At 36.0% G+C, this 72,089-nt stretch overlaps 1 protein-coding gene across 3 annotated transcripts; it reads left to right on the plus strand.

The window, feature by feature from the left end:
- The first annotated feature begins 967 nt into the window (after positions 1–967).
- AHR (aryl hydrocarbon receptor) lies at positions 968–51,913 on the plus strand. Of its 3 annotated transcripts, XR_005021168.1 has the most exons (12): positions 968–1,161; positions 11,438–11,625; positions 27,665–27,768; positions 34,880–34,969; positions 37,529–37,652; positions 38,348–38,478; positions 39,924–40,126; positions 40,845–40,954; positions 41,573–41,714; positions 44,383–45,649; positions 48,039–48,287; positions 48,594–51,913. XR_005021168.1 is itself a non-coding variant. In XM_036863001.1 (11 exons), exons 1-11 carry the CDS (start codon positions 1,097–1,099, stop codon positions 48,171–48,173), a joined length of 2,559 nt encoding a protein of 852 aa, XP_036718896.1. In that variant the 5' UTR covers positions 968–1,096; the 3' UTR covers positions 48,174–51,913. The 3 variants fall into 3 exon arrangements, 2 of the variants coding, with proteins under 2 accessions (XP_036718896.1, XP_036718897.1); XM_036863001.1 differs by having other exon boundaries at positions 48,039–51,913; XM_036863002.1 differs by lacking the exon at positions 968–1,161 and adding an exon at positions 8,324–8,813 and having other exon boundaries at positions 48,039–51,913.
- Positions 51,914–72,089: the final 20,176 nt, after the last annotated feature.

The raw sequence follows: 72,089 nt of genomic DNA on the forward strand, positions 1-72,089 counted from the left end.
CATAGCCTTCAAGTTCAACTCAGATGTGGCCTCCTGAAGATTTCTTCTCTAGGAAAATTTATAGTTCCACTGGTTATCTGCCAGCTCACTGTAATTCTTAGCCCAAAGTTAGCTGCGTCACTGTCTCTTACATAGGTGAATTTAAGCTCACTATTTGGCATTTCTATCCTTGAGACTGTCTAATTACAAAGCGTTTGGCTACACATAATTTGTTGTCACACGTCTATTCTGGGCTGGAAACGTGTCCACAGATTCCTTCCCTTGACCTCAAGAACATGGATACCGGGGGTGGGGGAGGGGGTCATTACGCCTTGCGTCATCACGTGCTGGGAGGGTGGGGCCCTCAAAGGAACTGTAAGGAAGGGCGGAGTCAAGTAGAATGGGGCGGGGCTACGAGGGGGCGGGGCCGCGAGGGCGGGGCCACGAGGGAGGGGCGGGGCCAGAGAGGAGTCGGGGGCGCTTCTGCCATTCAGCCGGTGCAAGCGGCGGCGGGAGGCAGTGCCTGGGGAGTCCCCTCGACCGTAGGTTACGAGAGCGTCCCTGGGACCACCGGCTCAGACCAGAGGCAGACGCGTAGTCGAGCGGAAGCTGGTGGCACCGAAAGCGGCGGCCGGAGTCCGAGCTCCAAAGGCGGGAAGTAGCCGGGATCGGGGAAGCCCCGAGAGCAGCGCGGCGGCGCCTCCCTTACCCAAGGGGCCGCGGCGACGGTCACGGGGCGCGGCGCCAGAGCGCGCGACCCAGGCTGGGATTCCAAACAGGCGGCCGAGGCTCCTCCTCCATTCGGGCCGCCTCACCTGCGGGCAGCGCGGCGCCGCCTCCGCTGGTATAGACGGCACCTGCGTCGCCCGGCTCACCGGTCTCCGCCCCTCGACCGCCGGCGCCAGGCCCGGGCGGCGCACCTGGACTCGGGGCTGCGGGAGCCGAGGCTCTTGGGGTGCGGCGTCTTCGCCACCGCCCGGGGAGGGTGCAGGTGGAGTGGGCGCGGCTGCGTGGAACCCGGCGCCGGCTGCTGCCGCCGCCGCCGTCCCGGTCGCCGCCGGGTCCCGGGGACCGGGCTGTCCGCGCCCGCGCCAGGAGCCGCCGCCAGCCGGGCACCATGAACAGCAGCAGCGCCAACATCACCTACGCCAGTCGCAAGCGGCGGAAGCCGGTGCAGAAAACGTGAGTGTCTGGTGCGCGTCCTCGGCGCGGGGGTGGGCGCGCAGGTGCGGGAGGCCGCCCCACTCGTGCCCACATCCCCGCGGCCTGGAGATTAGGTTCCTTCCCCACGCCGTCCGTGAAATCGCGATTTGGAGGCCGGTCGAGAAACCCAGGCCTTGGGTTTTTCCGTGTTTAAAGATTGCATTTAAAAAATTGTGTCCCGCGTTCCCCAGTCTCCAGAGCACGCGCACCCTCGCACCCCCCTACCCATTTGTAGCACTGTTCACTGTGCTGTGGTCCTAATTTGTTGACAGCTCTGGTCTGCCCTGTGGGGCTGGTGGATTAGTTAACCTAAGCCCGTCTTGAAATCCCCTTTCACATTTAATATCCTCCTCGGTTAGGTTAGAGGACGGTCACCATTCTCACTCCTGGTTGGGGGAGATGCTTTTAAGAGCTAAACACGTGCTGTCTGCAAGAAAGGGACTGAGTGCTTCTGAAGGTATTTTTTAGTCCGGTGCAGCTGGCTTTCTGTTGCCCTCTTATTTACTTATTTGGCAGTAATTTTGTAGCGCTCAGCGTGAACGCATCGGTAGAAAGTATAGAGATGGTAGCAGTTTTGAGTGAGTGTAGTAGCCAGAATACAGTAGCGGATTTGTATTTTCAGTCACCTTTTGGGGGAGCTTTCTTATCACTTTGGAGGTGGTTTTAGGGTCTGTAAATGATTTGGAGCTGGAATTATTGAAACAGACGTTTTCATTCTTAGCATCTTTCTCTAATTCCCTTTTCCCTCTACTTCCAAGTTTAGTCAGTTCTGATAGATTACAAACTTAGATTTTTTGTTTGTTTGTTTTGGTGGGATATTTGTGTGAGATGGCAAATACTTTTTTTTTTTTTTTTTCAGAAAAAAGAAAAATCCGTGCTTGAGACAGATTTACTTTTGTGAATTGGCAGTATTCATGTGTTTATTCCTAATTATTATCCCTGAGTTATTTTACTTCACATTTTTCAAACTTGCATAAACAATTTTCAGAACACATTAAACAGTTACCCAGAACAAATCAGAAGTGTGTATTTGGCTTAAAACTTAATTTAGGTCGCTAATCCAAACCAGAAAAATAACAGTTTAAGATTAATATTTAAGACCAGTTTAAAAGTTTCATTATTCTGGAGTTTTAATTTCCTTTTAGAATTTCAGTGATTATAGGTCTTCAGATCTAGACTTGGCATTAACAGAGGATATTCATCTATAAATAGACTGATTAAAATTTGGAAGACTTATCCTGCAGTGTGGCCGACATTAGGAATACTGCCGAGTCAGCAGTTTTTGTCTTGGCAGTTCTGTTGACATTGGTTTACAATACTTGCGTTTTATAGAGTGGTTTCTTATATAAAAATGTATTTGTCTAATTTGACTTTGTCCTTAGTGGTTATTTAAAATTGAGAGGCGTCACAAACACTTCTATGTATTTATTAATACAATAGTATACTTGGCACTATATATAATAGAGATATCATAGGTTTTATGTATATGGTCAGATAACCTGAAGATGTCCCTGATGGATTTTTAAGTTACTGCATTTCAGTCAGTGTGTTCCAGAAAGACCTAGATGACTTTAATAGAATGTTTTAATTTTTATTCATCATAAAGTTTAACATTTTTGGCTTCTCATTAATGTTTTATTAAAGATTTTTCCTTTAAACATAGTACTGTACATTTTCTTTTATTTATGTAAGATGTACCTTTTATTATTTTAGCATTTTAATATACTTTCTAAGATGTTAGTATATTTGTATTTAATAATCTTCTCTAATACAACTAAAGCGTTTCCACATTCACCCTTATTTTATTTAGTTAGTATAAATGTTTATCAGATCTTTATTGAGCATCATGCGTTGCTTTTAATCATATAAATGCCTTAAAGTGTCACTGCTCCATAAGAAAAGCCTAGTGCTGGCATTTACAGAATCACATGAAATTGTTTATAAACTGTTTTTACCAGAATGAAAAAATGGTTAACTTAAAATGCAGTTAATCAAAGTCCATTTTAAGAATGGGGCCATAAACCCAATATTAAGTTTAATGTGTTTTTTTAGTTAAATTACTAGTTTTTGGCTAATAGGCTCTATAATATGTTGGCACATTGTCAGAAAAATTCATCTTGTTTGAGCTGAAAATGTTATTGAGATCTATTTCACTTTGACCCCTTAAGTCAACCATTGTATCTTACTTAAAGAGAAAATATGTTGTAGCATAATTATAGGACTGTTAATAAGATGGCCATTTAAATATACAATTACATAAAATTTTGGAATCAAGTGGGTGACATAATTTTAACCTGAAGCTCTTCCAGTCAATATTCAATGGAATTTATTAAACGGGATAAACGCCCCCTAGTGGCAAAGTCCAACGTTGAAAATTATCTTAGTACGAAATATATTTTAAACGTGTTAAATTTCGTCCCACTAAAGTATCTTGTACATAGCAGACACTCAGTAAATGTTTCTTTTCTTTTCGGAGTAATGAAAGCTAGAAGATTAAAGGATATGAAGCAACCTTGCATCTGATCCATGTTCCTAAAGAAATTTTCAAAGGTACCCTTAGGAATAGGTTCTGTTTCCTTACGTGTTCCTTAAAATAACTCTGCTCAAAAAAAGAAAGAAAGAAAGAAAGAAAAAACAACTTGTTTTAACTTAAATCCTCTTCTTGTTTTATTTTCTTTGGAGATGAAAGCCTTTTTGTACATTTCTTTAATTACTTTGCTGCATGAAGATAGGTGAAAAGCACACTATTGAATTAAATAGTGTCTGGGGTTTTTTTCCCCTAATGATAATAACTTTGGATGTATTTTTGTAGTTTTTAAGTTCTATTAATACATAAAAAGTTTTAGTGGTACTTCAATTTACCATATTTTTAGAAAATTAGTGCTGAATATTGGCAAATAATAGGTGTTGAGTAAATGAAATCTACACTTAAAAATGATATCAGCAGTGGTGGTGATCAAGCCAGCCATCATGAAGTGTCAGAGTTAGAAATAACTTCTCAGCCTTAGTTGACCCTTTTTACTTTGTTAACACACTAATAACATTAGTATAAAAGCAGTGTCTTCTTTGCTATGTTTGCTAAATTGCTATTCATTCTATTTAAACCTAATGAGCCTCACTTATACAATACCTACTTAGTTGAATAAAATTATGTTTTACTGAAAACGTTTGATATAAACGTACTATGATAAAATTTCCTAAATAGCTTCTAAAATAAAAATATAGGTATTTTTAGTTACATAATTGTTTCTCCACTGTTGTTTTTCTTTCAAGTAAGCTTTGTTCAGATAGTTTATACATAGTGACTATAAAGGCTTTCACATATTGGACCTATGAAATAAAGTAAGTGAAAGTGATTAGTTATTGGTAACATTTATAAAAATAAATGGTGTAAAGACGAAACAGTGAACACTAGTTGAAAAAGCGCTAGTTCTAAACTAAAATTGAAAAAGCACTAGTTCTAAACTAAAAGATGAGGTCTAGTTTTCTCACTTGTGTAGGTCTAGGCAAGTGATTGACCAATAAGGCAGGCAGTCAACACCTACATTGCCACTCTCACAACTAAAATTAGCAGAAGAAGAGTATTTTATAAGCTGTAAAGACTTCTGACAGAAATATAGATTCTATTCTTAAATAATTTCAGCTTACATTATCACAGAGCAATCAATTCTCCTGTGAAACAGTAAGAGGCAGTATATGATTGCATTCTCAATTGTGGGTAATGAAATGTGCTACTCCACTGGTGAGAAAACTTACACAGTACATGCTTATTGGTGCATATAATTTAGACACTTACTTAGAAATTAGTACCATGCAAATCTTTAACAACAGTACCTTTCTACTTCCACTCTTCTTTTAAAATTGATATTTTTGCATACTGGTTTTATATAACAAAAAAACTACTGTTTGTTAGTACTTATTGTGACATAAGCATGCACAGTGCTTTACAGACATCATTTTATTTCATTTTTATAATAGTAGTATGAAAAGGTATTATTATTTCAGTTTTCCAGATAGGGACCTGAGGTTCAGATTCAAAATTGTTAGGTAGTAAATGAAAGGATGAGTTTTAATATCAGATTCCAGGTCTTTTGGCTCCAAAGCTTACGTTCATTCCAACTTCGCAATGCTGTTCAGGTGAGTAAGTTCAGTGATGCGTATGGTACACCCATATACTAGGGATTTCCTTAACGCTCACTGTTTCTTCTCAGATAGTGTTCTGAAATAAATTATTTACCTTTGCCCATACATGATTTGTGCTTGCTTGACTCCACACTTGCATTCATGCCCTTTCTTCTTAGAGTCTTTTCCTCCTATTTTCATTGATGTGCTAGCTACCTCCCCTCCTTTAAAACATTGTTTTCAGTGGCTGCATGGTACTCCCTTCTGTTAAAGTTCTGTAATTTATTTTGAGGCGGAAATTCTGTTATTTCCAATCTTTAAATATTTCAACTAGTACTTCAGAGAATACCCTTGAGATATGTGAATTTCTATGCAAATTTTTAGTTCATTCCTTAGGAAAAATTCCTGTAAGTGGAAATTTGGGTACAAAGATATGATATACTTCTACGGTTGAGCCAAATATTATGCTCTGAAACATGCTGTCAAATTACTCTGCAAAAAATTTCCAATCCTATTGGTAGTCTGTAGGAGTGCCTATATCCTTGCATTTTTGCTTTAAAAATATTAATTGGCAACTTCATAAGCAAAAGAAAAAATGGGATAGATAATTGAACTTCTATGTTGGGATTGTATGTGTGGAATAATAGTGAGTACGTTTGCAGATTTTTCTACTTGAGATGTCCTTTACATACTGATTTTCTTTGTCTTATGTTTTTTAGTTGTTTTTCAGTTTGCTCTTTTACCTTATTTTTAACGAAATACTATTTTGAAAAGTATTCGTTTTAAATAACACATGCACATGAAAAAGTCAATAATGTGTATAATGTTATCTTAAGTTTAGCATACTAGGCATTATCTGTTGATGTTTTATTGTGACTATTAGTTATGGTTATTAGTGCTATTTAATCTCTCCTCATCCTCCCAGTATAATTTTATCACAATTCTGGATTAAATTCACATGCAGTGTTTCCTTAACTGTAAGTATTGTTTATTGCTGAGTTAAGTAATATACTATGATTACATTTTCCTTTCTGTTCTCCATTGTCATTGATTTCACTTCTTACCTAATTTTCATCTTCATATTATTTATATCTGGGTTTAGCTGTGTCTTAGGTTTATCCAAGACAGATTTTGTGTTTCTATCTCTGATTTCCTTGTTTGGCATGATCTTCCAGAGAGAAGGGTAGTTGCAGAAAGCCATGTACTCTGCCATCATGAAACTGGAAGCAATTTACCTATCTTTAAGACCTAATGTAGAAGCCACATTTCCATGAAACCTTCCCCCATTACTCTACCTGTACGTGAGCTCTTACCTTCTTGAACCCTCCACCATCACTTTTATGGCATCTACATTATTGAGCAATACATTATGTTTGATTTTTGCCTTGTTATAGAATGTATCTCCTCCTAGTAAGAAAGACAAGCTCTGTAAAGATAGGTCTATCTTTTATTTGTCTTTATAGCAACCAGAGCTTCCTAGTACCATACACATAGTAGGTATTTGAGAATATTTACTAATTTAACAATTGGGCACCAGTTAAAATTTTTCATGTTTTAGTGATTTATTCTATGTGGGTTCCAAGGGAAATACAAAGAAAAAAAGTGTATATTTGGAAAAGAAGAGGAAAAAGGGAACATTCTTAATGATTTTTTTCCAGGATTTTGGAAGTAACAGTGATTTCTAGGGCATATTTCATGTTCCAGTTTTCATTGTTAAAGTCTTGTGCTCAAGATTATATGCTGTTTGTACCTCATCACCACTCCTTAAGCATAGCAAAAGAGGGAAAGGGAAGAACCCATCACAACTGTAGAGTGGCTGCAGAAGAGTGACTGAAGAATTCAGACTCCTTACAAGTAACTGCCAGCCAGAATTCTCAGAAGTTTTTGTAGACATTTTTTTGCCTCACATAGGGAAGTAAAATATCCAGCTGTATTCAGAGTAACAGTGAAATTTGACTTAATTTGTGTCACAGATCCCCTCTCCAATATCACATTAAATATATAATTTATGATGATAAACATTCAACATTTATATTCAGAGATAAATAAGTATGCACTGAAGCCATGGGGAGGAAATGAAGAATGAATGGGTTTAAGAGTTGGGCTTAATGGGGTGTACGTGGTATGGTAGAGAGATTTATCGAGAAATACTTCAATTTCCTAGCTGTTGGAATGAGAGTCATACCATAGTAGATGCAGAGAAGCAGTGCCCAACTTCTGAAAAATATGAATGTGAGGACATTCAGGTACAGGGGCTGGAAATAAACAAGTTATTGGTAAGAAGACTGAAGCAGTGAGAGTAGATTAAATCACCCACAGGAAAAAGCCGATAGAGCAAAAAACTCAGTACTGTGTGATAGGTAATCTTCGTTAGAAAATGCCACCTTAATCTCAGGATTACTGAAACTTTGTCTTTGCCTGTCATTTTGAGGTTTTATGGTAAATGTCATAAAAATATAAACATTTACAATTACAGTAATTTATGATTAAACTAGGTTGTTATGTTTTTCAACTTTGTTTCAAACCCTGAGCACAAGTGATGAGCCTAAGAGACATTTTAGCCTGGGATATTAAAAAGGCATTAAAGAGAGCATGCAAGCTGGCACTGGACATGCTATTGGGCTTGTTACCGCCAGTACTTATGGCATGCAGGGCTTCTAAATCAGAAGCATGGCATGCAGTCAGCTAAAGTCTTGCTTTCACAACAATTTTGATTTACAGGTTGGGATAGGATTTTTGAGGTTAAGGTTTAAAAAAATAATAAATTGCTCCTTTACCTGATCGACATCTACATTCTATTTCAGGAGATGTCTGAATTCCAGATATCCCAAATCCAATCTTGCAGGGACACTTATTTACATTTCGGATGTAGCCTTTTATTTAAATAGATGGTTGGCAGTATGTTTTGGCATAGGTTTAAAGACAATACAAAAGTAAAAGTACCAGCATAACTCAAGTGTAATTGGTGTAGAATTACTCTCTATTTTTAATTACTTGGTGCACTTTAATAGGTGTGGATAAGTATGAAGTATTTTCACAAAATAGTTCTGAATATTTCTCATAAAATCGGTGAAAAGGTGTTGCAGATCTATTACTTCAGCTTTAACAACAGTGGATTCGAAATGCCAAGTCCAGTGGGTACTTCTCAGCCCTGACTTTCCTTAATAACTTGGTGCATTTGACTTTGTTCTGTGACCTCCAAAATCTTCTGCCTGGGTTCTTTTCCTATCTGCCTTATCATTCCTCCTCCGTCCTCTTTGCCCGCGGCCCTTTCCTCGACATTATACCTAAATGTTGGCGTCACTGAGGTCTGTCCTCAAGTCTCGTCTCTCTTCGTTTGGCATACCTTCCATTAGGAAATAGAGTTGTGATCCTAAGCTACGAATCCCAGTCATTTGCAACCTTTCCTCACTCACCGTTTTTCTCTCCCTTACTTCCTGTACCTAGGAAGGCAGCACGCCAGTTTAGCTGAGTGAACACTTGAGTCTGGCTATGTACCGAGCTCTGTGGTAGGTACAAAGTGCTGTGTTTAAACATCTCAAGCCAGGACTTACTTGTTATCTTCCCACTATCACTCCCTGTGGTCGGGCTCCAATCATTTCCTTTCTGGACTCTTCTGATCAGCAGCCATTAATTGAGAGTCCACTCTGTGTCAAGTCCTATGGCTGAGCACTGGAGATACAAAATGATTAAGTTGATATCGTAATAAGAGAACAAACAAGTGTATGCAATATAGGTTGCATAACACTTAGGAAATTCAGTCTCAAGCTAAATATTCCGTAATGTGCATAATAATACATTAGAGCTGTGGCCAGTTTTGCATTGTGTATAGACATAGTCTCATCTACTGCAGGGTTGACTACTGCAAAAAGCCAGCACAAGATAGGCAGCAGTATCACATGGAGAAACACCTCTAAACCTCTTTATCCTACTGTTATTGTTATTTCTTTCTGTGTCCTAGCAGCTTGTCTTGCTTCAATGTTTGTGTTACTGTCTTCTCCCCAGTGTTTTATAATCGTTACTGGAAAGCTACCAAGAGTGCACGACTAGATTTTATTTTCAGTTACGGGAAACGCTATCTGCACAGAATATTCCTTAATGGAATGGTGCTTAAGGCATTTACGTAAGATGCATAAAGTACAGTAGTCACCTGGGAGGAATCCAGTGGGAGTAGGTCAGGGAAGACTCTACAGTAAAGTGATCTAATTGAGCAGCGCTTTGAAGCTGGTTCACTGCTCAGTGTTCTGTGCTTGGCACGTGGTGGGTGGTCACTGTTTACTGAAGGAAGGTGGCTCTAACTAGCTTCCCCTTCTCTCTCTTTACCCTGTGCCTCACAGATAGGCCCTCTCACAGTTCACCTTTCCTCAGTTACGCCGCCCCCTGAAATACTGTTCACCTTCCAAGATGTAGCTCAGATACCACCTTTTCTATAAAAATCTTTTTTTCAAGCAGTTGCTCACTAGACTCAGTTCTCGTCACACTTTTTGAGTATATAGGAGAAGAATGTTTTCCTGGACCACCCGGGACATAGGTGCAAATAAATATTTGTTTTAACAGGTGATTAGTCAGTAGACAATTATTCAGTGAGGTAGACATGCATTATAGGTAAAAGTTGAGATTCAGTTGATTAATTGGAGAGATGCAGTAATTAGGTGTGACTTGAATTTGATGATACACATGAATAGGGAAAATAGCTAGAGAAATAGTCACCAATTTCTGTTAAGTGTGTAGTTACACACATAGTCTAGAGAAAGTATCTACTGACTTGTTTTGTATATATGCCACTTTACCAGTTTCTTACTCTTATTTATTGTAGAAATAACATGAACTGTAATAGAAAAAAATAGAAATAGACAAGTTCTGAAGAAATTACTGGGTAGGGACATTGAAAAAAGCCTGTTAAGTTTTCATATTACTTTCTATTATCTTTTTGCATAAACTATTACTTCTTCATGTTCATATAACACTGAAAACATGTTATCTAGAAATGTTTTGCTTGAATCAAATTAACAGCATTATATATACTCGAGCCAATTTCCGCTTTTTCAGATGTAGTTAATTTGGATTATCAAAAATGTCTTTGTCTTCTCAGTAAAACTGGAGGAAAAAAGTCTTTGTCATAAGAATGCTCCGGCTAATTCTTTATTTTTCTGGCAAATGGAGGGGTACAGAGACATGATCTAAAATTACTTTGTTTGGTTTTTTAATATCTTCTCTTTTCATTCAACATTAGGTGTCTGATGATCTGTAAATCCACTTTAATGAATTTCTGTTACGAAATCCTGGCTAAGGCTTTTGTGTGAAGTTCAGTTTCTCATTTCTGAACTCAAGTTATACTCCTAACCATAAGTATCTTTTCTCTCAGATGAAAATCATGCTAAATATTGGGATTTCATTGGATTTTCTAATTGAGGCACAAACTATGATGGCTAATAATTAAGAAGGATTACTGACCAGTTCATAAAAGCAAAATTTGCTGGCAATTGCTGGTAAACAGTTAACCTCTAATATTTGTCACAATCAACAAATATCAATAACTAAAGTCAAATTTTTTCTTGCCTTAATATTGGAGGACCCCATTAGATGGCTGGAGGACCCTGTGGAGATGCCACAATGGCTTTGAGAAGTTGTCACTGACAGGAAAGTGTTAAATATAGGAAGCTGAGGATGATGAAGAACAGCTTTTTATTTAGGGTCGCTCCTATTTATTTGCAACATAAATGATGCCAAGATGATTTTTGTGGAAGATAGCAAAGGAGGCATAATTTTCACATAACTTACTGCAGATTTCTTTCTTCCCCCTAACAATAGATGTGTCTGAAGGGGAAAAACTAATAGATTTGTTAATTGGGAATCATGTACCACAAATGTATGAGGTATATAAGAGGTACTCAGCATTTTCCTGTGATGGGTTCATAAGTTTTTAATAAAACATTATGAAGGAGTTTACCCATTCCCTTGTTTTTCTTAATTAAGATATGAAGGGAGCATTTTGAAAGGATTTATGTAAACTTGGAAGTAGATTTTAGATGTTTGTTTTGTTAGAAAAATAGTTGAGGAGATGTTATAATGCGATCGAAATTTTTGCTTTATAGATTTTAATGTATTTTATGGAATTTTGTTTGTTTTTTAGTGTCAAGCCAGTCCCAGCTGAAGGAATCAAGTCGAATCCTTCAAAGCGGCATAGAGACCGACTTAATACGGAATTGGACCGTTTGGCCAGCCTGCTGCCTTTTCCACAAGATGTTATTAATAAGCTGGACAAACTTTCAGTTCTTAGGCTCAGTGTCAGTTATCTAAGAGCCAAGAGCTTCTTTGATGGTAAGACAGAAGGGTTTAATTTTTCTATAGTCGCTTACAAAATACTTACGTTGAATATGGCTGTTTCTGCTTCTGTGTTGAAAACTGCAAAAATTAGCCTTACGTGAAAAAGTTCTGTTTATTGCTGGATAGTAAAACTTAGGTAGCAAAGCCAAATTTTTAATATTTCTAAAATCAGTTTTCCAGATTGATTCATCAAACATATGCTGCCACTTAAATGATATGTGGTGTCATTCTTTGAAAATCGTAACACTCATATTAAGAAGGACACTTTCTGGTTCTTCTCCTTTCTACTCAATTTTTTAAGGTCTTTTTTTTAATGGAAAGAATAAAACACATATTAACTACTATGATATATTTTTGCTGGATTTCCTTCAATATGTTTCACAGATACATCATTTTATTTGTCCTTTCAAAGTTATGTATACTTCTACCGCTTTATATTAACTATATGTTTGCTCCAGGAAAATGTAATTAAAAAATTGTTTTCCATTGGAAAGAGCATTTTGTCACTGGAGTCAGTAGAGTTGGATTTCAGTCTCCATTGTGCCACTGACACCTATTTGACTTTAACATGTTAGCATCGGTTTACTCTGCTTTAAGCTAGGGATTTGAACTAGGTGATATTTGTTACACCTTAATTGCACAGTATATCGTAGTCATAAATTATTTTAAATGGAAGTTTTTGTTTGAAAATAATGCTTCAGTGTGTCTTCTCATGTAAAATAATTCCTCGATTTCTCTTTTGGTCTGTTTATATGTCAGAAATAGATTTTTTAGGAACTGTTCCGTCTTTTAAATATACCATGTCATTTTACCCATAGTAGTAAAGAATTAATGATAAAATCTCAGTGACATGTCAGTGCTCTTAAACTTTAACGTGCTCGTAAATCACATAGGGACCCTGATAAGCTGAAGGTTCTTATTCAGTAGGTTTTGGTGTAGCCAGAGATTTTGCTCTTCTTACAAACTGTCAGATGATGCTGATACTGCTGCCCTTGACATATTTACAGATACTTGAATTTGCGATTTGTGTGTAGAATATTGCAGAACAGTTACTTCCCTTTAGGTTTATGTTTAGATGGTTTGCTGTGTTTAGTCTGAGCATCTTTTTTATTTATTGGTTTATTTGCATGCTGTATGTTCTTCATTTTGGATTAAAAATTATATAGTTTTTTTTTTTAGGTGAGAAATTCTTTTATCATATTTAGAATTAAAATATTTGCATTTTACAGTAAAAAGAATAGCAAAACACAAGATCATGTACAAGCTTAGGTATTCAAGTTTTTGAAGAGCGAAAAAGGAAAAGGAGAATAATGGACTACCACAAAGCTGTAGTACAGTAATAAACGCCTTCAGTGAGTGCAGACTAAAGCGATAAATGTACTCCTTGGGTTTCTGATTCTTGGTCAAAAACTGCTCGACTAAATGATTAATATAGTCCAATTAAGAAGTTGCTTGGCTTTTTGTTGCTCCTACCCTGAGAAAACCATAATTCAAAAAGAGTCATGTACCACAATGTTCATTGCAGCTCTATTTACAATAGCCGGGACGTGGAAGCAACCTAAGCGTCCATAGACAGATGAACGGATAAAGAAGATGTGGCACATATATACAATGGAATACTACTCAGCCATAAAAAGAAACGAAATTGAGTTATTTGTAGTGAGGTGGATGGACCTAGAGACTGTCATACAGAGTGGAGTAAGTCAGAAAGAGAAGAAGAATTACTGTATGCTAACACATACATATGGAATCTAAAAAAAAAAAAAAAATGGTTCTGAAGAACCTAGGGGCAGGACAGGAATAAAGACGCAGACGTAGAGAACGGACTTGAGGACACAGGAAGGGGAAGGGTAAGCTGGGATGAAGTGAGAGAGTGTCATGGACATATATACACTACCAGATGTCAAATAGATAGCTAGTGGGAAGCAGCTGCAGAGCACAGGGAGGTCAGCTCGGTGCTTTGTGACCACCTAGAGGGGTGGGATAGGGACGGTGGGAGGGAGATGCAAGAGGGAGGGGATATGGGGATATATGTATATGTATAGCTGATTCAATTTGTTATAAAGCAGAAACTAACACACTGTTGTAAAGCAATTATACTCCAATAAAGATGTTAAAAAAAAATTGTATAGTTTAACCATTGTGATCTGGGCAATATACACTGATTTGAGGATAATAATTTCAGGGAAGATTATATATTTAAGTGTTCATAGTAGACACTTGTGTTTTCTCTGATGTATATAAAAAGCCTTTGAATTTTCAATCTTCATGTATACCAGACCCTTCATCATCTAGGTGAGTCACGTGATGTTCAGTGGTGTGTGTGTGTGTGTGTGTGTGTATGTGTGTATGTGTGTGTATGTGTGTATCAGCTGTATATTCATTTTGTGATCGAGCTAGAACTAGGTTTCCACATTCCCTCTGTTGTTTTTGCTGACCATATCTCAGTTACTTCTCTTTTCTGGGAACCATATATATAGCAAAATCCTGAGAACTTTTCCCTAGATCTGTGATTCTCAAAGTATAGACCCTAGACAGTCAGCATTAGTGTCACCTGGGCATTTGTTAGAAATGCCAGATCTTGGGCCTTACCCTAGACCAATGGAATCATAAACTCTGGTGGTGTGGCAAGTTTGGGAGCCCCCGTTGTAGATTGTAACCCCAAGGTCAATCCCAGCTTCTTGGGATGCAGTCATGATCTTCAGCATTTATTCACATGCTGTGCTGTTTGACCTTATGATGGAGGGTTCCATGACATGTAAGATGTGGTCTCTGTCCTTAGAAGGTTTATAATCGAGAAGCCAGGGAGGCACTATTCCTTGACTCTGGTCAAGATGTATTGACATGATCATTTTGCCTTTTCGTTTCCTGCTCCTCTATAATGGGAAATCAAATTATATGTTAAAAAGAGAAAAAAAATGTATGCGTTGTTCCCTGTTTAGAAGCAGTGGAGCAGAATTGAAGCTGCTTGGAGAATAGCCAGTGTGCCATTTCAGTATTAACATACTGCTTTCTAGGCTGTCTCTATGTGTGTGAGTATGTGTATATGCTTACACACATGCATACACATACATATACATTATTATATGTATATTTAATGTAAAAAGCGGTCTCTCTCTCTCTCTCTCTATATATATATAATTCATGATTAGATGTGTATCCTGTTCAATACCTCAAGTAAAAGTGATTCCCAAATCTACCTTATAAAGAATGTCATAGTGTAGCGGGGCTCATTGTGGAATTCTCACTTGTTAAAAAGTATTTTCTTGGCTTTTCATTAATAAGTTTATTTTTTATTCTGGCTCTGTATTCGACAGTAAGATCTTATTACCCTATTTGTGTCATTCCTTCATCAGTTTATCTTTTTTTTTTTAACATCTTTATTGGAGTATAATTGCTTTACAATGTTGTGTTAGTTACTGCTGTATAACAAAGTGAATCAGCTATATGTATACATATATCCCCATATCCCCTCCCTCTTGCATCTCCCTCCCACCCTCCCTATCCCACCCCTCTAGGGGGACACAAAGCACCGAGCTGATCTCCTTGTGCTATGCAGCTGCTTCCCACTAGCTATCTGTTTTACATTTGGTAGTGTATATATGTCAATGCTACTCTCTCACTTCGTCCCAGCTTACCCTTCCCCCTCCCCATGTCCTCAAGTCCATTCTCTACGTCTGCGTCCGTATTCCTGTCCTGCCCCTAGGTTCTTCAGAACCATTTTTTTTCTTTTTAGATTCCATATATATGTGTTAGCATATTGTATTTGTTTTTCTCTTTCTGACTTACTTCACTCTGTATGACAGACTCTAGGTCCACCTACCTCACTACAAATAACTCAATTTCATTTCTTTTTATGGCTGAGTAATATTCCATTGTATATATGTGCCACATCTTCTCTATCCATTCATCTGTCGATGGACACAGGTTGCTTCCATGTCCTGGCTATTGTAAATAGGGCTGCAATGAACATTGTGGGACATGACTCTTTTTGAATTATGGTTTTCTCAGGGTATATGCCCAGTAGTGGGATTGCTGGGTCGTATTATCTCCAATGTTAGGACCTTTGAATTACTGGTTTTTATACTTTAGTTTGCATCAGCATAACCTCGAAAGCCTGTTAAAATGCACATTCTAGGACATGCTCTTTTTATGCTGATTCTTTGTAGGTTTGTGTAGAACCCAGGAATCTGTATTTTTATAAGCATTCTAGATAAGTCTGAGGCAGTGATTTAACCTGGTTTTGATTATATCCTGAATTATTAAAAAAATTTTTTTCTTTGCCTTTAGAAAGACAAATCCAAATGTACAAAGTTTTAGAAAGACTAAGTGTGATTTCAGGGTAGTGTGTATATCTAAGCAGTTTTGTAGGGTTGTTCAGTACAGGAACAGAGTTTGATGGAAGGTGAGGGAAATAATGTGTGAAAAATCCCAAAGTCTTCCCCAGACCACCAGTTATCTAGGAAGGCAATGCAATATGTTGAGAGAATAAAATTTGCAAGTAATTCTTACGACCTGAACAAGTACTAAACGCAAACGAGGAGACTCGGAGCAGGCGGACAATGATGAGGACTTGTGTGTGCGGTTGAAACCACTCTCCCACTATTAGGGAAAGAGTAGAGCGAAGTGAAGGGAAGCTCCAAGTGAATAACAGGATGCAAACGGGGGGTGTGTGAATTCCTGCGGAAAGAACAATATAAACGAGTAATCATACAATCTTGTTAGAAAGGAAACTCAAGTTTTACTGTAACAATAGATATTTTTCTAAGAAAATACATCTATTTATTGTGAGTTTAAATAATCCAGCTTGGATGGGATCTTCTTAAACTTTGTGGAGCCATGACTATACTTCTAAGACTGTCCGAAAAGCAGCACTTAAGTTTCAAGTACAACATTAATCTTTATCCATTTCTAATTAATCAAAACATTCTAAAATACAACTTTGAAGTACTTGAACAAGACGCAGTCATTATGGTAAAGTTAGAAGGTGTTTCTTTGACATAATTAAACTGAAATTATTTTTTAATACATTTTGTAATTCAAGATTGTGCTGTATTCTAAATAGTGTGCCCTGTGCTGAATTCATGAAGAAGAGAAAGAGGGGAAAAAAGGCTTCTGCCCTCTAATAACTCAAGGTCGAGGATCTCAGAAACTGTGACAAATACTGTATGTGAAATCCTTTAAAAATGTGCACATTAAATATTTATAATGCAACATTTAGGGAGCATTTTCAAGGGAGGGAAAGGGATTAGAAGTTTCATTAGTTATTAGTTTTGGTTTCAACTGAGGAACAGTGGGAACCTTTGAACGTTTAATCCTTGAAAATTCTTGAACTATATGTATTCTAGACAGTAAAGCTCAGATAATTGTTTTTCAGTTTGGACACTCTTTATTTTACAGATGATGAAGCAATCATTATAAAATTTTCATTTTCATAATATGCTTTTTTTTTGGTGCACTTAAATATGCCATTTATTGCCTATTTTTCTCACTAGAATGGAAGGTCCTTGAGAATATTATCAATATGTTTACTGTTATACCTTAAACACTTAGGACAATGCCTGCCCCGGAGTGAGCACTCAATAATTATTTATTAACTTAATTGTATTAACATATCTGAAAAACAATGTGGAAATTCTAAATTATATACTTAGAAATATGGCTCTAGGGCTTAGTTTTTGACATTAATATTTTGCTGTTTCCAAATAAGCTTTCTGTTAAAAGCCAATTATAATTATTGGTTCTATCAATTATATTCTTCTCTATTTCTAAATGTACAAATGCAAGGAATGTTTGTTTTAAGGAATCAGAGCAGTAAGAAACTTTTTACATGGTTTTTAATTAATTGATTGGCTGGATCATACAGTGAAACGTGTAGAAGTATTTAAGGATTCAATCTTCTTTGAACTAACTGTATCACTGTGCCCTTTCTTGGTGCTTTCAGTACTGCCCCTTACGTTCTTATGCCATCCTCTTTGCTCCTTTGCCTTCACTTTGTGTTTATTATCTTGTTCCTGGGCCTATGGTCGTTTTCTTCTTTGCTGCATGTTCCTGTTGTATTAATACTTCCCAGTCGTCTGGCAATCTTGGTGTGTTTTTCAGTTTTGTCAGTGTAGATGGGATGGACAAATAGGTCTCTGGATTTAAAGGAAAAAAATCACTCCCTTTGTAAATTTGATAGATTAAAAATTCCAGAATAAAGTGATACTTTATTTTTAATTTTTGCACAATGGACACATTTAAACATGTTTAAGGATTAATAACAATGATATATTAATAATAGATTAATTGAAATTGTAGAAGGTGTTTAAGTTCTATTCAGTTTCCTCAGTAACACTGTTCTTCTGTGTTACCGTCTATTCTTCCCTGCTTATTTTAACTGTTTAAAGACTTTTCTAAATTATGTATCTTTGAAGTACTTCTGTAGTGTCTTTTGTATTTTTAGGAAACAAATTTTAAAAGTTCAAAATTGCTATTTTCTCATGTTGGTAATTAAACATAGTAAAGTGCAAATTTTGCATCTTGATAGATTAAATCAAAGTTGAGGGGAGCCTGAAGACAGAAAATTACCAAGTGGAGCTATGACCTGGCAAGTCAGTGTGGACTTAGGTCTTGGAAGTACAGACTGAAAGCCTAAAATCTTTAACATCACGTTCACACTTTTTCATCAAATTTCAAATTGTTAAAATTAAACTATCCCCTTCTAATTTAAAAAGAAAAGTAGAGAATAAAAAGAAGACCCCAGTCATAAAATGAGTTTTAGACTCACATATCATGTTACCTTTGAGATAGAAAATATTTAATAAGTTTAAATTACTTAATGACTATGATCAATCATAGTTTATTAAGAGAGACTTAGATTTGGGTGGTTATACATAACCCAGTCTTTGAAATTGGTTGATGTGAAAGGAAAGGGTTGTTTCCTCCTATATTGTGTCTCTTAATGCCAGGATCAAACAGTGGACATTGTGCTTGTTAACCAGTCTGAATCAGTATGGAAATGTTTTATTCTTAGCAAGAGTAATTTCAACATGTAAAAATTTTGAATTAGATTTCATTATCCGTTTTAAAAATATTCATCATCATGTAAGGATTGTTTAAATTATTCTACTTTTCGACAGCAATCCCCAAAATTGATGAGAATGACTAATCCACGTTCTTTGTTGAGACACAAATACCTAATGAGGTAAAAAAGGCAGAAAAGTTTTCTTTCTTTGAGACAATAGTAAATGTCAAGGGCATGTAGTATTTGTTAATTCTGTAAAATATTCATGGTAGTTATTATACCATTAAAATATAGTCATTAACTGTGAAATCTTTTATATCCTTCATTAATCTCAGTCATGAGTTACTCTTTATGACATCTCTATAATTGAGATGTACAAATTTAATTTGTGGGAAGGAAAACTTATAAACAAAAAGTGATTTTTGTGTAGGCTGCATTAAGCCTGACAGAGGTGAACCTGAGGATCTGAGTTTCTAATTCCAAAGTTCTGCGTTTGCAACTGTCATAGGGAATAGTTTTCTGGTTATTTTTAAAACTAGGCAGTGCAGGGGCAATGAGTCATGAATCATTATAAAATGGTGATTATTTTAAGCATGTATTAAGTGTAAATATTTTACATATTGGAGTATTTTAAATTCACCAAGTCTAAAAATGCTGTGAGAGGAGAGGATGGTGAGAGTTAACTTACATTATGTTGTGTTGTGATCTAAGATTTATTCAACCTCATTGTTTACCATGGATCTTTCTTGACTTTATTTTACATTAAAAATTATATGTGCTCTTTTCTTGGTCTTCCTTTTGTAGATACTTTAACAGTTCATTTCCAGTTCATTAGGTTTTCAAAAAGAGCTATTGTGTTTATTCATCTTCAGCTTGTGTGTTTCTCTGGATTTCAGAACATTATCTTGAAAAACAAATATATATGCATGTATATATATGAAGAATGAGCTTGAACGAGCAGTAAAAATGAATTAAATAGAAAGCCTTTTTAAGGGTTGATGTTTTATAAAGTTTAAGGCGTTTGTATGTGCGCGGTTTTTTACATTCACAGGGTTTGGGTACTAACTTTATCTGTTTTTTTTTTTTTTTTTTAATTACTGTGTCCAGTAATTTACAAAACTTTCAGTATCGCAGCAATTGTGATTTCTGAATTCTAGAAATGTCCGAAGTAGGTTTGTTTGCCTAAAAGATCAGCACATTTGAAATCATCAAATAGTGTTGAGTTTCATTAACCCATGGTGCTATCCATTTTAGATGGTAATTTAGCTATGTGTTTTTTTCCAGAATTTACATTCGAAAACATGAAACTCTAACATTCATGATACCTTCCGTAACTAAAACTGTAAGATTTAGAGATTCTTTTAAATTTTAATTTATGGACTTAATATAATCAAATCCATGCAAATTGAAACATGGATGGATGAAAAGAATGGTAGGACATTCTTATTGAGTCAGGGTATCGTGGTATTCAAATCCTGGCTCTTATAGTTAATAATATGGCCTCTTTGGATCAGGAATTTAATGTCACTTTTCCTCAGATATCCTAACTTACAGCAGAAGAGTCAAATTCTATGAATAAGTAAAATGAAAAAATAATTTTATGATATTTTACATAGGATACTTTTATCTCTGAGTGTTTTCCTTTGCTTTGACAAGTATTTTTTTAAAAACAGTGACAAATATATAACAGTTTCAAACTGAACCTACACTCATTATATCCTTTATTATATGTTTTGCTTCTTTCTTGTCTCTTTTAAATTTACTGCTTTAATAGGTTTTCTCTTTGATCATTTCCTAGTGTTATATGACTCTAGGATCCTTGATCCTTAATTGCTTGGCCATGAACAGTTCCAGTTGGTCATAAATTTATGGGCTTAGCTTTCTTTTTTAAACAGAGATTACCATTGGGGGAATATTAAAGCCAGCCAACTTTCAGCAATTTTCTCTTTTTTTTTTCCCAGTACAGATTTTAAATGTCTGTAGTTAAATTGTTTGACTTTCTGTGAGTCTTTGCTGATCTGGCTAATGGAAATATACATCTGCCATGTTATAGTGTTTTAGAAACTATTTTCACATGTAATGTAAAATTAATCACTTGAGGGTCTGTAATAAAACACATTTATATTACCACTAATCATTTTTATTTAGTAATTATATTTATGTGTTCTTTTTTAATCCTGCTCTTACGGCTTTTTGACTTTTTGATCAATCATTTTTAATCAGTAGATCAAATTCATTTATTTGTTTGTACTGGAGATTTAGATTTTGGAGTCATCATAACGTCATTGGAATAGAATTTTAAACTATGAAAGTGAATAAAATATTCCTGGGGAAAGCATATAGAATAAGAGGGAAAATACCAAAGATGAAATGTTTTAAGGATGGGCAGAGATAGAGGAAAGCACATCTCTGTGTGTGGAATATGAAACTGTGCTATGGTGATAATGAGTTTGCTCAAACATGACTTCATTTGGTGTTTCAAGTTCTTAAAGGGGCAAAGAGAAAATTGCACATGAAAGTGTAAACTAAAGTGAAATTAAAGTCTACAGAAAAATAATAATACTAGAGGAGGTAATTTCTGATTCTTGGTTGTCCATAGAAGATATAAAGCCATTCAGGTGTCAGCAGTGGGAGGTTGAGAGAAGAGACAGTCAAATTGGATCAACTTAATGAACCTAGAATTGTCTGTATTGAATTCTTCTAGCCTTAAATTTGCCCACATGATGTGGGAGTGCCTTTATGGTCAGTTTTACAGAATATTCTGTTGCCTCGTGCATCTTTGACAGTGTCTAGTTTCAAGTGTCTAGTCTCTGTGTTACAGAGGCAGCTTGCCTCTCTTTGTCCTGGCCCAGTAGATGGAGACTGTGTCGTGTAAGGGGAGCACCAGCAGGCAGGGGACATGGGGGTAGTTCGGTTACTAACCCTGTGGCTTTAGATTAGACCTTTGTCATCACTGGTCCACAGAGTCTTCATCTTCTCAGCATGGGCAGTAAGAATGCTTGCCTGCCTGATGTTTTAAGTGTGTAGTGGGTTTATCCTAAAAAGTAACATCTGTGTGAACCACAGTTATAAAATTAAAATTGTATACAGTTGACCCTTGAACAACACGAGGGTTAGTCGAAAATTGGCATATAACTTTACAGTCGGCTTTCCATATCCATGGTTCCTCCATCTCCAAAATTCTGCATCCGTGGATTCAACCAGTCACGATCGTGTAGTGCTATATTATTTACTGGAAAAAACCCACATGTAAGTGGACCTGCCCAGTTCAAACCCCATGTTTTTCACAGGTCAACTGTACATACAGAATTTTCTGTTATTGCCCTGTGTTGCAGTAGTAAATTATGTGGTTCTACTTTCATCTTTATAAAATTGGGATTAGAATTACCTCCTGAAGACATATTAATAATGAACTCTTTAAGCAGAGGAAAGGTAATTTTAGAAAGTACGAAGGAATGAGATCCAGAACATTTGTGAGTTATTTCCTAAATCCTGATTTTCTAAGTCACTAGTTCTCAAAATGTGATACCTGCTCCTCAGCAGCCCTTGGGAACTTGTTAGTAATGCAGACTGTGGGGCCCCATCCTAGACCTCCTGAATCAGAAATTCTAGAGGGTGGAGTCCAGCAATGTGTTTCAGTAGCCTTCCAGATGATTCTAATGTCTATGAAAGTTTGAGAATCACTGCTCTGGCTGATTAAATTTTCCTACTTAGAATGCAGTTTTAATTCCACTCTTGTTTATGTGGAAAACTAAATGCAACTCATTCCCCACTGAAAAGGTAAATTAATTGCTCTAGTTGGTTTCATTAATTCAGAGACCTAATATATCGTTACAGTAGAATTGCATGTAACTAAATGTAAAACTGGAAAAATGTTGAGTAACATCTTTGGAAGTTAGTTTCCACTTAATCGAGAGTGAGAATAGATCTAACTTTTAAGGATTTTTGCAGCTTTAGAATGATGTGTGTTTTTAGATTTGCTAAAAAGACAGTAACCGCCAGTTATGCAACCTACATTCATTCATAAAGGTATAAACTAACATGTGCCTTTTTAAAAACTGAATTTACTTTTATTCTGCCTTGGTGAGTAGAAACTTCTAGGCAGAAAAAAATCTGTGAATATCATCAAAAAGCACTGAACAGTGAACACCTAATCTTTGTCTCCTGAAAACTTAGAATATAACATAGTTTTTAAAAAAAATTTTCAGTTTCTTCCTTCTTTCCCTCAAAAGGACAATGCTTCATTTACCAAACAAACAAACAAACAAACTTGATGTTACTGAAGTGAAATATCTATCTGTTACCTCAGAGGATCTAGAAGGAAGTCTTTTTTAGGTACACTTATATATGATTGGAAATTATTTGTAAATACTCATCCATACTAGACTGGGGATGTTTTCCTTGTATTCAAGAAATATACATTACTTAACCCTTTCTAATTTATAGGTGTAGTTGGTTGAATTTCATAATAGGTGATAGCTTTGCTCTCTTTTATGCTTATATGAATGTGGGAATGGAATTTAACTTTTCCTACCAGAAGTAGTAAAGGGGGATGATAAACATTATTGTAAAATAAATTGAATTTATACCAACAATTAGAGATTAAAAAGGCTTATGCTTTTTCCTGGCAAGACATTTACCATGTAATCTTTCTGTTTAAATGCCAACTACAGTAACAAAATACAAAGTATAGTTTACCACATGCCAATATTTGTTCCCCATGAATTTCTCTCTTGAAAAATTCAGAACATGTTTTTTGAAGAGGAAATATTTGGCTTGTAGGGAGAAATGGAAATCTGAGCTTAGATGTATAAGGAAGGAAAGTGCCATATTAGGAAACATGGATATGATTAAATGCATGTGGGAATAAGACTTGAATACGGGAAAAAGACTTGAATCAGTTGGTAATAATTATATGGATAATATTACAATCTGATAATGCTGTGATATATTTACACTCTAAATTCCATTATCAATTAAATTCTTGTTTAATTGCATCATTGATCTCTCAAAAGAGCAAATAGTTGAAATATTTTGATGGTTTATTATCTTAATATTCCGCTGAATGCTGAAAGTCAGAGCCTTACACTTTGGAAGGTGTGCCGTTCCTGCACATGCGGGGAGGATTTTAACAAATGTCTCTTCAGTACGGCCAGCGTTTCCCAAGTAGCAGAATTGGCTCATGACTTACTTTCAGATATTATATTTTGTTTCTATGAACTGCCATGTATTTAATTCCAGGGGTGTAATGATTAAAGTGTCTTCTGCATCTGATGATGCATATAATTTTTATAACAATTTACAAGTTTGAAGTACCTTCAAATTTATGTTGCATAGTCATCATATTAGTCCTGTTAGACACTCATTAATGCTCCCTGTTTAGAGAGGAGAAAACACTCAATTATCCCTAGTTTGCAACTTTTAGTGTCAGCTTCCATAATGGTTTGAGGGTGTGTAAACTCAGCATATAGCCCATTTTCTCCATCCTTGACTGTCAGTTATAGATTCAGGCATTACCCAGGTACTCTACATGTTATTTTAGCTCTCACAAGAATTTGTCTCCAGAGGTATCACTGTCCTAATTTAAAGATGAGGAAACTAAAGGTCAAAGGTGGTTAGCTTGGGGGAGAAGTCTGGTAGGTGGTTAATAATAGCTCATGCACTTAGGATTAGGCTACCTGGGTTCTTATCTAGGGTCTACCACTTAAAGCTAGAACCTTGGGAAAGTTTCCTAACCTCCTTAACTCTCAGTTTCCTAATCTACTGAAAGGACAGTAAGGCCAGTCCCATAAAACTCTTGTGAAGATTAAATAAATAAGACATAATACATGGAGACTGCCTGGCATACAGTGTGGGCTCTAAGTATCACATATTATTATGAAGGAAGTTATTTAAGGCCACACTCAGATGGTAGGAAGTCATATCCCCACATCATCTTCTTACTCTTCTATTGCTTTCTGATCAAGGCAAGAGATGTATATGTGAAAGTGAGTAGTATTAATTAATACATCTTCCAGTAACTTTAAGAAGGGAGGGGTGGTAGGTATGAGATCAAGAAATAGAGGACAAACTTCATGGAAAGGCAAAAATTACATAGTTTGGGTCAGGTGGCTAGGACATAAAATAAGTTTTCTAAAAAATCATATTAGTATTTTTTAGATGAGAATGGGAAGGGAGTGCACCCTTCCTGGACTCATCTTTGCACAATATTTACTTAAATTCTTAACTGATTAATTATTAGCCTTAAACAAGAGAGCAACAGAAATACTTGTTTGCTTGTTTTTGGAAGGACCCTCCAGTGATCCTTCCCCCAAATGCACTTACCACTTTCCTACTTAAGCAGTAGTCATACATACGTATTAAATATTGTCCCTCTAACATTTAGAATTTTAAACATTGTTCTTTAGAAAGAATTTATTCTTTTTCAAGTTCCTCTAATACTTTAATTAAATTCCATCCTGGTACTTAATATTTTTGACATTCTTTTCTGGTTCTTCATTTCCATAGCTTATATGCCCTACTTAAAGGCAGAGTCTGTCTAATGTCTAATTACATTGGCTAATATCCCCAATACAAGACCAGAAACAAATTGTAAGTTACTGAGATGAATGGCCTCTTTCATTTCTTATTCAGCTTCTCAGTGGTCCAATAACTCTAGTGGGAACTGACATCATTCCATTGATTAAAAGTTAATTTTAAAAGATTCCTAATAGAATTTAGACATTGTAAATTTGACACAATTAATATCTATCCATTTTTAGGATGACTTTGCTTCTTTCATAATGTCAGGGTTTGGGTTTTGTTGTTTTCTTTCTGATAGCAAATCTTATTGATATTTGGTATAACTCTTAAATTGTGCCTCGTACTGGAGCTTTTGGAAAAGTAGGAGAGTGTAGTTAACCCTTACATTGTGAGGTTTTAATGCATTCAAGCAAATGTGGCCACTGGAAAGCAAGGAACAACAAAGCTTACAGGACAGAAAGGGAGGAAAGGCCTCTCTGTCCTTTACCTTTCAACGAGAAAAGATGAAGCCTTTCCTTTGGTCTTGGTTAACTGTTACAGCAGTTAATTTACCTCAAACTATATTTTGGCCTAAGGAAATCTGTTCTGTGGCCTTTTGGAATTGTTATATTCAGAGGCCAGGTTTTTGGCTTCTTCTTTCAAAGAGATATGCTTCAAGTTCTGCAAAGGCAAGGACTTGGCATAAGAGTCCAGTGTGACACATGCACTGATGGTTTACCAGAAAATATGCTTCACACATGAAAATGTTTTATATGTGATGCTTTGCTCAAACTGAGAGAAAAATCTGGTTATTAATATATCTCCAGCTTATCACTGAGCCAGATTATCCTTAGCGCATAAAAATCTAATGAAATAAGAAATCTTAAAAGGAACGTCACAGTTAGTTTGGCTTAATGGTTTCTCTTATTTTAAATATCACAGGTTAAAAAAAGATCAGAAAAATAGAAAGGTGATGTAATAGTGTCTAAAAGTATAAACTTTATAACAGGGCAATCTATGAGCTTTGGGAAATACTGCTAATAATTAAAGCTACCAACTAATATTGAGCTGCTCTACGCCAGGAACTTCACATATATTCTAATTATTCTTCACAACGGCCCTGCAGGGTGTTTTTTTGTTGTTGTTTGCTTTTTCAATTACCACTTTACATATTAGGAGACAGGCTCAGAAAGCTCACACATTTAGGAAATGGCAGAGCTAGGATTTGAACTCAGCTCTGTCAGATACCAATGTCCATCTACATGTTTTAACTGAGAAAACATTTGAGAGTGCTTGGAAAAATGCTAAGTAAGTAAATGGTAGCAATTATTATTTCTATTCAGCTGTGCTGCCTCCCAGACTATAAATGCTTGCACACACACACGATGTGGAGAGAGATGGGAAGGTGGGGAGATGCAGCATTACAGCGTGCTACCCTCTATAGTAAGCACCCCACCATCCCGTCAGACTCCCGTTCACATATGCAATCCATAAGCAACTAGAAGATGATAATGAAAGAGAAGCCACGTTACAAGGTGTAATACCTAGGAATAGACATAAAAATACTTTTTTGTGGAGAACTTCAAAACATTCTAGTGGGACAGAAAATACAGACTTGAACAAATGGGAAAACAAACATGTTCTCAGATTGATTCAACATCATAAAGACATTAATTCTCCATGAATTTGATCTATAAATTTAATATGAACTTAATAATACTACTAACAGTTTTTTACCTTAAAATTAGACAAGAGGATCCTAACCTCAGTGGACATGTATTTCTTAATAAGGCATTTGGTTGATTCTTCTTCTCACCACCCGGTAGTTCACAGATGTTAAGATAAATATGTAGAGACATATTAAAAATATTTTTATAGGTTAGGTTGTGAGGAACCTTATTCTCCTAAATAGATAAGAACCGGAGGAGTGTTTATAGCATGTCATGGCATGTCCTTTAAACTCCTTAAGTAATATGCCAAAAATCATATAGTGAACTCATCAAAAATTATCTTTAAGAATCTGTCAGGGACTTCCCTGGTGGCGCAGTGGTTAAGAATCTGCCTGCCAACGCAGGGGACACGGGTTCCATCTCTGTTCCGGGAAGATCCCACATGCTGCAGAGCAGCTAAGCCTGTGCGCCACAACTACTGAGCCTGCGCCGTAGAGCCCGCGAGCCACAACTGCTGAAGCCCGTGCTTAGATCCCGTGCTCAGCAACAAGAGAAGCCACCGCGATGAGAAGCCCGCACACCAACGAAGAGTAGTCCCCGCTCGCCGCAACCAGAGAAAGCCCGCGCAGCAACGAAGACCCAACGCAGCCAAAAAAAAAACACCAGAATCTGTCAGCTGACTGGAAACCACCCATTGGCAAAGGATTGTTCACTTAGTTACTGTAGTACCAGTAGATACCAATTTTTCAAATTATCTCTGTGTTTGGTGTACAGAGGTTTTTTATTATAGCTCTTTGAAACTGCTTATTTTTAAAACCACCTATACTATATCATTGTTTTTCCCTTTTTTTCCTAGTTGCATTACAGTCCACTCCAGCTGAGAGAAATGGAGTCCAGGACAACTGTAGAACAAAATGCAGAGAAGGCCTGAACTTGCAGGAAGGAGAATTCTTACTGCAGGTAAATTGTAGTAAATTTAGTTCGTTTTCATTAGGACAATTATAAATGGAAAATTAATTAACAGCCTTTTAATTATCCCCAGTTTATTTAGGACTCACCCAGCGTTTCTTACCACTTTCATCTGAACTGCAATAGTGGTATAATGTTAGTATTGTACATGAAAAAATGGAATTTTCTGAAGCATACATATTAGAAGTCTAGTTACCACTTTCTGTGTTGCATTTCTTTAAATAGCAAGAACTCCTAGATTATTTTAAAGGTTCTCATTTAAGACATTGGATTTACATATATGTTTTGAGGAATATAGCTCCATTAAGATAATTTTATTTGTTAAATAGTTTGAAATTGTTCTTAACCTGAACTTTATTTTTTTCAATGTGTTCTTATAACTATATTTTCTTTTAGCAGCTGTGTGTGACTTATCAACTTGCTACAGATTTTTTTCAACAGCCGTTAGCCCTATTGTCATGCGCTAGAACTTGGAGAGTTTCTAGTAGATTTGTCTATAAAAGTATTTTAAATCTTTCCCAGTTTTTCTTTGTTTTGGATCTGATACGATGCTCGATTCTCAGTTAAAAATTCTCAGGTATTTATCTTGTTAAAGAAAGATAGAATGAAGATGTGTGCTATAAAGAATATATATATATGTATAACTGCATCACTTTGCTGTACACCTGAAACTAACTCAACACTGTAAATTAACTATACTTCAATTAAAAATATGGTAAAAAAAAAAAAAGAAACTAGTTAAATAAAATAAAACAAAACAGAAAAGATGTGTGCTATAATCTGTGCTATTACTATTACATAATTTTCAATTCTACCCAGTAAACTGAGTGGAGAACTTAATTTGCCATTGTGACAAAAAGTAGCCGTAAGTTTCAGTAACTCCATTCATTCAGTAAACGCTTAAGTGTAACCTAACAATTTATAAGATTTTATTATAATTTTGTAATTGTGTTCAAATCCCTGATAGCGGAAATTAACTTTTGCTTCCATTATGTTAGAAAAAATTAAATATATTCAACCATGAGTCGTCCTCTTCCTGCCTCTAGCTGAGGATTTTTATGTATATTAGCTGAAACGTAAAGACCCCTTATTCAGGTCACAGGAAGCATTCTAATAATTGCTGCTTAATGTGATTAAACACGCATCTTAGTTTATGTAGTAAAGTAATAAGGAAGTTCTTTATCTCAAGTGAAAATAGACAAATGTGGCATGCTTAACACTTGTAAACTGCTTTAAATTATGGGCCAGTGATTATTTTTTTAACATCTTTATTGGAGTATAATTGCTTTACAATGGTGTGTTAGTTTCCGCTGTATAACAAAGTGAATCAGCTATATGTATACATATATCTCCATATCCCCTCCCCCTTGCGTCTCCCTCCCACCCTCCCTATTCCACCCCTCTAGGTGGTCACAAAGCACTGAGCTGATCTCCCTGTGCTATGCAGCTGCTTCCCGCTAGCTATCTATTTTACATTTGGTAGTGTATATATGTCCATGCCACTCTCTCACTTCATCCCAGCTTACCCTTCCCCCTCCCTGTGTCCTCAAGTCCATTCTCTACGTCTGCCTCTTTATTCCTGTCCTGCCCCTGCGTTCTTCAGAACCATTTTTTTTCTTTTTAGATTCCATATATGTGTTGGCATATGGTATTTGTTTTTCTCTTTCTGACTTACTTCACTCTGTATGACAGTCTCTAGGTCCATCCACCTCACTGCAAATAACTCAATTTCGTTTCTTTTTATGGCTGAGTAATATTCCATTGTATATATATACCACATGTTCTTTATCCATTCATCTGTTGATGGACACTTCAGTTGCTTCCATGTCCTGGCTATTGAAAATAGTGCTGCAGTGAACATTGTGGTACATGACTCTTTTTGAATTATGGTTTTCTCAGGGTATATGCTCAGTAGTGGGATGGCTGGGTCGTATGATAGTTCTATTTTTAGTTTTCTAAGGAACCTCCATACTGTTCTCCATAGTGGCTGTATCAATTTACATTCCTACCAACAGTGCAAGAGGGTTCCCTTTTCTCCACACCCTCTCCAGCATTTATTGTTTGTAGGTTTTTTGATGATGGCCATTCTGACTGGTGTGAGGTGATACCTCATTGTAATTTTGATGTGCATTTCTCTAGTGATTAGTGATGTTGAGCATCCTTTCATGTGTTTGTTGGCAATCTGTATATCTTCTTTGGAGAAATGTCTATTTAGGTCTTCTGCCCATTTTTGGATTGGGTTGTTTGTTTTTTTTGATACTGAGCTGCATGAGCTGCTTGCAAATTTTGGAGATTAATCATTTGTCAGTTGCTTCATTTGCAAGTATTTTCTCCCATTCTGAGGGGTGTCTTTTCGTCTTGTTTATGGTTTCCTTTGCTGTGCAAAAAGCTTTAAGTTTCATTAGGTCCCATTTGTTTATTTTTGGTTTTTATTTCCATTTCTCTAGCAGGTGGGTCAAAAAGGATCTTGCTGAGATTTATGTCATAGAGTGTTCTGCCTATGTTTTCTTCTAAGAGTTTTATAGTCTCTGGCCTTACAGTTAGGCCTTTAATCCATTTTGAGTTTATTTTTGTGTATAGTGTTAGGGAGTGTTCTAATTTCATTCTTTTACATGTAGCTGTCCAGTTTTCCCAGCACCACTTATTGAAGAGGCTGTCTTTTCTCTATTGTATATTCTTGCCTCCTTTATCAAAAATAAGGTGACCATATGTGCATGGGTTTATCTCTAGGCTTTCTATCCTGTTCCATTGATCTATATTTCTGTTTCTATGCCAGTACCATACTGTCTTGATGACTGTAGCTTTGTAGAATAGTCTGAAGTCAGGGAGCCTCATTCCTCGAGCTCCATTTTTCTTTCTCAAGATTGCTTTGGCTATTCAGGGTCTTTTGTGTTCCATACAAATTGTGAAATTTTTTGTTCTCGTTCTGTGAAAAATGCCATTGGTACTTTGATAGGGATTGCATTGAATCTGTAGATTGCTTTGGGTAGTAGAGTCATTTTCACAATGTTGATTCTTCCAATCCAAGAACATCGTATATCTCTCCATCTGTTTGTATCATTTTAATTTCTTTCATCAGTATCTTACAGTTTTCTGCATACAGGTCTTTTGTCTCCTTAGGTAGGTTTATTCCTAGATATTTTATTCTTTTTGTTGCAGTGGTAAATGGGAGTGTTTCCTTAATTTCTCTTTCAGGCTTTTCATCATTAGTGTATAGGAATGCAAGAGGTTTCTGTGCATTAATTTTGTATCCTGCTGTTTTACCAAATGCATTGATTAGCTCTAGTAGTTTTCTGGTAGCATCTTTAGGATTCTCTATGTGTAGTATCATGTCATCTGCAAACAGTGACAGTTTTACTTCTTCTTTTCCAATTGGGATTCCTTTTATTTCTTTTTCTTGTCTGATTGCTGTGGCTAAAACTTCCAAAACTATGTTGAATAATAGTGGTGAGAGTGGACAACCTTGTCTTGTTCCTGATCTTAGTGGAAATGGTTTCAGCTTTTCAGCATTGAGAACAATGTTGGTTGTGGGTTTTTCATAGATGGCCTTTATTATGTTGAGGTAAGTTCCTTCCATGCCTACTTTCTGGAGGGTTTTTATCATAAATGGGTGTTGAATTTTGTCGAAAGCTTTTTCTGCATCTATTGAGATGATCATATGGTTTTTCTTCTTCAGTTTGTTAATATGGTTTATCACATTGATTGATTTGCATATACTGATGAATCCTTGCATTCCTGGGATAATTCCCACTTGATCATAGTGTATGCCCCTTTTAATGTGCTGTTGGATTCTGTTTGCTAGTATTTTGTTGAGGATTTTCGCATCTATGTTCATCAGTGATATCTGGGCCCGTGATTTTTATTTTTCCCCTAGAATGTTTAGACAAATTGTAAACATATCCTATGTCAAGGACCCAGAATTAAAATATACTGTTGCAAAACTAGTGTTAACTTTTTAATTTTCTGAAAATTGGAAACATTTAGGTATTTAAAATAAATGGTCTTGTCATTAATTCTGTTGGATGCCATTTGTATAGTATGTGATGCTTCCTCTCTAGTAGGAAGCATCACACACTACACAATTTGCTTAGGGCCATACCTCTTATCTCTTATGAAGCAGATGAGCACATTGTAGACATGTGAATATGGCATATTTCATTATACACAGTTGCCATAATGGCATCTTACTTTATATTTCCAATGTGCGGTTATCACCTAGTTACCACTTAGATGCAGAGGATGTTTCCAGAGGTACAGTATACCATTTGGCTTGAAACTTTTGAAACGAAATCTTTTCCTTTGGTTTTAACAACGGAGGCACATGAAGTAAATGTTACAAGATGTTTAATGAAAGTTTAAAATATTTATTTTCTTGATTAGCTTAAATTTGTTACTGTTTTATGAGGAATAAAAATAAAACAATAAAATAACTTTTTGTATCCTTTCATTATCTGTTATTTGCTTTAGTTGTTTATTTTCATATATTTAAATATGTTCTATCCATTGCTACGTAATACTGTGCTTATTAAAATCTGTAGCTTCATTTTTGAGATAACAGCAGTTGAAATTACAAATAACAGTATTAATTGCAGTTTATTTCTCTTATTAAATAGTAAGTAAAGCTCAACATGATTTTCAGATAGAGAGTTGTGACTTAGACCAAAGAATAATAATCTCTTTTATTAATATGTAATGACCAAATTAATTCCTTCTTTTAATTTACTAAGATAATAATTCAGTTCAAGTAATAACCTTGGTGCACATGGTATTTAAGATCATTTAATATCCATATAATTGGTATGTATATATTCTTTTAAGATTGGTATGTATATATTCTTTTAAGAGGCTTTTTGTTTTATTTCTGACAGTTAACATTTGTCTAAAAGTGTTTATCTGTCATACCCTAAATTATCTTTGTGTCACCTGGCATGCGCTAATGAGCTTATTGTACCGTACTAAATTCGTTCCACTGTTTGAAAAACATGATATTCTACAAAATAACATGCATATGATCAATGGATACTATTTTCTAGAAGGAAGACATTTGCAAGATAAAAAAATGTGGTAATGGATATATACTATTACTTCCAGCTAAAACTTAAGAATACTCAGTTTTGGGGGTGTTAATCATTAAACATTTAAGTTCTTGGTGGGTGCCATCGCCATTTTTCATCCTGGGGAAATTGCCAGGTTTTATAAGGCATAATATCTAAAGTCAAGGATCTGAGATCCCAGTTGTGATTACATGAGTTATAGGCGTGCAACAGTTGGTGATCAGTAACACATAAAAGCAGTAGATCATGATATAACGTTAAGTGTGCAGGCTTTAGAGCTAGACAAAGTTTACCTTCTGGCTCAGCTTTTTCCTAGCTGTGTGGCTGTGGGCAAGTTACTGTGCAGCTCTTTACCTCAGTTTTCTCGATTTAAAAACTGGAATATGACACCTACTTCAGTGGATTGCTGAGGGAATTAAAGTACTTGAATACATTAAAAAAAGCATTTAGAAAAGTGGCTGTTAATTAGTAGGTGCTGTTTGTTGTCTGCATAATCAAGTTCTCAGAAGTATAATATAGACCAGGGATCTTGAAGGTGAAAGGACTTTGAGGGAAAAGGAAGACAGTCACCGTATTTCTTTTACCTCATCTAACAGTGAGGGTATCTGCAAGACTGTGTGAGCATCATAAGCACAGGCGCAGTAGCTCCTTCAGTTTTGAATCTCAGTACTTAGCACGCATCCTCTTTGGCATGCAGTATTTCATTAAGTGTTGAATGAACTACTTGCTCTCGTTTATATATCTCTCTATAGTTCACAAAGCATGATCATGTAAATCTTTATCTGCTCATTTCCACAACCTCATATTATAGTAATGGTGCCTTACATGAACTGAGTGCCAGCTCTGTACCAGGCACTGTACAGTGCCTGTTTTTCAAACAATGACACTAAAGCTTGAAGGGGTAAATAACTTAATAAAACCACACAGTAAGTAAGAAACAGAAGAATCCATTCCAAATTCTGACTCCAAACTATGTGGTTCTTAAACTAAACCATTCCACGTCTCATCTTACATGAAGAAGAGTGTCTCAGGAGGGTTTAACAATGATCACATAGCATAGAGTAAAACAAGTACTGAATTAAACTCAAGCAGGAAATAATGAGGGCTTTAGAATTAAAATATGTGATCACAATTAATGTTTAAGTTGATCTAGATACTTTTATTACCTTAGAGTATAGAGATATTAGCATTGGACTTGAACCACCACTAAAAGAGTAGGAAAAGAGAGGATAACTTCTAAACTAAAAGAAAGAAGGAGTAATAAAAAATAATTGGCCCAAAGCAGGCAAAGTGGAAAGAAAAAGCGGCATAGTATAAGTGGAACAGATAAAAATAACACCTATAAAATGATAGCTTTGAACCTAAATATATTAGTAATTATATTCAATTTAAATGGACTATATTTGCTGTGTATTTGTCTTACATGTATTTGTTCTACATGTGTATTTTATGTAGAGTCCACTTGCGTATTCCTTTTTTTTTTTTTTTTTTTTTAGTTGTTTTGTTTGTTTTTTTATACTGCAGGTTCTTGTATTCCTTTTCTAATAAAAAGTTTTTAAAAGTTTTATAATACTTTGAGAGCATCCACATTTCAAACTGTGTCAGTGCTTAAACTGTCTTTGCACAGAGCTTTTCTTCTATCAAATTTTTTTATGGTTCTAATAAACATCTTTACACACTATCTTCCTTTAAAAGCAATGTGACAGATTACAGTAAATGATGTTTATACAATTATATTTAAAAAACATGTACAGTATATTTAAAACAAAATCTAAAGCATGAGGAAGAAGAAGAAATAAATATTAAAGTTATTGTGATTGAATATTAAATTAGCTCTAAGCTTTTCTTTGGCAGAATCAAAAGGTGTGAATAGATTCTTCTCACTACTGGGGTGTGTGGTGTTTCTGCATTTGTGGAGTGTAATAATATTAACCATTTTAAAGATTTTTTCATCAATAAAAGTAACAGCCTTTACTGAAGTCAATATTTATGGATGATAATATTTTTATTTAGTCACATTACTGATTTTGTAACTTTTTTCCTTGTAGGCACTGAATGGCTTTGTATTGGTTGTCACTACAGATGCTTTGGTCTTTTATGCTTCTTCTACTATACAAGATTACCTGGGGTTTCAGCAGGTAAATATATTTTTCTTAGGTCATTAAAAAAATTTTTTTGGAAAATTAATTTTCTACTTTTATCTTACACTTAGGGACACAAGTGATAGTTTGTATATATAAAATGTAATTAAAATACATATGCTATAGAATAAAAAAGTATATGTTTGTAGCTAATATATTTTTATACTTTTAAAAATCTACTGCATTATAATTTCCTTAAGGGTATATGTGATTCATGGATTTTGTGTTTCTTCTTTCACTTATAAAGAACTCTTACGTATACGAAACTTTAGGGTAAGGGGCAGATAGGGTTTGGACAGGGGCAGACAAGAGAATATTTACCATCAAATTAGTTATGGATACTGGAAGGTATATGACAACTATGAAATGAATGAGGTGATATGTAAAGGTATGAGCAAAATACTACGGCTTCTCCCTTTAATTCTGACTTGTATGGATTATGGAAGCTTTCCTGAAGGAAATGGTATTTAAGCTAACCTAAAGAAAGTGTAGGATCTGGATGGGTGGACAATTGTGGAGGGAACACAGAGAAGAAAAGCTTAGACGTACTGTAGACAGTAGGTTGGAAGGCCTTGAAGGAGGCGAGCGTGTTTGGTTTAATGTTACTGAGTGTATAGTGAATAAATGGAGTAATAAGGTGTTCGGCATATTTGAGGGGCAGGAACATCCAATATGATTTGAGAAGTTTGTAAGTACACTTGAATGCTAACTACTCATATATCAGTAGTTCTTAAATTCTAATGTGCATAAGAATCACCTGAAGAACTTCATAAGATGTCATAAAATTGATGGGCCTCATTCCCATATAATCTGATTCAGTACGTCAGAGTGGGGCCCATGTATTTCATTTCTAACAAGCTGGCAGGTGATGCCAAGACTGATGGTTGAATGGCACCGTCTGCACCGTTATATAGACTGAAGTTTAAATTATGTCATACACACTATAGAAGCCACTCAATGTTTTTGTTAAAGGGAATGTGTATGCTCCAATCTATATTTCAGAAGATAACTCTGGCATTGTGTAATGGATGGCATAGAGATGACTTCATGCTAGAAGATAAAGTTCGTAGGAAGATTTAAGTCCAGATAGCTAAAGTGGTGGAATCTGGCTACTGACACAAAGCCTAACTTAAGTATTTTTGAATTTTAAAGAAAATATACTAATGTCCATGGCAAAGCCTGTTTGCAACTTAATTACATAACTAGTTTAATTATTATTTGATGTGATTCATAACAGTTAAGAAATCAGAAAGATTAGCTGTTTCCCAATCTGTTTTTTTCTTCATATATACATATAACCTGGATATTCTTTAAGAAAACATTCATATCTGACATTGGTGGTGGTTTATGGCACCATTTTTAAAACTGCACCTTGTGACTCATTAGTGGGTTATGCAATTGATATAGTGGATCACCATCAATCCTTCCTTTTAGTTGCTTAAAATGAAATAAAATAGAAAACACAATATTGCCACACATATGTGGAATCTAGAAAAATGGTAGAGATGACCTTATTTGCCAAGCAGAAATAGAGACACAGACGTAGAGAACAAATGTATGGACACCAAGGGGGAAAGGGGTCGGGTGGGAGGAATTGGGAGATTGCGATTGACACATATATACTATTGATACTATGTATAAAATAGACAACTGATGGGAACATACTGTATAGCACAGAGAACTCTACTTAATGCACTGTGGTGTCCTAAATGGGAGGGAAATACAAAAGAGAGGGTATACATAGATAGATAGATAGATAGATAGATAGATAGATAGATAGATAGAGAGATGGCTGATTCATTTTGCTGTACAATAGAAGCTAACAGGACATTGTAAAGCAACTATACACCAGTAAAAATTAATTTAAAAAATATTGTCACACATAAAAGAAGTGTTCTGTGAAACTTTTTTCCACGTGTGTATACACACACACACACACACACACACACGATGGATAGGAAATGTATTTCTTGCCATGAGTTGCAATAAAAAAAAGTTAGAGCAATTCTGGTGGAAGGGCTAAGGGCTCAGCACTGTAGTAAATGCTGAGAAGCAAGAGGTGAAGGAGGGATTCTGACCTGGTAATGGCATAATCCCTTACTCTTATGGAATCTACTAGAAGTAAAAATTTCGTATAAGGAAAATGATTAGAGAGCAGTGAAGGAACTACATAATACTATGAAGCTTAGAGAAGTCAAATGCAGCTGGATGTTCAGACAAGGTTTTGTGGAAGGAGGAGGATTTTAAAAGATCAGTAAATAGATGAAAATCAGCAGAACTTAATGTGCTGCAATTAAGGAGTGGGAAGGTGACTTATTTGACTGAAAAGCATTCCCACAGGGAAGTGATGGCAAATAACTTTTGACTTGTCAATTACCGTGCTAGTTTCTTTCTAGCTTTTCCTATATTGGATTCCTGGAGAGCTTTGCAATCACTTCATTTGCGTTCATCACCACTAACAAGCACCCACGAATCTAGCAAGGTTTTGAAATTAGTAAACCACATTTTGAAAAAATCAGTACTTCTTGTTAATTTCCTTGTGCTTTTTTTCTGTAGTCTGATGTCATCCATCAGAGTGTGTATGAACTGATCCACACTGAAGACCGAGCTGAATTTCAGCGCCAGCTACACTGGGCATTAAACCCTTCACAGTGTCCAGACTCTGGACAAAAAATTGATGGTAAGAATGTTTCCCAAAAGATAGTGTTGGGGATTTTTTGATATAATTCTGGGAAAGAAGGCAGAGAACCTTTAGGGGCATAGAACTCCATGGTGAAGGTTGGGAAGAAGGGGAAAGGCATGAATCTCTGGCTGTGGGCCAGAGCCAGGTCACAGGGAGCCTGGTGACCTAAGGAGGATTTTGACAGATGACAGCCATTGATGAATTTCACGTGACAAAGCATAGCCATATACTCACTAATATATTGTATAAAGAGAACTCTTACACTATTGTGAAAAGGGGGAAGGAATGTACAAGGTTGATTCTGGAGTGTGTGTAAATTGTTCTGTGTTTAACATGCACCAAATATAAAAGCAGACTAGCATATGCAAGGATAAAAAACCTTCTTTCAATGCAAGCAGTGTTTTCACACATCTGTGAAAATGTTAAAAAGAAAAAAAGGCTTAGAAAATACAGAAATTGTTGACAGGATAGCTCAATAGAAATAAAAACAGACGAATAGGTAAAGTTCTATGTAGTGAAAATGTTATTCAATAAGTTTTAATTTCTTTTCACTAGCTCCCCTTCTGAAAGCGATTTTTTTTTGTAATCCAAATACAGACTTTGGTTTAGAAATTAACAAAAATTTCATCTATTCAAACACTTAATTTTACAGCAAAATGGAAAGTAACTTTGTGTTGCTATTATTTCTACAGAAGCTAATGGCCTCTCACAGCCAGCAGTCTATTATAACCCAGACCAGGTTCCTCCAGAGAACTCTTCGTCTATGGAAAGGTGCTTCGTTTGCCGACTAAGGTGTCTGCTGGATAATTCATCTGGTTTTCTGGTAAGGTGCAAAATCTTTTACTGACATTTACTATTAAGTTTTAGAAAATTAAAAAGAAAAGTGAAACCAATTTAATTTGAATGTATTTGAGTTTGGGTTATAAAAATCTACTTTATTAAATAATTTTATAAAGGACAGTAACTTTTTAAAATCTTTCTAAAGTTTTAAAAATATCTTCCATAACTCAAAATCTGTGTCCTTTAGGATGCAGTAACAAAGACTGAGTGGAGTAACAGGGAACTCTCTATTTTTCCCCTTTTTTTGGACTTTTTAGGTATAAGGTAGAGAATTATATAGTATTTCTTTGGCAGCAGGCTGCTTACCCTCCTTGGATTTAATGCCTGCCAAATGGAAAAATGATCACGGCCTTTTCCGCACGGCTGGAATAACTGCCGTGTAAAAAAGTGGCTGTGTCTTCATGATTGCAGGATCCTCCTCTAGTATGAGATGCTCTTGAGCAGTGTGAACTCCTGAGCAGGATGGCCAGGGAGCAGCGTAGGCAGGACGCTAGGAGTAGAGACGGCCCGGCCTCTCAGGTGCCTGTGTCCTGAAGACGGTGCACTCCACCAGGTACAGAAGAAGAGACAAAGCATGTTGCGTATCACTTTTGTGACTTCTCAGGAATTGGAAACAGATAATCAAATCTGTTAGCAAACGATGATTCTTGTTGGTGTGTTTATTCCTGAAGATAGTTTTGCCGACCCAGAATTAGAACTGTGCTTTGAGCTAGTTTCCTAGTACTGATGATCAAGTTAGTATGTATGTCTAGGTGGAATTTCTCTGTGTAATTGGGCCTTTTCTCCCTTGTGCTGCTCTCATATTGATGTCAGAATCATCCTTTGGCCTGGTACTGTTGTAAGCAACCCAGATTGATCATGGTCATGATTAAATTGTCTCTGTTTCCTCCGTCTTCTAAAATTATTCTCTAATAGAGTTCTGTGTTCTTTGTATGGTTTTATGATTCATTTTAGTGTTTTTAAACAGTTGTGTTTTCTCTCTCTATCAAAGATTCCCATGAATTTTGAAATATACTCTGAGCTGTGGACTAATCCACAGACTATATCTGAAAATTAATACGTACCTGATGACTGTATCACCATTCATTCGTTCAGGAAATAGAGTTTGAGTGTGCGGTGTGCACGGACCCGTGCTAGGCGTGGATGGTAGGGAAGCCGCAAGGTCAGAAAACCATTAGGTCTTCCTTTTGTGACCTATTTTAAAGCACCGAGTGGTTCACTTACCAATCCCTTGAGGATAGTCCTCATACTGCCTTTTAGGATACTTTTAATGGGCTTCCTGGGGAGAAAGGAATTAAAGTCACATTTGATAGCCTCATGAACTTTTATGGACTTATCAAGAACACCGGAAATGGCCTTGATGGAGCCTTTTAAAAAGGAGCCATTTTAAAGCGTTAATCTTAATGAACTGTGTTTCGGTTTTCTCAGGCAATGAATTTCCAAGGGAGGTTGAAGTACCTTCATGGACAGAACAGGAAGGGGAAGGACGGATCAATACTTCCGCCTCAGTTGGCTTTGTTTGCAATAGCTACTCCACTGCAGCCACCGTCCATACTTGAAATCCGAACCAAAAACTTCATCTTTAGAACCAAACACAAGCTAGACTTTACACCTACCGGCTGCGATGCCAAGTAAGTGAAACCTTTTCAGGTTTATTTTTACTAAATGTATATTTTGTTGCCGTAAGTGTGTCTTAGCATGTATATATTTTCCATATGGTGTTGATTGTAGTATTGTTTATTATTATAGTAGCTATTATTATTTCATACTTTACAGCATAGCCTTTTAAAATAAAAGTTCATCACGTTCACAGATCATTTTATTATTTTACAATATTTGACATAATTTCTGTATTGTACAGATGATGCGTTTATATAAGATTCAGTATCCTGATGACATTTATTGTTGGCTTGTTGTACATTTTTAAATTATACAAACTTTGACTTTTAGCCCTAGAAGTTTAGTAACCAAAACATGTTGCTGCTTTTCTCCTTCCTAATACGGGAATGCAGGCAGGTTGGAGAAACCCTGCCCCTCAAAATGTAGTATAAGTATTCTAGAAGTTAATTAGAGATTTTGTGTTTCACCTATATAATCTACTCTGTTAGACTCATCTTTAGCAATAATTTTCATGGTCTTTCTTCAGGAGAAGAAAGGAGTCTAAAAGTGAAATTTGCAGCCATAAGCAAAAGAGAGCAGTTACAGAATTGTGTGCGTTGCTACCTGCTAGTGTGAAATTCTGAATGTCAACATAGTACAGAAACTAGCACATAACTAATGAATTTATGTTGGCTACTTCATTTATGTTAAATTTTAATTTCATTCTTATTTTGCCTTGTTTTTAAACAGAGGAAGAATTGTTTTAGGCTATACTGAAGCAGAGCTATGCATGAGAGGATCAGGATATCAATTTATTCATGCTGCTGATATGCTTTATTGCGCTGAGTACCATATCCGGAGTAAGTTGTAGTTTCTTATGAGCTTGGCTGTGAAAGCAGCTTACGCTCTAATATGTGTTTCAAATTATTACTAATGTAATGTGTTTAAGGAAACTATTTGGATAAACTTCTCCTTAGTATCACACAATTATGATTAAGCCTGAGTTACACTCTCTATTCATTAGCTGCCACACAGGAATTAAGTAGTTTAATTACTCTGAAAATGACCATTTTGCCCATGTTTTTGCTCAGGAGTTGTTTTAATAGCATCATTTTTAATTCTAAAATTTATGTTAATACAGATTATGCTTTAAAATTGTATAGTAAAATATTAGGCTGTAGGAAATGTTCCCTTTTTTTTTGAAACAAAAACAGTTTTCCCTCCAAACTCTGTACTCTCTTTTCACGTTACGAGAATTGTCTGACTTAATCTTTCCTTGAACCACTTAAATAATAAATTTAGTATGAAATAGGAAAAAAAGCAATGCTGAAGAAGTATTTTGATACATTTTAATATAGTGTGCTTAAAAGTCGTCAATATATTTATCATCTTTGGTGATATGTGAATTGCATCTAGAAATATTACAGAGATTATTGTGTTGATTTTGGATTTGATAATTTAATTCTTTTTTGTTTTAGTGATTAAGACTGGAGAGAGTGGCATGATAGTGTTCAGGCTTCTTACGAAAGACAATCGATGGACTTGGGTGCAGTCAAATGCACGCTTAGTTTATAAGAATGGAAGACCAGATTATATCATTGCAACTCAGAGACCTCTAACGTAAGCACAAAGACCTAGAACATTTCATGTTTTGGTTTTTTATTTTAATAACACTTTGGTTTATAAATTCTCCTACATGTAAACCTAAAAATAAATTTTAAGAGAATTTACACTGGAAATAAAAATTGAAAGGTAATAATGTATAGAAAGAAGAAGGCATAGGGTAAGGACATTGAGAAAACAGAGTTAACAAACTTTCTTGAAAAACTGTGTATGTAGAGCTACAGGAAGAGAATAATCAAAGAAAACTCCAAGGGTTTATCCTGGGTATATGAAGGAAAGATGAAAAGCCAGTGCCATCTGTCAAATAAAATAAAAACGTAACAGTGCTTTGTTTAGCATGTTTGCTAATAAGCAGGCAGTGATTTTTAAGCTTCTCATATATTCTCGAAGTGAGTAGTTTGTCAAATATTTGTATTGCAAATGTTTTCTCCAGTCTGGAGAATTGATTTTAGTATGTGGTTTTGAGGGCAAGGATCAAGATTATTCTTTTTCCTTATATGGATATCTAGCTGACTTAGTAACATTTATTGGAAAGATGGTTTTTTGAAAAGACCATCTTTTCCCCACTGCACTGCATTTCAATCAGGGGATTGTATCTGGGGTTCTGTTTCTGGGTTCCATTGGTCTGGTTGTCTATTTTTAGACCAAAGCACATTGTCTTAACTATTCTGTACCTTAATATGCCTTGATATCTTGATGTATGCCCACCATCTCGTTTGTTCAGAATTTTTGTTGTTCTCCTTCAAGAGAATCTTGTCTCTTTACATTTCTATATAAGTAGTTTAGGAATCAGTTGTCAATTCCCATGGGAAAATTTGTTGAGATTTTGAATGGGACTGCATTGAAATTATAGTTTCTTTTGTGAGAATTAACATCTTCTATAATATTGAATCTTCCAACCCATGAACATGGTGAATGTATATATGTGCATATGGGTACATGTGTATGCATGTACCCATGTCTTTATCTCAATAATAGTTGTATTTTTCTTAGTTTTATACATCTTTTAATTAATTTTATTCCAAAATATTTTATGTTCTGTGATGTTGTTTTAAATGGTATATATATATTATATATAATTTTTAATATATAGAAATAGTTGATTTTTTAATATTGGTTTATTATATCCAGTGACCTTAGTAAAAATTCACTTGTTAATTCTAATAAGGTATCTGTAGATGTTTTTAAGGTTTTCTACTATATATACCATGTTGTTTGTTTGCAAATAATTTTTTTCCTCTCATCCTTTAGACTTAGTTTCGTTGTTGTTAATTCTCTTATTGCACTGGCTAAGCCCTCAGTAAAATGTAATGGAAATAATTCATTTTTGTCTTATTCCCAACCTTAAGGGTGAAAGCCTTTAGTATTTTACCATACCATTATGAATCGTTTTTGAATTTTACCGAATACTTCCTCTGCATTCATTGACATCATGATTTTTCTCCTTTATGCTCTTCTTTTCTTTTTGCTGTATAAAGTCTGTAGTGGTATAATTTTAAGAAGCATTTCCTGGTATTGGGAATTTGTGCCCTCTTTTAATCACTATTACTAGGACATTAATTTTATTCTTCTTCTCAAGGAGCCAGCTTTTGGTTTGTTGATTTTTCCTGTTGTACATTTGTTAATCCATTTTATTTATGTCTGCTCATTATTATTTCCTTCCTTCTACTCTTTTGGGTATAATTTGAATTTCTTCCCAACTTTTTTAATATATATGGTTAAGCTAAGCTATCACTTTTCCTTTAAGTATGAGTATCTACAACCCTTATGTTTTGGTATGTCTTATTATTATCATTCAATTGAAAATATTTGTTAGTATTTATTTTGACTTTTTTTATTCATGAATTATTTAGAAATATAGTGTTATTATATCCTTTGTGCTATTTGTTAGGAGATTTCTAGTTGTCTTTTTGTTACTTTAAGCTTAATTCCACTGAAGTTAGAGAATAGTCTCTATATGATTTCAGTCCTTTGAAATTTGTGGTGGCTTACTTTATGATCTAGTATATGGTCAATGTTAAAATATCCCATGTGCTCTTATCAATACATGTTCTGTTGTATGTATAGTGTTCTTTATATATCAGTGGTCTGGTTTGTGGTGTTCATGTTTTTATACATTTGATATTTTTGTTTGCTTGTTCTATTAGTTATTAAGAGGTTATGAGATCCATTGGAGCTCTTTACCTAATATGGATATTAAATTTTACATATATACACTCTGTGTAGTACATATGAACCTATAACTATGACGTTTTCTCCGTGCCTTGATTTATGAATTCCTTTCCCATGCAAAAATTTTTAATTTTCATGTGTCAGTCTTCCTTTAGAGCTTCTGGGTTTTATATTTCAACAAGCCTCATTTTTATATTGGGATCTTTATTCCACTTGTAGTCCATTTTTTCAGGTAGGGATGGAACCTGAGTGTGAAATTAATGACTGTATTAAGTTTTTTGACAAATTCTAAATTATTTAAATTTGTCTGAGAAACAATTTTAAGTACTTACCATCAGAAAGATTTCTCTCAAAGTTCATGTTCCCTGCTATGAAACTCAACTCCAGTGTATTTTGCTTGCTATTATTTTTTCTTTTCTAAAATTTCTTATTTTGGAATGTTTATGATGTGACTCTTCTTAACATATGCCAACTTTCTTGTGCACAATTTTAGAGATGAAGAAGGAACAGAGCATTTACGAAAACGAAATATGAAGTTGCCTTTTATGTTTACCACTGGCGAAGCTGTTTTATATGAGGTAACCAACCCTTTTCCTCCCATAATGGATCCCTTACCAATAAGGACTAAAACTGGTGCTGGTGGAAAAGGTTCTGCTACCAAATCAACTCTAAATAAGGATTCCCTCAATCCCAGTTCCCTCCTGAATGCCATGATGCAACAAGATGAATCTATTTATCTCTATCCTGCTTCAAGTAGTACACCTTTTGAAAGAAACTTTTTCAATGACTCTCAGAATGAGTGCAGTAGTTGGCAAAGCAATGTTGCACCAATGGGAAGTGACAATATCCTGAAACATGAGCAGATTGGCCAGTCTCAGGAAATAATGAACCCCACAGTCTCCGGAGATCACGCAGGGCTCTTTCCAGATAATAGAAATAGTGACTTGTACAGCATTATGAAACACCTAGGCATTGATTTTGAAGATATCAAACACATGCAACAGAATGAGGAATTTTTCAGAACTGACTTTTCTGGTGAAGATGACTTCAGAGATATTGACTTAACAGATGAAATTCTGACTTACGTCGAAGACTCTTTAAATAAGTCTGCCTTTGGCTGTTCAGGTTACCACCAGCAACAGTCCATGGCTCTGAACCCCAGCTGCATGGTACAGGAGCACCTCCAGTTAGAACAGCAAGAGCAGCTACAGCACCGTCAGCAGCACATAGCAGCGGAGCAGCAGCAACAGCTGTGTCAGAAGATGAAGCACATGCAGGTTAATGGCATGTTTGCAAACTGGAACTCCGACCAATCCGTGCCTTTTAACCGTCCTCAGCAAGACTTACAGCAGTACAGTGTCTTTTCAGACTTACCTGGGACCAGTCAAGAGTTTCCCTACAAAGCTGAGATTGACACTCTGCCTTACGCACGGAACTTTATCCCCTGTAGTCAGTCTGTGTTGCCGCCACATTCTGAGGGTACACAGTTAGACTTTCCCATTGGGGATTTCGAACCAGCTCCATACCCTACACCTTCTTCTAATTTAGAAGATTTTGTCACATGTTTACAAGTTCCTCAAAACCAAAAGCACGGACTCAATCCACAGTCAGCCCTAGTAACTCCTCAGACGTGTTATGCGGGGGCTCTGTCGATGTACCAGTGCCAGCCGGAAGCTCAGCACAGCCATGTGGCTCAGATGCAGTACAACCCCACGATGCCAGGCCCAACGGTGCCAGGCCCGCAGGCGTTTTTAAACAAGGTAAGGGTTTTTATCAAACTGAATAAGCCCTTTAGATGATTCTTCGTACATTATAAATCGAACCAAGTTATAAATTTTCTATGTCAGTGACTGATTTTAATCTATTTTCTGTAGCATTCATGTGAGAGAGCATTTTTAATTTTATCTGTGACTACTATTTTTTTTTTTTATAAGCCAGTACTTTTTTAATATGTTAGTAATACAAGTATATCACAGTTACCTGAAAGGAGAAAGAAATCAAGGAAAAAAGCAACATGGCCTTAAGTGATGACCAGGTGAAATTAGTTAAAAGTATATTATTTAGAATAATCTTGATTTTTAAAAATAGGGCCTTTTAAAAATTCGGACTTCAAAAAGATGATTTAAATTTTTAAAAATATTTTCTTCAAAGCTCATTTTTTTTGCTGACATATAATTGATGTACAATTACTTTCAGGTGTACAACGTAGTGATTTAATATTTTTATAGATTATTGGCTCGATTTCTGTTGAAATTGGATTAAAATCAATATAGTTGTGCTTCCTTCAAATGCTTTTGTCCTAGATGATCTCTGGAATTCAGTGCTCGGTTCCTTGGTGTTCTCTGGCAGTCCCTCCATGTGACCTGCCAGATGCTCATGTTTTCCTTTAAGATAGAATAGTTTTTTTCCTGGCATTCTTTAAAAAAAAAAAAAATTGGGTAACTCAGCTGGCTTTCTATCAGGGGACTCAAACTGGATGTTTTATGTTTGTTTAAATGTGTCATTTGAGCCCTTCTAGCATCACGGTAACTTTAAAAAATAAAAAGTGCTTGCTGATGAGTGCTGCTCTCTGTGGCCACCCAGGAATATATCATGTTTGCATTTACGCTTTTCCATTAGAAAATATTTAGTTCATTTTATAGTATATTTAAGTTTAGTTTTGAAGCAAATCCTGGTTATAAGAGTATACGTATTATAATAGTTTATAAATGTTACTTGAATCTTTTTCACCAATTGTTTTTTCTGGCCGTTTTTTATACACGTGGTTTTGTCTGATTATATATGAGGTTTGTCTGATTATATGAGCTTATTAATCGAAAATGGCTGTGAAAGTTTTTCTTATCCTCATTCCTGACTTCCTTCAGTTATTTAACAATTGGTTACAGTCTATCTCACACCATTGCTGTGAAGTAAGCCTGGGTAGGTAACTTCGGTACAGTTTACTGTACAAGTTAATTATGTAAAATTACATTTTGAACAGGGCCTGCATTAGCATGAGTTCCTTACAGTATTTTCTTCCCCCACTGTTTTGTATCGCTTCTTTATGAATGATAAGAATTCTAGACCTATATATTCCCCCTAGGAGTTATTAAAACTAAAGAAAATTAAAATTCCATCTGTGGCTCACATTATATATTCTGGTGGACAGCACCGCTGTAGACAATATATTTAAAGAGAATTGCTGATGTGCATTGTATTATGACTGATGAGAGTAATTTATTCAAAACCTACCATTCTCTGGGCAATTACTATATTCCCTTTGAAAGCTCGACGAAGTTTAGAAGCAGTCTGTTTTGATTGCTGAAACCTAATGTTACATAGGCATTAGAAAGGTAGCTTTCATTCGAAGCAATTAAGGGTATGATTATAATGTTACTTTCACTAACTATATTCTAAAATACAAAAGGCTCTCTAATCTATAAAAATCCTACAGAACTAGGTATCTCTGTCCTCCCTCCTCCTTTTTTTCAGTAGCAGTTATGGAAATCAGCCTAATTTCATTGTTACACGGCAAGAGCAAGTATTCTACTTTGGTAACTTATTTCCATAATTAGGACAGTCATTTTAGTAGTAAAGCATGTTATGAATTAAAAAACTTGGTTCTAGCAATCATGTACCCATGGTGTAATATGTTAGGAATGTTAAGAAACCTCTTGCAAATCAAAACTTACCTTCTTTGAGAAGGTTCTAGGTTCTCTGTAGTCCAGTGTAGTGATCTTCAATGTAATTAATTCATTGGTACCTAGAACTTAGATAAAATCTGGTCAAAACAAACTTACTTACGACAGAGAGTTCAGTAACTGTGATGCACGATTGGTACTCTCTGATCCATCAGTTCCTTTCCAAACCAAAGGCAGCTCGCTGATCAAGTACTCTCTCAGTGTATGGAATGCCAAATCTGAAGTGAGACAATGCTATTATTCATCCGTACCATGTAATAGAGAAACCAAAAGGCTGTAAACGCAACCAATACAGAATATATGTTCAGTATGTCTTCACTGAATGATTTAAAATTTAACAGCAGGAGAGGAATTTGAAGTTTAACAACGTGCAGGACAAAGATGTTAAAAATACATTTTCATACATCTAATGGCTTAAGATATACGAAGGATCTGTTCTAATAAGTTGCATTGAAATTTTTGTTTTCAGTTTCAGAACGGAGGAGTCTTAAATGAAACCTATCCAGCTGAATTAAATAGCATAAATAACACTCAGCCTACCGCCCATCTTCACCCGTCAGAAGCCAGACCTTTCCCTGACTTGACATCCAGTGGATTCCTGTAATTCCAAGCCCACTTTTCATCTTGGTTTTTTGATTAAATTCGTTTGTGAAACATCATGACGGAGTAATAAAACTGTCATTGTTGGATGTTAGCAAGTTCACGTGGAGGCATTGATGTATGTAGTTCTGTTATTCCAAACCAAATTTTAATGTTTTTCTAAGAGGAGTTAATTACATATATTACCATCATTAAAATAGAAAAAGTATGCTGCCACAGAGGAGTGAAATAATCTACACTTTATAGTATTCTGAGATACCACAGAATATACAAAACTTATTCAGGGGGACATTATGACACTTTTAAATAAGAAAATTTTCTCTGTTGGAATTATTTTTGTCAGAATAAAATGAAATACTTTGAGTTTTGAACTTCAGCATTCTTATTAGTGTACCAAATATGAACTATTTCCTTTTATTTGTAGCTTCTGCTTTTATCTCAGATGTTAAAACGAGTGGTTTGGTGCTTTTATAAAAAGATTATCTCAGTGCTCTCCTCCTTCCTTGGTAATGTAAGTGCCTCACTATTTTTTCTACCTATAACACTGTAGGAGTATGTTTTATATAAAATATACTTTCTCTTTTTAAAATTAATAACATTCTGCACACAAATATTATCGGTGTTTCTTAAATTCAGTCATTTTTATTAATCCAGGCATGTTTTAACTGCACTACTCACCCACTTTCTTCAGGTAAAGGGCAAAAAATGGTTGAAAAGATAATTAATTATTTAATCTAGTTGTTTCTAGACTTTAATGTTGCCGTGTGCCTTATGTTGAAAAATTTTGAAAGTGAAGATGTCTTTCCAAATTATTTTTTAATTATCATATAAATAAGACAGCAGCACTAAAATTTCAAGTTTTCAGAAGTAAGAGATATACCACCATTTAGCTTTACTAAAATCTCCACCTTAATAGTTGAATGTTGCAGTGTAAAGAATCTGCTGTTAAATGCAACAGCATTTAACTTAACATGTATATTAACTTAAAAAGAAGAGAAGCAGCTTTATTTTTAGCTCTTTAATAAGTAAAGCACCCATTTCAATATGTATAATTTCTTTAAAAACTGTTTTAGATCTATGATCCTTTAAGATGTTGGAATATGTTGACTTTATAAATTTCACTTCTTAGTACAGTGGAAACTGTTTTTCTCATATTTGAGGAGTGTTAAGATTGAATATAGCAATGTTTGTGCAAAGTGTTGGTATGAGTGAAAATAATGGTGCGTTGTGTAGTTTATAATGAACAAAATTATTTGTAAAATATTTTCAGTCTTTCATTTAAAGATAGTGCACACCTTATATATGCACGTAAATAATTTGTTTGGGTCTTCACATATTTTATCAGTGTGTGTTTTTAAGATAGCAAATAATGAATCCAACTTCTTTCAAAATTTGGTATTAAGAAAAAGACAATCATGCAGTTCTCTTAACTTCAAATATTAGGTTGTTTCTATGATATAATGACCTCTATTATCAATAAGGCAAATTAATCAGGCTACTAATTTAACCATCCTCAGGTGACTTAAAAGTGCCACCATCTGCCTTTCTTTTATTTAACTATACATCTGAAAGGCATAGACATATTTTGCATGTATTATATAAAAACATGATGGAATCCCACACTGAAATGTAGTATTAAAGTACATTTTTTATTTTTATTTTTTTAGTAAATTAATGTATATAAAAGTGACTTCAGACAAAATATCTTCTACATCAGTTTTATGCATTTTCAGACAAAAGTTTGAACCTGTAGAATCAATTTAAGTGTTGAAAATAATAAATTTGTCTAAAACATTTCATAATTTGTTTCTGGCATGAGGTATCACTAAAGATTTAGACCAGTGATCCAGATTAATATTCCATTTTCACATTTAAACCTTTCATTAGAAGTCTTCATATAAACCATTTTTGTTAGTCTCTTCCACGTTACTGAATGGTTTAGTGTAGTGGGGGAAAAAAATAGGCTTTTTAAATTGTGAATATGATGACAATCTAGTATACACTTATAAAATTTAAGAAACTTAAAGCAATATTGTATATTTTTATCTATAAAAGTAACTAAAATTTATCTAAGAATAATAAAATCACATTAAACCAAATACACCTTTGTCTGTACTGCTAAGTGCCAAACAAAGGAAGAATGGTTTGTGTACTGCTGTATTGAGGGATTTATTTTTAGATGATGTGCACTTCTGAGGATGTGGATATGCCTCATTTGATCTTTTTCCTATGCCAGGTTGTTCTTACTGTACCTGAAGATTTACCAGTGTTCCAATGTATTATATAGCTTTCAATCATTGCTATGCACAAACTAGTGTTTTTCAGTATTACTAAATTTGAGGTAAATGTTATCATGGGTATTCTCTCCTTCAAGATGTTAATGCTTACATATGCCGTGAATACATTTTTGTTTAAAATATGATTTATAATAAATATCCTTCCTTATTATCAAAAAATTGTACACAATAATATATATGGTAATAAAATAATCACCAAGTATGAATAATATGTTTTAATGCAGATTCTTCTTTCTGGTCCATATAAAGGAAGTGAGTATTTATAGTACAGTGTTTTATATTAGATGAAAGCAGTCTTCAATATTTAAGGATAGGTTAAGTCAATAATTCATAAACTTCTTATAAAGTTCTGCCCCTGGATATTTTGGCCTTGACAGGAATTTAAAAATACACACTTCAAGTAACTTCATAGGTTAAAATGCTTCTGAAATGCATGTTCTTTTAAACCTTGTCTTATCAGTGTTATAGTCTGATGGTGCTTTTTAGTATCTCAGATTAAAATCCAACATTCCATTTTAATAGACAATATTTTAAGAATATTTATGACAAAAATGTAAACAACCCATGTTCTATTTTATGCTTAGATTAGAAAAGTTATTGCCCAAACTTACACCTCTAACAAATATAAATGGCATGCTAAGCCTTTGGTGTTAAATTCATCACTATTAAACACTCACCAAGAATTCTGCAGTTAGAATTGAAGAAAAATTCCTGGGAAAAAGTTTTCATTCTAGTAACAATTTTTAACATTAATTTTACCTTTATTCTTAATCATTAGGTATTTTTCTCAACTTGTCGATAAAAACATAGCAAATTAGCATCATACTTAATTCTGAATATTTGCGAAAGACTAACTTTTGCCTACGTGCATAATATATTCAGTTTTAACTGTTGGATCTGAAAGAATCAAGAAAAATCCAGATAATATTTCTGATCCCTACTTTCAGTCAAATGACTTCATCAGCATGAATGACTTCAACTTGCCCCCTTGTCACCAAGCCTGTCAGACACTGACCAGGGATGTTAGCTACTCACTCACAAGACTAGGGAATATCTCTCAAGTTCCTTCCCAGTGTCCGCAGAGGACCATGCTTCCAGTTCCACTAATACGACTGAAACCATCAAAACCCCACAGGACATCCGAAGTGTGTCTGTACTTTTACCTCAACAATACCACCGTCCTCTGCTCTTAGGCCAACCTCCAACATGGGAGGAGGAAAAGCTCCCCGGCCTCCAAGATGGACACTCTTCCCTAACCACAACCTGCCCCTCCATCCCTCCCCCAGCCCCTCCCCCTGGGCAACCACAAGTCTGTTCTCTACATCCAGAGGTTGGGGGTAGCAGATGTAAGCTAATGTATTTGGAATGGATAAACAACAAGGCCCTACTATACAGCACAGAGAACTGTATTCAGTAGCCTATGATAAAGCATAATGAATAAGAATGTAAAAAAGAACATGTGTATATATATGTAACAATGACTTTGCTGTACAGCAGAAATTAACACAACACTGTAAATCAACTCTACTTCAATAAAAAAAACAAACACCCTTCCTTTCCAGTTTTCATACACTCAGCTATTCCATCTCCCTCTTCCAGAGTCTTTTCTCTCTCCTATGGGCACCCCTGTGTACAGGTCATCCTCTATCAAGAAAAATTACTTGATTCTGCATCCTTTTTCTTATTAAATTACTTCCTTGCCTCCTTTCTCTAAAATAATGTTGGTCTCCTGAAATCTTGTTTTCTTCCTATTACGCTGCTTTGTTGATGTTCACTTAACTTCCTTCTTACCATAGGCTGATTCTCTATGGCCCTGCACCCTCAATGAACTTTTTTCCTCCCTTAGGTTCTGTGACATTAGTTGTCCTGCATCCTGTTTATTTTATTCCCTCATTTGCCTTTGTTAGCTACTCTCCTCTCCTCCCACCTGGCAACAGGCTGAGTTCTGACCGCCATGTGTGGTTCTTTCTCTACATACTGACCCTTTGGAAGCTCATCCATTCTGCAGCTACTACCTTTATGACGAATCCCTTGTGATCTCACCTCTGAAAAAGGGTGAAATAAAGACACCTTATCTCTGATTGACTTTCGTTGAGCATCCTTTCCCTCTAAGAGCAGCATAGCAAAGCTAAGCACACAGACTCTGAAGACTCCTGGCCTCAACACACACATGACGTGAATCATTGGGAAGGTTTCTTACTCTCTCTGAGCCTGAGTTTCCGTTTCTACAAAATAAGGATAACAGTAATAGGCGCCTCACAGAATTGTTGGAGAATTCGATAAATAATTTATGTAAAAACAGTTCCCAATTGCCAGAACTGGAACAATTTGAGCAAAAAAATAACAGCATTGGATTATAACCCAAAGAATAAAATATCCATGAGTCCATCCTGATACAAATAAATGATTGAAGAAATAAATGGGGAAGAAGGGGCAAATCTTCCTTACAGGAAAATCACAAATATAGGTAACTATGCCTTCCAATAGATGGAGCTTAATACCCCTCCCCTTGAGTGTGGGCTAAACTCAGCCTCTTGCTTCTAAAGAATACAGTACAGAAAGGGGAAAAAAATGTTTATATTGTAGAAATCTGGCAAGCACCACTTTAACCAAGAGATCGAGTTTGACATCAATTATGTCGTGGTGTTCTCACAGATATGATGCTATATGATCAGCACACTTCTGCCCTGTGGTATTTTCTCAAACACACATAGCCCTAGTCTAATCATCAGAAAATGTCAGAGAAACCCAAATTGAGAGACATTCCACAAGATTCCTGGGAGTATTCTTTAAAGTGTTAAGGTCAAGAAAAACACGTTGAGACGTCACAGGTCGGAGGAGACTAAGGAGGCATGACAACGAAATACAAAGTACAATAGAGTATCTTGGATTGCATTCTGCAATAGAAAAGAGGCATTAGTGGAACAACTGCAGAAAGCCGAATAACGTTTAGTTAATAGTATTGTACCACTGTCACTTCCTAGCTTTACCAATGTACCACGGTTATGTAAGAGGTTAAGTTTAGAGGAAAACGGATGAAGGGAAGGAAGAAAGTCTGTATCTTCACAACTTTTATGTAAATCTAAAATTATTCCTAAATAGTTAATTTAAAAATCATTTTTATATTAAAAACACAGTTTCTTGTTTGTCACATAGCAAGTACTCAATAAATGTCTGCCATTTCTAATATTTCCCTGCGATTTCCAATCAACCTCTCCTCAGTTGTAGGTGAATCTCTAATTGACCCTACTTCTCATTCTGTTTACTTCTGATCTCATGAATATTTAGGTTTTTAGTCTCTAGTTCAGTGTTGCTTTCTACTTTAAAGTCCTGATATCATCCTTATCAATGATCCTTCTAGCCTTGTTTCCATAACTACTACACATCAATATAATAACCTATTTTTCCATTCCAGCCAAGAATAATCACATCTCATACTTAGAGCATTTGTAACTGCCTTATTTTTGACAACTTGAAATTTCCTCTTCTCAGCACACCATCTTTCTTCCACTTTCCCATTCCTTTCTTCTTTATTCAACTAGCTCTCTGCGCTCCTTGTGATCTCTAGCCCCATGAGTACCCATTGTTCTTTTTCAGTCCATCCGCCTGGACCTCAGTATCGGGGTTTCAGCAGTATGTTTGCTTGTACCCTAGAATTGCTCACTTCCTTATTGGAAACTGCCACTCCAATCCATAGCCCTGGCCAAAACATTTCTTTTCCTGATAACCAGTTTTGCTAGAAAAAGTGACAAAACTGGAATAATGGCCTCATCACAAATGTTTCACCATGTCTATGGCAGAAACTGACAATTACCAAACACCACCATCATCTTCCCTTCCTTCTTTGTAAGAGAACCCTGACATTTCTCTGGTCACAATGAGGGAACAGAACTATATTATCCAGCCTCCTTTGCGAATAGGTGTAGCTGATAAAAGTTCTGGCCAAATATATGAAAGCAAAACTTTTGTGATACTTCCAAAAAGGCTGCTGAAAGAGACCTAATGCAGCTGCAAGGAGCCGTTTTTGCTTTTCTGCTTTTCCTTTCTAGCCAGCACACATGGGTGTGATCAATGGAGATCCAGCACCTCTCTTGAACCATGAAGACAGAAGCTATAAACTAGGATGGTGAATTGAAAACAGGATGAGCCAGGGCCCCTCATGACTTGGAGCCACATGTTTGGAACCACCAAATAAACCCTGTCTGTGTACCTTGTGACTTCTTTTATATGCGATAAAGAGACTTCTGCCTTGGTTAACCCATCATTCTGTTATCTATCCCACCCCCACTGCCAGCCACCCACGGTATCTTCATCTTCTCAGTCTCTCCAGTGACGTTATCTCCAACTTGACTCAAAAAGTCTGATATAATTTTCAGTTTCCTCCTTTTTTACTTTTATGTTGCTATCTATCAATTATCCTCTCAGATTTTCCTTAACTCCTTTTTCTTTGCATTTTCAGTCATTGAATGTGTTGGTTTCTCCAGCAAGCATCATCCATTTTCTTCTAAGGACAATAAATCAAACTGCTACTTCATTCTTTTTTCTTTTTCCAGGCATCCATTCACTCATTCATTTTTATTGTTTTACATCTGAATAGAGCAGCTTGCTACAATTTGCTTTCTTCATTACTGACCTCTTATTTCTTAAATCTTCAGTGTGAACTTACTACCAATTTGTATGTACAAATGTTCTATTAAGTCAAGAAATCTTCTTTCCTTGATACTTTCTTACCTTGGCTTCTGTAACATTGTACTCTAATTAGTTTCCTGATTTGATTACTCCTGGTCCCTCTCTCTCCTTCTATATTGCTACAGATAGGCTTTTTTTTTTTTTTTTTTTTTAACAGTTTGATCTGTGTCCTTTTTCCTACCCTCCCTATACCTCCCTCTCTTTGTAATCTCACCTACTCAAATCACTGTGTATAACTCAATATGTAACCTAGACCTCTTTTCTGCGTTCCTGGCCCAGATTTCCAATGGTGTATTTTGTACAATATGTAATATAGTATAGTTTTCTTTTAAAAATCCTGCCAGCACCTTAAATTGTCTTTGAACAAAACTGAATGACTGATTTTCCCTCCCGAGTCTAGGGATTCTCCTACCATTTTTGTTAACACCGCCATTTCCATCTTCTAGGAGCTCAAACCCAATCCTCACATCTGGCCCTCTCTATTACCACAGTAGTCAGTCCCACTGGACAATGGAATTCTTTGCTTCTGTACTTATAATCTGAGACACTTTAGATTGAAACTATATTTAGGAACTCAGCAAGAGTGATCTGCCGACCTGCAGTAAGAAAAGACAGAATGGGAAGAAAAAAAACTTCTACCGAAGATCTGACAGGAACGTGTAGGGAGAGACTGGTTGTAGGGATTGAGAGAAGTTTCAAAATTAAAAACAAAAATGGTTTCAACAAACAAGGATTTGGGAGTGGTTAGAGAGGAGGAGCAGGGAGTCATTCATTCATTCAACAAACATTTAGCCATCCAGGCCTACAGGGAGCCATTCTAGGTTGACCATAAAGCATCCAGCTGAATAGTTCTCTATTTTATTCCATCACGGTGGGACCTATGGTGGGGTCCTCAGGATTTGGTGTATCTGATGTCAAAAGAACCAGAAACAGTGTATTTTACTGAGTGTCCATGGGCCATCTGCATATCTATGGAGAGAGCTATTGAAAATTAGATTTGTGGACACCCCATGCTCACTGAATCCAATTTGTAGGCCTGAGAATCTTATTTTTAACAAGCTACTCCGATGATATGATATGAAAACCACCAGGATAGTCTTACAATTTAAGTATTAGACTAGGGAGGCCTGCCCAGGATACACTGTTCCTTGCGTGATCCCAGTTGATCCTCTGGCTCCCAACTGAGGAGTAAAATCACGTTTATTACGTGAACTGCCCTTCTCTCGTGGTATGTGATCTTTAGGATATCACCATGTGCTTGGATAGAATTTAAGTCTGCCCCATCAGCTTTCCTGTGCTGATGAGCTTAGACTTTTAAAACTCCAGGAGGCAGAACCAGCCCTGGCTTCCTTTCCCCATCTCCAACCCCACTGCCACCATCTTGGACACGATCCACAGCCCCTGGAGATCAGTTTCTGATACTAGTTCTTCCACCTCTAGCAAAATTTTTCAGGAAGAGCAATGGACAGAACTCTATTTGTGCTGTCTAAAGTACACAGGCCTGCATGAAACAGCTTACAATTTAAGACCAACCAGAATTAGGAAGGAACACAAACTCATATACAGAAGAATTTATAGGAATCAGGGATTAATAGATTAGAAAAGAGTGATCTCTGATGTGATTACCTACTTCAAATAACTAATATGCTAGCAAGGGTGAGGGGGAAGAGATTATTCTTGTCATTTATGGTCCAGAAGTTAATCCAGGATCAATGATAAAAGTTACAAGTTAACACATTTTACCTCAATATAAAGAAGACTCTGTTATTGAAAGATGTCTGGAGATGAAATAGGCTGATTTGAAATGTAATGATCTTCCTCTCTCTAGAAACGCCACTTAGAATTTATGCTGAGAAAATAATTCACTACTGTTTCCTTCTATTTCAGAGAGTCTATGATTCCATTAACTTCCATGTTAGATGTGAGCTTTGAGATGTATTTCATACCCCGTTTTACGCTTGAAGAAAAAACAAGGCCCAGATACTATCCTGTGCAAGTCTCACAATTAGTTGATAAAATGATCTCACCTATCTTGAGTTCTGGTACAGTATTCTTTCCCCAACACAAGAAGTTGGCTTTATTCCCCACTTAGGGAAATCAAAATATTCAAATAACTTTATTTTTTAATCTTTATGTATGAAATTTTTGTTTTCCTTCTATTCAGAATTATAGTTTCACCCTCCTTTCCAACAGAGCTGGATATCCTAATGCTTGTGGAAAGTCTAAAAATTTATGTCAACTCCATTTCCCCATCAGGTTGTATCTTCAAAAATTTTAAACTACATATTTGTTGACATTTTAGGGTAGTGAAATCTAATTTGGGGACTTTGCCATAAACATTTAGAACTGACTGAACTCTGTGTTTCAGAATTAGGTTGACATGAATTCTGACTAAATGAATATCTATTTCAAGGATGTTAATTTCCATTGTCTGGGAAATTCCTCCTTATTCAATCAACTGACATGTAGAAAATCCAGACCAGCTGCCTTTGAATATTGAGTGTTTCATTGCACTTAAAAGGGGATAGAAAAATTTACCTTATTGTCAAGGTAAACTGTAAATGGTCTGAGATTCTACCCTACATTCAAGCCAACAGGTTAACCAGCTGCAGAAAGACATGTGATTCCTGGGTCAGAGTCAAAGGGCACTTGATAACTTACAACAGTAGCAGCAACCAGTGACAGCATTTGTGTTGGTTGCCCACAAGGCAAAACAAACATCCCCACATGCAGTTACAGGAAAGGAACCCTGATTCTAGGGAACCCAAATCTTTCATGACAGCAGTACACATGCCTGACCCTTTACTCTGAAGGGAGACACTGTCACTATCTTCTAAGGCTGCTCACTATACAAACATCCTTGGAAAGATGGTTCATAAAAGCAGTCAGTGCCTCTGCTTGCAACACGTGCAGAAACACAAGAGACCCTCGGAGAATGGTCTCCAGCACTTACCCTGATGGGTTCTGCTTGCCCTTTCAAGTAAAATGTTCATCCTTCCTCTGTTGACTGCCTCCTGTTTTGACTACAGAGACGATTGTTATTTGAGAGGGGGAGCATGGCAAACCTGAAGCATTTTCTATCTTCAAGTTACATTATTCTGACTTTCCATGGAAATAGCTCTGAAACCCTGCATTTAAGTCTCTGTTCCAAGTCCTTGTAAAGGGCAAAGACACCATGTTTAAGATGTTTAAGATTCAGGGCAGGGGGCACTGGGTTTGAACTCTGACTCTGCTCCCTTGCTAGATGTGTAGTATAAATTGCTCATTTAACCTTTTGTGTCTTCATTCCTTCCTTTGTAAAAAGAAGATGTAATGACTTTACCTTAAAGATCTTCATGAGACCCAAATGACATAATACATGCAAAGTGCTCAGCACAGACACTGGCACATGACAATAAGTGTTAAAGAGGACCAATCACAAGTACGGAAATTGAAACTGTGATTTTAAAGCTCCCAGCAAACAAAATTCCAGGACCAGATAGCTTCACAGGCAAATTCTATCAAACATTTAGAGAATAGTTAACACCTATCCTTCTGAAACTCTTCCCAAAAATTGCAGAGGAAGGAATTCTCCCAAACTCATTCTATGAGGCCACCGTTACCCTGATACCAAAACCAGACAATGATACCACCAAAAAGAAAATTAGTGACCAATGTCACTTATAAATATAGATGCAAAAATCCTCAATAAAATACTAGTAATCCAAATCCAACAATATGTTAAAAGGATCATACACCATGATCAAGTGGGATTTATCCCAGGAATGCAAGGATTTTCCAATATCCACAAATCAATCAATGTGATACACCACACCAACAAATTGAAGAATAGAAACCATATGATCATCTCAATAGATGCAGAAAAAGCTTTTGACTTTGGCAAACATTGACACCCATTTATGATAAAAACTCTCCAGAAACTGGGCACAGAGGGAACATACCTCAACATAATAAAGGCCATATATGACAAACATCATACTCAATGGTGAAAAGCTAGAAGCATTTCCTTTAAGATCAGGAACAAGACAAGGATGTCCACTCTCGCCAGTCTTATTCAACATAGTTTTGGAAGTCCTAGCCATGTCAATCAGAGAAGAAAAAGAAATAAAAGGAATCCAAATTGGAAAAGAAGAAGTAAAACTATCACTGTTTGCAGATGACATGACACTATACATAGAAAATCCTAAAGATGCTACCAGAAAACTACTAGAGCTCATAAATGAATTCAGTAAAGTTGCAGGACCCAAAATTAACACACAGTAATCCATTGCACTTCTATACACTAACAATGAAAGATCAGAAAGAGAAATTAAAGAAACAATCCCATTTACCATAGCATCAAAAAGAATAAAATATCTAGGAATAAACCTACCTAAGGAGACAAAAGACCTGTACTCCAAAAACTATAAGATGCTGATGAAAGAAATTGAAGATGACACAAACAGTTGGAAAAATATACCATATCCTTGGATAGGAAGAATCAAATTGTCAAAATGACTATACTACCCAAGACAATCTACAGATTCAGTGCAATCCCTATCAAATTACCAATGGCATTTTTCTCAGAACTAGAACAAAAAATCTTAAAATTTGTATGGGAACACAAAAGTCCCTGAATTGCCAAAGCAAACTTGAAAAAGAAAAACAGAGCCAGGAATCAGACTCCCTGACTTCAGACTATACTATACTTCAGACTATACTAAAGTCACCAAAACAGTATGGTACTGGCCCAAAAACAGAAATATAGATCAATGGACCAGGATAGAAAGCCCAGAAATAAACCCATGCACCTATTGTCAATCAATGTACAACAAAGGAGGCAAGACTATACAATGGAGAAAAGACAGTCTCTTCCATAAATGGTGCTGGAAAAACTCGTTAACTACATGTAAAAAATGAAATGAGAACACTTTTTAACATCATACACAAAAACAAACTCAAAATGGATTAAAGACCTAAATGTATGACTGGATAATATAAAACTCTTAGAGGAAAACATAGGCAGAGCAATCTTTGACGTGAGTCGCAGCAGTATCTTTTTTGAACCATCTCCTAAAGTATAGGCAATAAAAACAAAAATAAACAAATGGGACCTAATTAAACTCAAAATCTTTTGCACAGCAAAGGAAACCATAGACAAAACGAAAAGACAACCCACAGAATGGGAGAAAATAATTGCAAATGATGCGACCAACAAGGGATTAGTCTACAAAATTTACAAACAGCTCATGCAGCTCAATATCAAAAAACAAACAACCCAATCAAAAAATGGGCAGAAGGCCTAAAAAGACATTTCTCCAAAGAAGACATACAGATGGCCAAGAAGCACATGAAAAGATGCTCAACATCAGTAATTATTAGAGAAATGCAAATCAAAACTAAAATGAGATATCACCTCACACCAGTCAGAATGGCCATCATCAAAAAGTCTACAGACAATAAATGCTGGAGAGGGTGTGGAGAAATGGGAATCCTCCTACACTGTTTGTGGGAATGTAAATTGGTACAGCCACTATGGAGAACAGTGTGGAGGTTCCTTAAAGAACTAAAAATAGAGCTATACCATATGATCCAGCAATTCCCACGGCTGGGCTTATATCCCTAGAAAAACATAGGTCAAAAGGATACATGCACCCCAATGTTCATTGCAGCGCTGTTTAGAAGAGCCAAGACATGGAAGCAACCTAAATGTCCATCGACAAATGAATGGAAAAAGAAGATGTGGTACATATATATAGTGGAATACTACTCGGCCATTAAAAAGAATGAAATAATGCCATTTGCAGCAACATGGATGGACCTGGAGATGATCATACTAAGTGAAGTAAGTCAGGCAGAGAAAGATGAATATATGATATCACTTATATGTGGAATCTAAAAAAAATGATACAAACGAACTTATTTACAAAACAGAAACAGACTCACAGACTTAGAGAACAAACTTATGGTTACCAGGGGAGGGATAGATTGGGAGTTTGAGATTGACATGTACACACCGCTATATTTAAAATAGATAACCAACAAGGACCTACTATATAGCACAGGGAACTCTGCTCAATATCCTGTAATAACCTAAATGGGAAAAGAATATGAAAAAGAATAGGTACATGTATATGTATAACTGAATCACTGTGCTGTACACCTGAAACTAACACAACATTGTTAATCAACTATGCGCCAATATAAAATAAAAAATTTTTTTAGAAAACTCAAAAAAAGCATTAAAGAATTGTTAGCTCTTATTGTTTTTGGAGTCTGTATTAGCTAAAGACCAACTTGCTATAATGAAGAGATCAAAGAATGAGTTGTTTCAAAAATAGACTTTTGTCTCATGTGAGTGGGCTCTGCTCCAGAATGCCACCCAGGCTGGTGGGGCAACTCTTCTATCCTCAATATGCTCCAGCCACTGCTTCTTCCTACCAGGAGAAAGGAAAGGAAGGAACTTGTCCGGGCCAAGGATCTTTGAGAGCTTAAGTCAGAAGGTGTATACATTGCTTCTACCCACATTCGGTACCCATGAACTTAGTCCTATGGTCACACCTGGCTGCCACCATCTGCCCAGCAACAATTCTATTTCTTTGGAAAAAGAAGAAACAGATTTTGGTGGGCAACTGAAAGGACCAAGAATAAAAATAAATATCACTTCTCTATTCCACTTGAATTTTGAAGCTATTGAGAAATAAGAAAAAAGTGTAAACAGGGCAAATGTCATCATTATTAGAAACTATAACTTGGAAGAGTCACATGGGGATTGACCACTCCATTCCCCAGTCTTTAATCTAGACCTTAGCGTAAACTATTCTGGGATATTTTCAGTGAGTAGAGCCAGCCTACTTTTCCATGTCACTGCCTCTTGCCATTCCAGAGAGAGAAAAAGGGAAAAAGAGACCCAATTCCTCATGCCCGGTCCACTGATAGGTGTGCTTCACATATGTGAGGAGAGTGGAGAGTGGCTGTCACCCACCCAGGCTTTCTACCATGGGGAGAATTAAGGAATAAGGCAAGAGGCTAGGAGTGCTCATCCTTCCTCATGGAAACTCGAGCAACAGGAAAAAGATTTTCCTGGCCAGACATGACCACCATCACCACCATCATTATTATTATAAGGCAAACTACTTTGGTAAAAACTTCTCTTAAGGGCCTTGTCCACTGTCCATTATTTTGTTCAATGACACCAATGAGATGCAGAACTAAGTCAGAGTTTAGACTGAGAAAAAAGGTTTGTCTCTTCTGTCAAAGCGCTGCATAACGTCTTTCATTTACCTGTTTGCTTTGCCAGGAAGCACAGAATTCAGTTTTGTACTTAGTGCAACAGTTTCCCTCTGCCTTTATTTCTGGCACATTTATTTGTGCTTCTGCCTGAATACTCTTCCTGCTTCATCTGTTACTTCCCTCTAGACGTCACCACTTTTAAGTTTTCATGTCAGCTGCCACAAATTCTTTTTAGGTAGGATATAAATTATCCTCATAAAGATGCAATCAGTAAATGCAGTGATGTAGGGAAAAATGTTGAAGAGAAACATGCTATCCATGAGTGCTTTTGGAGAAAGTGTTGGCCAATTAAACTTGGGAGCATTTACAGGAGACAGATTGGCTCAGTACAGAAGTAGCCTTGAGATGAAGTGATGATGACTATGAATCGTGGTTTCAATCTTGTCTGCCTTTCTGGAGCTGTGACATTTTTTCATGATCCTTCTCTCTGACACTGCTAACTTGAAATTATTTGCACTGTCCATGAAATTCTTTCCTTTTTGACCCCTCTAATATTCCCCATTGTGGTTGTCATGTCTTCGACTATTTCCTATCCTACAGATTATCTGCTTTCTTTTCTGGACCTGAGTAAAAAGGGCCCAGAGTGGGAACACTTGGGAGAACTGATGTGTGGATACATGCAAAACACCGCCTTAACACTCCTACAAATAAGTAGGTGACACTGTAAGAAGGTTGTAAGTGCTTTCTTTTATAGGTGGAGTCATATTGCAATTTGGGTCATTATTCACAGGCTGATGAGAAAACTCAGGTGACGCACTTAAAGATGCAAAAACTGAGGCCAAAGAGGCCAAGTGGCCTGTTCAGGTAACATAGTCGGTAGTGGGTACAGAATCTAGACTTTGCACCTCTGAATTGAGAGCACTTACAAAAAGTAAATCTTCTAATGGCCACCATGCAAGCACTTTGCTGTGATGCTGAAGCCAACCTATCTCATGAACTCTATATCTCCAGGAGGTGAATATAATTGTCCCAACTTTACACATGATGAAACTATTTTAAAAAGCAATCAAAACAACCAACATGGTGGCAGTAGATAAAATAATGCCCCACCCCCCCACCAAAGATGTGCATATTCTAATCCCCAGATTGGATGGCAAGAGGTTCTTCACAGATGTTACTAAGGGAAGAAGCTTGAGATGGAACGGTTATCCTCTATTACCTTGGTGGACCCATGTAATCACAAGAGGCCTTATAAGAAGAAGACAGGAGGGTCAGAGTCAAAGGAGGAGATGTGATGAGAGAAGGAGAGATGAGAGAGAGAAAGAAAGAGAAAAAGAGAGAGAGAGAAGATTTGAACATACTCTGCTGCTGGCCTTGAAGATGGAGGGCCACAGGCCAAAGAATGCAGGCAGCCTCTAAAAGCTGGAAAAGGCAAGGAAACCAATTCTCCCCTAGTGCCTTCAGAAGGAAGGCAGCCCTGCCAACACCTTGATTTTAGGGTTTCTGACTTCCAGTACTGTAAGATAATTAATCTGTATTGTTTTAAGCCACTAAGTTTGTGGTAATTTAGGAATTACCACCAATAGGAAACTAATCCGTTGGTTATCGATTTTAAGAAGGCAAGGGAGGCATTTGGGGAAAAAAACACTCCTCTGTTATAATCATGTCTAGAGAAGAATAGAAGAGCTGCTCTCTGTACCTCTCCCTGACCATTCTGCAGGAGAGGACCAGGAAGGTCTGGCAGTACTCCCCATCCCTGCACTCCACCCTTAGATACATCTGGGCCTGAAAAAGAACCTCCACTTTATAGATGATAGCGGTGCCTTACGGGCGCCAGCCTTGCCTTGCCTTTGCAAAGAAATGTGGAAGAACACAGCCAATGCACAGTTTCATTACAGCTTTGCCTTTTCCAGATGTTTAGCTCATGTCAGAAGCCAGGAAATACATTGCTTACAGCCCACATGTGTTTCTGAAGAAGGGTCCTGATAAATGTGTCTGGTCTTTGCAAATAACCCAAAAAACTGGCCTGATTCCTAGGAGAAGAACGGTTTTACTACAGTAAGTTAGACATTACACAAGCAGTGTCAGTTATACAGCTTTAAGTGTTTGTTCTTATTTTAAAATTAATAAAGCCTTTTTGAGGATGCTATTTGCAACTATGCATCTAAGGTTCTTGTATATGAGGAAAAACACATTTTTACCTAGACCTTGACGGTCTCACACAGGTGGATCTAAGAAAAGACCATTAAAAGAGAATAAGTGACCCAGAAGTGTCAGAAAGCTTTTCTTTTCTGAACACAGAGCAGCATATATCTGGTCAGTGCTTTACTTACCCAGAAATGTCACAACCATTATCAGAATTGATTCCAATGACTATGCTACAATAAGGTGAATTTTTATGGAAAAGGAAGACTCCAAGAAGATTATGCAACACCGTACAGCCAGTAACTGGTAGCACCAAAAACTGTGCTCAAGTCATCTGACCTCCAAGTTGAAAAATTTTTTTAAGGATATTTCAGGTTGGTCTTCAATAGGATACAACAGGAATTGAATCACTGGTTTAACTACACGCATCAAACAGTTAAAATTTCCCTTGAAGTTGAGATGCTACACTGTGGGTTAATCTTCAGATAGCAGGGCAGGAATACGTGTGTGGAATCTGTTGAGGAAAGACTACTGAGGAATTCCTACAGTGGAGGAAACTGAAGCTAGAATATGAGATAATCAATGCTTGTTCTACCTAAAATGCCCCTTATTGGTCTAGTAAATTAATATAACCAGATTTAAGAATCATCTGGTCATTTGACTGACCAATCTTTTAGGAGGTTTCTCTGCTTGATTCAAGTGAGATATGAAACTGTTTCCCACTGAACATTCATATCAACTAGGATATTCAAGATGGCTCTTTGCTCTTGACAGAACTTCGCTGTTCCCAGAAAATTAACATGTGCCTCTACACAAAGGCCACTGACAAAGTATAGTCTTACATTTGTGTACATATCAAAGAAAAGTCCTAAGCTGCAAATTGGACTTTTAAAAATTTATGAGAATACCTCACTTAAAAAACAAAGAAAACAGACTCCCATATTTTCCCTGAATTCACAACCTACGGCATTTGAAAATTCATTTAAAAATCAAGTTACCCAACAGATTTTATAGTATAGAAAAGAATTTTGACTTCTGATTACCTTCCATGTTATAAACATCCAATATATAAATTTTCATTAGCCTTTTGAGGTTCTAAGGAAGCCATATGTCCATTTAATACTTGTTTAAAGTAGATATACCAGAATCCTATTCTGGCTGTGGGTGTGCAAGAGCTTTGAGTTAATGTCTACTGTTTTGTTTCCTAGAACATTCTTCACAATGATGTTTTTTAAAGTGATTTTAATCTTAATAACATTGAGTCAATGTCATCAGAAACTATGAGATATTTTTCAGTGTCTGTTTTATAGACTATTAGTCACACCAAATGTTAACGTGGATTTGATGATCAAATAAGTTTGGGAAACACTAGGCAAAGAAAAGTTAATCAGATTCCTTTATTACAGATCTCTAATGTATTACTGTGCTGTGTAGTATTGTGTAGTACTACCATGTAATACTACTACTAATTTTCCAAGAGATGGAACTGGTATGCAATATTTTCCAAACTCATTTGACACTGGACCCATTTTCAGACCTTATCACATGATGTTAGTATGCCAAGGAAAATATTTTGAGAAAATTTGATCTATGGTAAAAGATCCCAGGTTCTTCTCTTGGATTGTTCCTATGGCTCAGAGTCCTTATTTTACAGATATGGTTTGGAATACCTATGATGTACCCATCCACATTGAAATCATCTGCCATTTCTCTGCCTAAGCACACAGATTCCTCCAATCCAGCTTTTCACTATGTGGAGGAGTTTAATGTTATTTTTATACCTCAAGTACTCACTGCAGGGGCTCTTCTCTATATCACCTATAAAAATATTGTAAGCTTTTCTTCTGATCAAGCTTGACCATCAAAAATCTCTGTAGTTTAGCCACATTATTTTGACTATATGCAGAAAGAGTTTCACCGAGTTTATTTTGGAAGGTTTTGATCTTAGTTTTTGTTGAGGGGTAGTAGGAAAAGCATTCTTATGAGATATATTATGGCAATTACTGTAGAGATTGTATTTAAGTCCCTTTGCAAAGATCCATATGCGTTTTTTAGTATTAGAACTAGGAAAACAGCATGTTTTCTCCTCATCAAACTATAATTGAGTCTCTTTTTATTCTGAACACCAGGAAGCTTAAAGCCAAGTAAGAGCACAACTAGATCAAGGATTTATGCTCTTACAGACTGCACATTTGTGTTATATTTTCACCTCTCTCTAACTTGTGTTAACCTCTCCCTCTAATTTATATTTTCTCTGCTGTTATCTTGCTTGTTTTTTTTTCTGTTCCTGCTATACTATTTTATGTGTTCTCATTTTAATCAGATTTATTTTTTCTTTTTGGAATGATTTGATAAAAGAAGAAAACAAAGAATGTAAAAAAAGAAAGAAAAATAACTCTGGTTCTAGTAATTCTTGATGACTAGAAGCAGTGATACCAGATATAACTGATACTGGGTGAGTACTTAACATTCATAGTTCAATTTGGAATACATGTCAACAAAGTTCATGGTAGCTAATTTTTTTCTGGTTTTATAATAGTGCTAGCATACACATTATAGGAACCAAACTCTTCAATCCTCCTTAATTGCTTCAGTTAAAAATCCATGAGTATCTAAAGGGGTGACCAAGATAGTTATGAACAGGGAGGTCAACCAAGATGGCAATACAGGAGGCTCCTGAATTCCCCTCCTATGTACACACTGAATCTATGGCTACACAAAGAGCAATTACCTCTGAAAGAAATCTGAAACTAGGGAACAATTCCTACACATCAAGCAAATTAGAAAATTACCCACATCAAAATGGGTAGAAAAGGCTGAGATATACACATGCCATAAACTCCACCCCTGCACAGCACCATACAATTGGAAGGGAACTCCTAATTTCCAGATTCTCCATGAGGAGCAAAGAGTTTGCTCCAACATTTAATACCCAAACTTTTAAAACTCTCAGTTGAGGTACAGGCCCCTAAAACATCTATTTCTTAAAGCCAATGAGGCTTGTATCTGTAAGACTATAGCAAACAAAGGAATAGTTGTTATTCTATATGCAAGTGCTTGCAATAGAGCTATTCTCCCAGGGTTCAGTACAGAGGGAGCAGGCAAAATTGCCCAACTCCTAGTCTTTCCCCCAAAAGGAGTCCATCTGCATACTTTGAAAGCTGCTGCCTGAGACTTAGGCCTTTTGATTTAGCACACATACAGGGGCTAGCTGGAAATTCCTGGAAACCAGGGAAACTAACAAACACCTTTCTCATTGACTCCTGGTAGCCTGCTCCAAGTCACCAGTATCTTCCTGGAAGAAGCCTGTACCTATGTCTGCATCCCAGCTTTTGCAGCTGCTGCACAAGGGGCAAGTCCCTGGTATGTCTGGCACTAATAGCCAGTGGAGCTTCCCTTCACAAGTCCAACAGGGCTATGGCAATTACAGGTAACCCCCGCAGCTATACACCTGGATCCAGTACAGAGGAAGCAGGAAGAAAAATACCCATCTCCGGTTTCTCTGTGAAATGGACTTACCTACATACATTCCCTCCCACCTAAGGGGGTCCACATTCTAGACATTGAATGCGATCCTCCCTCTAGGGACACTGACGGGTCTTGGCACAACCTCAACTACTGTAAGTCACTAAGAACAAAGAGGGCAGCTTGGTCAATTACAAAGTCTTGAGAGAAAACCAGGATCCTAGGCTGGACTGATTGATGAGGTTCATCTCCTATATGAGAGCACTCTGTCAGGACTGGAAAATGTGGCTGCTCTATTTCATGCATAGAAAACGACACAGACAGTCAAGGAAAATGAATAAAAAGGAATGTGTTTCAAATAAAAGAACAAGATAATTCTCCAGAAACAGATCTTAATGACACAAACTTTAGTAATTAACCTGATAGAGAGTTCAAAATAATGCTGGTAAAGATGCTCATCAAGATCAGGAGAGCAATGCATGAACAAAGGAAGAATTTCAACAAAGAGAAAGAAAATATTAAAAAATACCAAAGAGAAATCACAGAGCAGAAGAATATAATAATTGAACTGAAAAATTCAATAGAGGGGTTTAACAGCAGACTAGATCAACCAAAAGAGAAGATCAGCAAACTGAAAGACAAGGCAGTGGAATTCATCCAGTCGAGGAGTGAAGGGAAAAATGAATGAGAAAAATGAAGATAGCTTAAGGGACTTACGGGACACCATCAAGCAGCCAATATTCAAACTATAAGGGACCCCAGAAGTAGAAAGAAAGGAGCAGAAAGCTTATTCAAAGAAATAATGACTGAAAATTTCCCTAACCTAGATAAATAAACAGACTTTCAGATGCAAGAAACCAATAGAATTCCAAATAAGAGGAATCCAAAGAGAGCCACACCAAGATACACCATAATTAAGTTGTCGAAAATTAAAAACAAGAAAAAAACCCTTAAAAGCAGCAAGAGAAAAGCAACTTTTTACATACAAGGGAACCCTATCATCAGAAATTTTAGCAGAAATTTTGCAAGCCAGAAGGGAGGGGCATGATTTAGTCAAAATGCTGAAAGAAAAAAACTGCCAGCGAGAATACTCCACTGCAAAATTATCTTTCAGAATTGAAGGAAAAATAGTTTTCCAAGCAAACACAAGCTAAAGGAGTTCATCACCATGAGACCAGCCTTACAAGAAAAGTTAAAGGGGATTCTTCAGCTGAAACAAAAGGATGTTAATTAGTAACATGAAAAAAGATGATAGTATAAAACTCATTGGTAAAAGTAAATATATAATTAAATTCAGGATACTTTAATGTGGTAAAGGAGGTGAGTAAATCACTTATAACTCTAGTACAAAGAGCAAAAGACAAACGTATTAAAATAACTTAATTACAATAATTTGTTAATGGACACACAAAGTAAAAATACGTAAATTTTGACACCAAAACACAAAATGCAAGGAGAGAGAGTTAAAATTTAGAGCTTTTGTGTGCATTTGAAGTTGTTACCAGCTTAAAATAGACTGTTACAAATATAACATGTTTTATGTAAGCTTCATGATAACCACAAAGCAAAAACTTATAGCAGATACACAGATGATAAAGAAAAAGGATTCTAAGCATATCACTACAGAAAATCGTCAAATCACAAAGGAAGAGAACAAAAGAGGAAGAAAGGAAGAGAGGATGTATAGAACAACCAGAAAACAATTGACAAAATGGCAGTAGTAAGTCCATACCTGTCAATAATTACTTTAAATAGAAATGAACTAAGTTCTCCAATCAAGAGACAGAGAGTGACAGAATGGTTACAAAAACAAGACCCAACTACACACTGTCTACAGGTGACTCACTTTAGCTTTAAGGGCACACATAGGCTGAAACTGAAGGGATGGAAAAATATATTCCATGCAGATGGAAGCAGAAAGAAACAGGGGTAGCTATACTTATATCAGACAAAACAGACTTTTAACCAAAAAAACTGTAACAAGAGTCAAAGAAGGTTATTATATAATGATAAAGGGGTCCATTCATCTGGAGGATATTACATTAATAAATATTCATGCACCCAACAGAGGAACACCTAAATATTTAAAGCAAATATTAACTTATCTGAAGAGAGAAATAAATTTCAATACAATAATATTAGGGGACTTCAATATCCCACTTTCAACAGCAAATGGATCACATAGACTGAAAATCAATAAGAAAATGAACCCAAGCTATGTTAGAGCAGATGGACCTAACAGACGTTTATAGTACATTCCATTCAAAAGCCACAGAACACATTCTTCTCAGTCTTAATAAATTTAAGGAGATTGAAATCATATCAAGCATCTTTTCTAACCACAATGGTAAGAAACTAGAAGTCACAAGAAGAAAACTGGAAAATTCACAAATATGTGGACATTAAACAATACACTTCTGAACAATCAATGGGTTAAAGATGAAATCAAAGTGCAATAAAAATATCTTGAAATAACTGAAAATGAAAGCACAGTATACCAAACTCATGCTATGCAGCAAAAGTAGTTCTAAGAGAAAATTCATAGCGATAAATGCCTAGATTAAGAAACATGAAAGATCTCAAATAAACAACCTAAGTTTACGACATAAGGAACTAGAAAAAAGAAGAACTAAGCCCAAAGTCAAAATAAGGAAGGAAGTACAAAGATGAGAGTGTAAATAAATGAAATAGAGACTAAAAAGACAATAGGAAGGATCAGTGAAATTAAGAGTTGGTTCTTTGAAAGGATAAACAAAATTTCCAAGCCTTTAGCCAGACTAATCAAGACAAAAAAGAGAGAGGACTCAAATAAACAAAATTAGAAATGAAAGAGGGGACATTATAACTGATACCACAGAAATAGAAAGAATCATAAGAGACTACTATGAACAATTATATGGCAACAAATTGGACAACCTATAAGAAATGGATATATTCTTAGAAACATACAAATTACCAAGACTGATTCATGAAGATATTGAAAATCTGAACAGACTAATTGCTATAAGGAGGTTAAATCTGTAATTAAAAACCTTCCAACAAATAACCATCCAACAGATAGCTTCACTGGTCAATTTTACCAAACATTTAAAAAAGAATTAATAGCTATCCTTCTCAAACCATTCCAAAAAAATAGGAGAGGAGAGAAGACTTCCAAACTCATTTTACGAGGGTAGCATTAACCTCATACCAAAACCAAAGACACTTCAAGAAAATAAAATTACAGGCCAATGTCTTCAATAAACATAGATGCAAAAATCATCATCAAAATGTTAGCAAACTGAATTCGACAATACATTAAAAGGATCACATGCCATAATCAAGTGGAATTTACTCCAGAAATGCAAGGATGGTTCAATATGCACAAATAAATTATTGTGATACACCACATTAACAAAATGGAGAATAAAAATCATATAATCATCTCAATCAACACAGAGAAAGCATTTCACAAAATTCAAAATCTTTTCACAATGAAATATCTCAAGAATCTTGCTAGAGAGGGGATGTACCTCAACATAATAAAGGCCGTATATGACAAGCCCACAGCTAATATTATACTCAATGGTTAAAAGCTGAAACTTTTCCTCTAAGATCTGGAACAAGACAAGGATGCTCACTCTTGTTACTTCTATTCAACATAGTACTGCAAGTCCTAGCCAGAGCAATCAGGCAAAAAAAAAAAAAAAGCCATCCAAATCAGAAAGGATAAAATAAAATTTTCTGTATTTACAGATGATGTGATATTACATAAAGAAAATTCAAGACTCCACCAAATAATGGTTAGAACTAATAAATGAATTCAGTGAAGTTGCAGGATACAAACTCAATATACAAAAACCAGTTGTGTTTCTGCATACCAACAATGAATTATCAGAAAGAGAATTTAAGAAAACAGTCCCATTTATACTAGCATCAAAAAAAAAAAAAAAAAAAAGAAATACACTACCTAGGAATAAATTTAACCAAGGTGGTTAAAGAGCTATACACTGGAAACTATAAGATATTGATGAAAAAAATTGACAAAGACACAAATAAATAGAAAGATATTCTGTGCTCACAGATTGGAAGAATATTGTTAAAAAGTCCATACTACCCAAAGCAATCTTCAG

The sequence above is a fragment of the Balaenoptera musculus genome, chromosome 9 (assembly GCF_009873245.2).
Source record: "Balaenoptera musculus isolate JJ_BM4_2016_0621 chromosome 9, mBalMus1.pri.v3, whole genome shotgun sequence".
NCBI classification, from domain to species: domain Eukaryota; kingdom Metazoa; phylum Chordata; class Mammalia; order Artiodactyla; family Balaenopteridae; genus Balaenoptera; species Balaenoptera musculus.

Coding starts and splice junctions, on each gene's coding strand:
- AHR (XM_036863001.1), top strand. CDS start 1,097: ATGAACAGCAGCAGCGCCAACATCACCTACGCCAGTCGCAAGCGGCGG. Junction 1,162..11,437: donor CGGAAGCCGGTGCAGAAAAC/GTGAGTGTCTGG, acceptor TTTGTTTTTTAG/TGTCAAGCCAGTCCCAGCTG. Junction 40,127..40,844: donor CCTACCGGCTGCGATGCCAA/GTAAGTGAAACC, acceptor GTTTTTAAACAG/AGGAAGAATTGTTTTAGGCT.